We start from the raw sequence: 72,089 nt of genomic DNA, 5'->3' as shown, positions 1-72,089 counted from the left end.
AGAACTACCACCCCATCTCCCTGCTCCCGTTTCCTGCAAAAGTCATTGAGAAGACCGTCAAAAAGCAGCTGGCCGCCTTCCTCGAGACGAACAGATCCCTCGACCCCTCGCAGTCTGGCTTCCAGGCCAACCACAGCACCGAGACCGCCCTGATCGCAGCCACCGATGACATCCGAGCCCTGGTTGACAATGGAGAAACAGCAGCCCTCATCCTCCTAGACCTCTCCGCGGCCTTCGACACTGTCTGCCACCGTACACTAGTGCAGCACCTCAGCAACGTCGGAATCCAGGAGAAGGCACTGGAGTGGATCATCTCCTTCCTCGCCGGAAGGACACAGAGAGTCCCCCTCCCTCCATTCAGATCAGAAGCCACCAAAATCATCTGCGGCGTTCCGCAAGGCTCCTCGCTCAGTCCAATCCTCTTCAACGTCTGCATGAGCCCCCTCGCAGACATCGCATGCCAGCACATCCTCAACATCATCTCCTACGCCGACGACACCCAGCTGATCCTCTCCCTTACCAATGACCCCGCCACCGCCAGAGCCAACCTTCACAAAGGGATGAAAGAGGTAGCCGAATGGATGAAGAACAGCCGCCTGAAACTGAACTTGGACAAGACGGAAGTCCTCATCCTGGGATCCTCACCCGCCGCCTGGGACGACTCCTGGTGGCCCCTCGCCCTAGGCAGCGCACCCAAACCAACAGACCACGCACGCAACCTGGGCTTCATCCTGGACTCCTCCCTCTCCATGACCAGACAAGTCAACGCCGTCTCCTCGTCGTGCTTCAACATCCTGCGCATGCTACGTAAGATCTTCCGGTGGATCCCCACCGAGACCAAGAAGACGGTCACCCAGGCCCTCGTCACCAGCCGTCTGGACTATGGCAACTCCCTCTACGCCGGAACAACCGCCAAACTCCAGAAGAGACTCCAGCGGATCCAGAACGCCTCAGCATGACTCATCCTGGACATCCCCCGTCGCAGCCACATCTCCGGACACCTGAGAGACCTGCACTGGCTCCCAGTCAACAAGAGAATCACCTTCCGTCTCCTCACCCACACGCACAAAGCCCTACACAACCAAGGCCCAGGATACCTCAACAGCCGCCTCAACTTCTACGCTCCCAAACGCCAGCTTCGATCGACCAGCCACACCCTCGCCGCCGTCCCCCGCATCCGAAGAGCCACCACAGGGGAATGTCCTTCTCCTACCTCGCCGCCAAGACTTGGAACTCCCTCCCCATCCACCTCCGCCTGACCCAGGACCACCTCGCCTTCAGGAAGCAACTCAAGACCTGGCTGTTGAGCAGTAGCAGACCCCCCCTCCCCCAGTGCCTTGAGACCCTCTGGGTGAGTAGCGCGCTATAAAAATGCGATGATTGATTGACTGATAACATTTGCCTTGGGAAGAGGTGTGGTGCAGCGGCCAGGGCGGCTGACTCCGGAACACGGCGCTCATGGTTTGATCGCCGGCGGTAGGTTAGCCCAGCACCATGTGACTCTGGGCAATAGCTTGCTTAATCTTCCAGATGGCCCCCAGCACCTTGACACCCTTGGGTTATTGTTCGCGCTTTACAAATATTGGTATTATCGGGATGCTTTCAGCTCCCAGTCTGCTCCTAATGAAAATGCACAGCTTAAACTTGAAAGTCAATAGGTCAGGCTTACACATGTTCCTTCCCTAACTTTATATACATCTAAATTATTAGTAAGAAAGCCATCTGTAAATGTATTCTCCTCCCTCTATTAGGGATCCCTGAGTTAGTGTCTCATTTTGATAAAAAAATAGATTATTGAGTCAGCGCAAGCTATCAAGTCGCTGTGCAAAGATCATCGGTTTCTTTTAATCTTCTAACATTAAGTGCTTTTTCCATCCCTGTGATTTAGGAATCTTTCAACCTTTTTCTCAAACTATTGTCACAGGACCATGAACAGATTTTAAAATCTTTTATCATCAGAGCTGAGTTACTAGCAACAAGCTTCAATAGGTGATCCTGTTATAGCGTCATCGCAACCATAAGTCCAACATTTATGGTGGGAATCTTTTTTTGTTGGATTAGGTTTGCATGCATGTTGTCTTTTAGTGGCAAATCCTGAAGTTCTTTAATCACAGGAGGAATATTTAGCCTTCTTTTATTTAATACAAGGCCAGTGCCCAAAACGTGGGTGGTTGCACACTGCTGTCATAGCAACAAGGCGCACTCATAAAAGGAGAGTGCATTGTTATGGGAATGTACAATCACATTGCCTCTATCATCTATCAAAGGCAGTAGTGGGTGTTGGCTTTTGCGACACCAGTCTCCCCATCTTCATCAACCTGTATTCTCAGGTTAACCATGGATCTCAGACTTTCTGTGGAAGAATGGAAAATGTGGTGTCATCTCTAACCAAATTCCCGCTCTGCTGAATCTCCACAAGAAAAGTGGTGGAGGGTCTGAGGTTATATTTCCATACCCCCTTTCCACCCCCAAACTCCACCTCGTCTCTCTAAACATCCAAGAAAGAAAAGTATTAGAGGTGTTTGGGGTATACTTTGGGTTCCAGTTAGCTTCCTCTCCCTCCCCCTACCTGGGGAGGTGTGCAGGAAGCTGGAGATTCTGTCGTCATTAATTGTGATTCTTTCAGTCACACAAAACCAAGGCCAAATACAGTAGCTTCATCGAGCTCTAAAACATAGTACAAGTAGTAATGAGCTCAAGCAGAAGATGGAGGCTTAACCTAGATAAAAGTGAGTGAGGGCAGATGAAAGTGAGATATTAAAACATTTTTTAAATGTAAGGTGGGAATTTGCACTTCAGGTATGTACGCTGAGAATGTCAGGACAGTAAGTATTGCTCTAATGAATAAGAAGGAATCGGAGGCCTAAGACTGGTAAAGAACAGGCACAGGGCGCCTTTTTAGTGTCAAAACAGACACTCCTGTCTCCCTGTTGAACTGCTGTTTTAACAGTACAACTTACTCTATTACTCCAGGTGAGTGATTTACTGGATGCAGTAAATATTTTCTAGTATGGGGTTCTGTACTGGGGATGATGCATAGAATGCAGCTCAGTATTTATTGCACCAAAATCCACCCATTTCGCATTTCTGGTCATTTCTCTAGTACATTTTGCAAGGATTTTATTGACAAAATATGTCAGGGAAACAGCACAGTGAGTACAATAAATATTGCAGATAATATTTACCCCCTAGCTTTTTATTAGGCTCTCTGTGGGGGTTGCACTGTGTTGTAATGCTTCCATTGTTATCTTCTTTGAAATTATACTGTTACATTTAAAATTTTACTTTTTTTAACTATCTGCTACAAGAAGTTTGTACAGTGTGTAGCATTTTTGTGTTCGTGGGTAGGTTTACTAATTTCTGATTTTTGATGTTTGCCTTTCTTCTACATTCAATCTGAAATTCAATTTTATGCAGAGAAAATCTTGCTAATACCACGTGTGAACAACAATGTAAAAGGTTATAGTATTGTTTGGCTTCTATAAATCTCAGCATTTCTACATCTCCAAAATGAGGAATTGGACATGGTATGTACCCTTAAAGAAGTTATGTTAAACTGCATTTCATAGTTTTTGTGTATACTTATTTTCAAGTGCTGAATAAACCACTTTAATGTCCAGCACATAGGGGCAGATTTACAAGCCCCTTGCGCCCCTTTTACGCAGCGGCGGGGCAAAAGAAGTGCCATGGTGCGGGGTACTTACAACGTTGCTCATCTGGGAGATGCGTCACGTTGTAAAGCCCTGCGCCGGAAGGAGGCGTTCCTGCGCAGAGGGGGCGTTCCGGCGCAGGAACGACTCCTAAAAGTGGCTGTGTGAAATCTACACTCAGTCACTTTGGGGACCATGCTGCGTCAAAACCCTGCGCCTGCGTGAAGCAGGCGTAAGGATTGACAAAGCATTAACAAGATAGGGGGCCCCAGAGCCTTGCAGGAGCTGCATCGCGCTTGCGACGCAACTCCAGCAATGCACCGCTTTTACGGCACAGATGCGTAACGCATCTGTGCTGTTTTTGCCCATTGGTGCGCCGCATTGTAAATGCGGCGCATCAATGGTGGCGGAGGCATGGCGCACAATAAGTGGCGCACCCCTGCTGATATGCAGGGATGCGCCTCTTATTGTAAATATGCCACATAGAGCCTAATTGACACTGCAAAACCTGTATGGGCACTAGTATCGCTTCAAACTGCTGTAGATATGCAACATTTAGGTTTTCATAAGTCATGCCAGTAGTATGTCATGGAAGCTGTACCAGTAGCAGGGTTACAGGCACACTACTGGAAATGTTACGTGTGATGTTTGGTCGCTGCTATTTCGCTGATGAAGAATGTATAAATATCAATTGGAAAGGGGAGCCCTCCTGAGCAATTGCATTTTTTTCTCTTTTATTTTGGGAGTGGATGTGATGTTCGGTTTCCCTTCCAACCTAAGATAGATTTACCCCCTTTGCTGACAATTTGGGAAGGCCCACAAATTCATTGTGGGCAAAACACGCCTTGATTTGCCCTAAAGTAGCTGTAAGCAGTCTTGCAATTTAATAATGCAGAAGTAAATGCCCTTACGTTTGCTAGGTATTCATTTATGGACAACTGATAGATATCAATGCTGCTATTTTTTGCCGAGAACAGTTGTTTATGGAAGAAAATGATTGTGAATTTGACGTATCATTTTTAAATACTACGGGCCATATTTATGGCAAAGTAGCACAGCAAGTCACTTTTTTTCTACGCAGCCTTATAGGGAACGGTGCAGGAAAGGGCCATATTTAGAAGAACACAACACATTCCTGTCCTTATCCCTGTGCTGCGTGTTTGCTGCTGAGCGTAAATGTAGGCACCCTTGCACCATGGTGCAAGGGGCCCTGATTTGCAGACAGTATTGTTTTTGTGCAGAAAGGAACAACTACCTGCACAAAGGAGCTTCGCTGCCTAGGAGTTTTTTTTTTAATTTTTACAAATTCGTGATTATTTAAATCGGCGAAGAGGGAAATTGGAGCAAAATAAAGTCATTGAAGGAATCAGGAGGTCTGATAAAATTGGAGTGGTATACCAATTATAGTGGGGATATCCGTGCCATTCGTCCACCACACACACCCCCCACAAAGACACTTTACACAAACTTGGTGTTCACTGCGTAGCTTTTATTACTTGTCAATAACACCATCTTTATTTGTTATTAAACCGCCAACTTTTGACCAATTTATTAACCATCAAAATACCATTACTGAACATAAGGAGGCGCAGTATCCATCTGCGCCACAGGTTACCATGTATTTACAAATCGTCAGCTCTAGATCCACTCGAGGCGTGTTGTACCAGCAGGACACAACCCAACCCCTTACCACTTAATACCATTATTGAACATAAGGAGGCGCAGTATCCATCTGCGCCACAGGTTACCATGCATTTACAATTCATCAGTTCTAGATTCACTCGAGGCGTGTTGTACCAGCAGGACACAACCCAACCCCTTACCACTTCGTCCATATGAGATACCATGTTGCTTCATCCAAGTACCGGCTACTAGGGTAGAGCCGGAGAGTCCAGGACCACCAGCAGGACGGCCCCCTCTCCCGCCAGCCCAGAGCCCCAATGACTTCCCAGAGCCCCAATGACTGCCTCCCTGTTGCAAGGTCAGGCAGTTTCCGCATAAATAAGTCCCCGGGCCTTTTCCTCTTGTCCGGGACCCCGCCAGCTCTACTTAAACTTAGGGATGGGTGGGTGGGCAACTGTTTCTGCTGCGCCTTTCCGGCTACTCCACGAGGCGAGAGGACAAAGAGGGCTACTCCCTTGATTCCAGCTACTTTATCACCTAAGGGGAGGGACCGCCAATGCACCTCCTTCTTTAATCACATTTCCTGCGTCCCTCCCCTTGCCCACTTTCAGGGAAACGAAACCGTTCCCTCGGCACTAAAATCCCACTAAAGGCTCCCCTCCCCTAGACGCGGGGGGTGCCTCTCATAGTGGGGATATCCGTGCCATTCGTCCACCACACACACCCCCCACAAAGACACTTTACACAAACTTGGTGTTCACTGCGTAGCTTTTATTACTTGTCAATAACACCATCTTTATTTGTTATTAAACCGCCAACTTTTGACCAATTTATTAACCATCAAAATACCATTACTGAACATAAGGAGGCGCAGTATCCATCTGCGCCACAGGTTACCATGTATTTACAAATCGTCAGCTCTAGATCCACTCGAGGCGTGTTGTACCAGCAGGACACAACCCAACCCCTTACCACTTAATACCATTATTGAACATAAGGAGGCGCAGTATCCATCTGCGCCACAGGTTACCATGCATTTACAATTCATCAGTTCTAGATTCACTCGAGGCGTGTTGTACCAGCAGGACACAACCCAACCCCTTACCACTTCGTCCATATGAGATACCATGTTGCTTCATCCAAGTACCGGCTACTAGGGTAGAGCCGGAGAGTCCAGGACCACCAGCAGGACGGCCCCCTCTCCCGCCAGCCCAGAGCCCCAATGACTTCCCAGAGCCCCAATGACTGCCTCCCTGTTGCAAGGTCAGGCAGTTTCCGCATAAATAAGTCCCCGGGCCTTTTCCTCTTGTCCGGGACCCCGCCACAGGGCAAGTAGCCAACTGGCGCTCTTGCCCTCCCCCCCAAGCTGCTCCTCCTTCCATTCGCGATGCTCTGGGCTATACTTTTGAATGCAACTCCATAGCCCCCCAGTATAATTTGGACAAACAGCTCCAATCCTACCCTGGACAGCTGCAATCCCTCTGCCCAATACACATTCAAGTTCAATGCCTGCAGCATAATATGCCTACTGGGATGAATTTGGAAACCCCCGCTATAGTTTAACCACCTCTACTAGCGAACACCTCTGACCATAAGATAATGGTGTCTGGCAATACTCTCCTTACCCATGAGAAGGTACAGAACAGGGCCTTCCTCATCCCCTCCTGCCACACGGAACCACATTTCCACCCCCTGAGTGAATAACCAACACATCTGGAATGGGCATACCATCGTCCAGCGCCCTCTGCAAATGGCCTGCAACGTCCTCCACATGATGCCCATCAATACCTAACCAACTATGGTTGCCTCCCATGGCCCTTTGCATTCCCAATTCTCCAGGCTCTGTGTATAACCGAATCTCCGCACCAGCATGCCTGCGACTCCTTACATGACACCACTGCATATAAGCCCCCAGACCAAAGACAGGAGAGGGCATAATTATCAAACCGCTCAAACCCCTGATTCCTACCTACACCATCTGTAGTCTGACATAGAGCTTGATCCTAGCTGGACCCAAGCGGCTTTCCCTAACGGGTCAGTTTTGAACTCCTTACTCCGACCTGGGTGCTCCGATATCCTTAAGGCCCTAAAAAAGGCGAAGGAATACACAAATCTCAGCAGATGTACTACGTATGACGGCCAACTCACCTGAGCTAGCATGCTCAGGATATTTACCAGGGTCTCCTGTGATCCTTCCCGCTTGGAGCCAGCCTTTCCCAACCTTTTAGAGCCCGCCTAACTCTAACATACTTGGTAGGATCCGCTACCTCCTTTAATCCAGCAAGAGAAGGCAATTGCCGACAACTGCCTCCTAACAATGGTCAACGACCGCCCCTTCTCTTTCTGATGAACTATGAACCGTAGCACCCCCTGTGTTGTGAATTTCACTGTGCTCCCATCTTTCCCCACCACTTCTATGTATACCTGTCATGCCTTCTCATACATTCACTTAGACTTGCGCGCCATCGACGCCACTATAAGTGCGGGAGCAATGGGGCCTCAAACCTCCATAGGCATTTCCATGAAGACCGACATCTGAACGCCCACCGCGCTCTGAATTCTATCCACTTAAAGAGACAGAGCCTCAGCCACTGCATTATCCACACCCGGTACATGTTTGGCAGTAAAATATACATTACGCCTGAGGCAACCCCGCACCATCTCTTGAAACCAGCAAAGTACCCACGTGCCCTTCGACTGTTCATTGCCAGGAGTACCCACATGCTGCCTGACCAAAACACAATGCGCTTCTTCTCTAGTCACTTTGACCTAGCACTGCACCGAATCCCACATTGCCTGTCGCATCTGTGTAACCCTCTAACTCACCATTCGCCTGTGCTGGGTGTTGCCCAATCCCCGAACCCTAGAAACACTCCAAAATGGTCTCCTTGTGACCAAATCCTCCTATACCCCCACCGTTAGCCAAGTGTGGTAGTGGTTTTCCTTAAACCTGACATTGCCCTGTCAACATTCCTGGAGAAGACCCTGGCCATGGGCATAATTCATAAAGCAAAATTGAGTTGCCCCACCAACGCTTGCCCCGGTAACTGGCGCAAGGTAACCTCGCGTGCCCTTAATCACTACTGCAAAGGGATTTGAAAAGTCGATGTTAGGTCCTAACAAGCACCACATGAGCTGATCTACTCATTTTCTGCAGGCCCAAATCCCCCTACTGCTGTCCCCACTTAGCCACGATCCAATAGTTCCTTGCAGTTACCAGATTAAATGGTGTCAGATACGTGATGAAATTGTGCAGGAATAAATTAGGCCTGCTAGCATTAATAAAGTCAAGTGAAACCAACTCCAGTGTGTCAGAAACCTGCTAAAATCGTGCATGAAATAAATTAGGCGTTATTAAATTAAGCGAAATTAACCCCAGAAAGGTCAAAGTAATTGATGATGAAAGACTTGTCAATAATGAGAGACATGCACTGATACGCAAACTCGCTTCCCTCCGTGCAGTTCAGGTTCCCATTCCACCACCATGGCCTATCCTTTGGCAAAACCATACTGTTACCATAGAGAACCTGAACTCCTTCCCATATGTGCTGGCACCGAGATGACGGCCATCCTTAAGTTCCTGCCAGTTGCCGTCCGGCGACCATGTTACCGCCTTTCTCGGCATAGTCCGCCCCCGCCAGCATGTAAAGGAAAAGAAAACAAGCAGTTAATTTTAGATGGTCTTCCTCTTTGAAGGTGCTCAAATGTGTGGTGCAGACAGTTCATCTCAAAAACCAGAGAGCAAAGCAATCCCAACTATTTCTTGACGCCCCAGATACTGGAACAGTGCCCCTTTCACAAATGTCCTACGTTATCTTATACACTGAACCCAATTATCTATGGAGCAACACGTATTACCACTCTACTCCACATGCAAATACTGACCCGTGTGCCGTTTGTGGCCAGCCCTGTTCTTCATCTCGAATAATAGAACCTAAAACTCTCCAGTCTAGAACCTAAAATTCTCCAGTCTGGGTGTCAATTGTGCCGCAAGACACACCCGTAAATCGTGCAGACTCATTTTTTGACAGTTATTAGCAGAACCCCCCAACTCAGTTTCCAAAGGCCGCGATAAGCTGTCATGCTATCCCAAAATAACAGCCAAACCATTCCATTGCAACCACTGATGCGTGCAGCAGATTCTAAATGGCATTCGTAATGTGATAGGTCTTACAATTATTGCCATGCCTATGTGTGCATAACTACGCATCCCCGAACCTCTGTCTGCTACACCGTCCTTACAGAATTTTCTTTGTACATAACATTGTACCCGCAACCCCTTTTTGACGTAATATTGACAGTGGTACCTCAAAATGACAGGATTGGAACACAATTTTTGGAGTAGGAATACAGGACCTTAACCTCGAGGCCTAGGCCACAGTCCTTTAACCACTGTTCATTAATTTCTTTTTTTATTTTTATTTTTTTATTTATTTATTTTTTTATCATCTGCCACCCCACTACGACTGCCCCCAAACAGTCAACCTTTGAACTCCCTTACCACTGGTGGCAGTTATAAAGGATCTTGTTAACCCAAAATGATCTCCCGACCAATCAATTGAGACAACCGGGAAGTGCCGCAGATCTCATAAGGCATCTGGAATCTGCCGCCAAGCACATACCGATGTGTATCAAACTATGCACCCCCAAAACCTTAGCCCACTACCCCATTCTTTCGGAAACTTACGTGTTCCTAAATTGCCACCTGTAGCCCCGTATTAAAGACATACCGCAGATGTGAACTTAAAAGGACCTTATTTGAATGCATAAATCTTTGGAGTGAGAGTCGGAGACCTAAACCACGTGACTGCGGTAACTCATTCCCACCCTGTTCATTAAATGTGAGACCGTCTGGCACCAATTTTTTGGACTGCCCCCAAGCCGGCCACCTTTAAGCTAGTTTACCACCTGTGACACCTGTTGTCACATCTACAAGTCCGGTCCAAACTTGTACACCACAGTGTAATATGGGGGTTTGGAGAAACTTTTTTTTTTTTTTTTTTTTAACCGGATTTATGCGTAACATGCCTCCCTTAAAATGTATATGACAACACACCCAGTTAAGGCTCTATTAATGTTATTACCTTCCTAATCCTGTCCCTGTCGAACAGTGACGCCATTCCCAGTCCACTGCCAAAATTCCGCCTTACTGGTCACGTGGTCCATTGCTAACAACTGTCTGAATATGTACTAAATTACCTATGCTAAAGCCCAAAAGAGTTTCTTTGCCCGTCAAAATTGAATAAAGGACCGCAAACCAGTTATCAATCAGGCTTTCAGAATTTGGGAACGGTTTATTTATTTATTAATTATTATTATGTAGCGCGAACTCGCCCAGAAAGCATCACAGCACTTTACCTGAGCACCAGACCCGTTCTGTTTTGTTAGGCATTGGGAGATTAAGTGAATTACCCAGAATCACTGGATGTTTTGCATCCCTGCCGAACACTAGCCTGGTTCCCCAGCATCGAATTCGACCATTCCAGCCTTTAGGTCACCTCTAAAATTCTTATAAAGAAATATCCTTTAATTTAAAGTACCTATCTGTGCACGTTCGCCTCAACAACGTAATTTGTGCATACTCGTAAATAGTTTGAAGCGTGGGACGTGTTAAAGCAAAACTGCCCTGTAAGAAAATTGCCCTGTCTTTATAACCTTTCCGTTCCGATGCATGGAAAACACTGCCCCAGCACAGACGCCATGAAGAAACTCATTACCGAGGACGTGTTCCCAGGAAAACCCTAAAAGGGGTACGAGTGGATTAACAATATTAAACGGGGGCATCTGCTCTCAAAATTGTGTGATACATGACTAGAGCATTTGTCACACTGATCCAGGTTTATTTCTGTTTATGTGAATAAAATGAACGTGAACTGTACCGGGCATCCAAGGTCCCCGACCCCACCACAGGAACGTTCACAGCCCTGCCTGCCGCCCCCGCGCTCCTCACATTCCTGCCTTTATTTTTTCACAGGCACGTCATGCCTTAGATATTTGCCTTTGCTCCCCGCTTCTATTCGACTGCTAAAAAACGTGCGCCACTACGAGAGTGTGTCCAAAATGTCCCCTTAGGCTGATTGCTCAGCGCGCCCCACAAATGGCACCGTAATGATTAACGAGTTAACGAGGGTACAAAGCAAACGTTAAGTCGCATGAGCCAAAAGTGACTATAGGTACAATTACAGCATAATGCCCCAGCCGGGCTTCCCGCTAAGCACAATACTTTTCGCCGTTCATGCCGCAACTGTTTCTGCTGCGCCTTTCCGGCTACTCCACGAGGCGAGAGGACAAAGAGGGCTACTCCCTTGATTCCAGCTACTTTATCACCTAAGGGGAGGGACCGCCAATGCACCTCCTTCTTTAATCACATTTCCTGCGTCCCTCCCCTTGCCCACTTTCAGGGAAACGAAACCGTTCCCTCGGCACTAAAATCCCACTAAAGGCTCCCCTCCCCTAGACGCGGGGGGTGCCTCTCATTACTGTCTGTTAAGAATGATGATATAGAAAAAGTAAAGCTAAAATGGAGAGATTTAGTAGGAGACCCAGAGATAGAGGTGGAAGACCTTCTAATATTATCTAAGGAGGGTTTAATGTCTGCAAATTTGAAAGCCCAGTTTTTTAAGACCTTATATGATTTATACTACACTCCTAAAAGAATGGCAAAATGGGGAGGGGGAAATGAAGGCAAGTGTTTCCGGTGTGGGGAAAATGATGCTGGGGCGGTACATATTTTTTATAGTTGTGTTAAACTTCAAGGTTATATCGTAGATCTTGAACAGTTTTTGTCTTTGGTGCTTAGAACATCTGTTGTTATTACTCCGGCAATATTGTTACTGGGTAAAATTCCAAAGGACAGGATACCGGAACCACTATTTCAGCATCGTCATTTCATATTCTTTGCAATGACTGTAGCACGTCTGTGCATAGCTACGGAGTGGCTACAGGAAAAACCACCGGACTTCCATCAGTGGCGTGCCAGAATGCTCAGTTTATATATTTTGGAGTGGAGTCTTTTTTCTATCAAAGGCTTGAGGAAAAAAAGACTGGGCATAAAAATTTGGAATGCGTTTAGGGATTACTATGAGAAATTAATTGTCATTTGGATGTAATAGCTTTGCTTTGATTCATTTTTTTTTGCTGTAATACTTGTGGAAAATGTTGAAAATGTGAATTGGTCACTCTGTTTTTTTCTGCAGTTTTGCTGTGAAAGAACAATAAAAAATATTTAAAAAAAAGGAAATGTTTCGTGTGATGTTTGGTCGCTGCTATTTCGCTGATGAAGAATGTATAAATATCAATTGGAAAGGGGAGCCCTCCTGAGCAATTGCATTTTTTCTCTTTTATTTTGGGAGTGGATGTGATGTTCGGTTTCCCTTCCAACCTTAGATAGATTTACCCCCTTTGCTGACAATTTGGGAAGGGCCCCAAATTCATTGTGGGCAAACACGCCTTGATTTGCCCTAAAGTAGCTGTAAGCAGTCTTGCCATTTAATAATGCAGAAGTAAATGCCCTTACGTTTGCTAGGTATTCATTTATGGACAACTGATAGATATCAATGCTGCTATTTTTTGCCGAGAACAGTTGTTTATGGAAGAAAATGATTGTGAATTTGACGTATCATTTTTAAATACTACGGGCCATATTTACGGCAAAGTAGCACAGCAAGTCACTTTTTTTCTACGCAGCCTTATAGGGAATGGTGCAGGAAAGGGCCATATTTAGAAAAACACAACGCATTCCTGTCCTTATCCCTGTGCTGCGTGTTTGCTGCTTAGCGTAAATGTAGGCACCCTCTCACCATGGTGGAAGGGGGCCTGATTTGCAGACAGTATTGTTTTTGTGCAGAAAGGAACACCTTTCTACACAAAATCAATCCTGCAAGACAAATGACTCTTTTGTATGTGCTGCAAAGTGCAGCACACATAGAAAGAGGAAGTGACGAATGAGAAATACAAATATTTCTACTCATTACACCTCAGCTGGGGAGCCATAACTTTTTGGCATATTCACAAGTTTACCAGTTCCGGTCAATCTGAGAATGCAACAAAAACCATTGGAGTTGCATAGCAACAATCACACAATGCCCATGAAATGCCTCCTTGGTGCAGAGTAAGGCAATGTGGTGATTTGCACTGTGTTGCCTTAAGATTTATGCACGGTGGCCTTGTGTGGCTTCATAAATCTCTTTGCTTGTGTTGCGTTGCTAGTGCACCACTTTGCGTAGTGCAAAAGCAACGCAATGGGGCTCGTAATATGCCCCTACATCCCTTAAAAAAGTAGTAAACATATGTTACATTTTATGCAGTATAATCTCAATTAGGTCATTTAAATAATTTAAATTATATGATAAGAAACAATAAAAAAAGTGTAATCAAAGTCTACTCTAATATTTTACTTGTATCCGTGCTAAAAATAGAAATTATAGCATGGATCATTAAAGATTGTCCGAACAACAACTCCTCTAATGTCTTGCATTATGCCACACTGTAGACACATATTTTTTTTTATTTACTGGCTTTTCACTGCAGTTGGATCTACTTAAACAATATATTAGAGTGGAAGCAAATGTGGATAAAAAGGAAATTACCAACAGCGCCAGCATAGAGCAGAATGGGTAAAACGAATTGGCTGCTGTGTTAATCTTATTAAAAGAACACATTAGTAGAAATGATGCCTCGTAATATTCTCCACAGTAAATGAGCAAAGCAATACAGCTTGCCAGGAGGCAAGAGGAGGGTTACAGTCTATTGAGTGCCGGACACTGTATCATAATCTAGTGCCACGGTTATTAACCTGTGTTCCATGGACCTCCGAGTGTCCACATCAACCTACTAATGGACTCTGCAAATGTTCTGAAAATTAAATAATATTAGCAGTTTAACACAATGTGTACATGTGTAGGAAAGGACTCCTTTTAGTCATAGTCACCAAAACTTTTTGCCACTAGTATTTATGTTTTTTACTGATGTGCCCTGGGCCCCTGCTAACCAGGCCCCGTGCCAGTGCTCTTTCCCAAAAAAATGGTAAAATGGTCTAATTTTGACACAATTGGCAAACACGTTGGCACCCTCTAAGTCCCTAGTAGGTGGTACCCCTGGTACCTAGGGCATGGGTACCAAAGAGGGTCCCATGGGCTGCAGCATGTATTATGCCACCCTAAGGGACCCCATACAAATTACATTCAACCTGCCATTTGCAGACTGCGTGCCATGCTGTAACCCTTGAGAGAAAGCACTGCATAGCATACTCACTTTTTGCCATGCCAAAGTGACTGTTTGAAATATATGTAAGTCACCCCTAAAGAAGGCCTTGTAGCACTAAGGCAGGATGCATTATTTTACATGTGAGGGCATATCTGCATGAGCCGATATGCTCCTGTGCTGCCTGGTTCAATTACTAGATGGCACCAGTGAACAGGAAAGTCATCTGAAGTAAATGTAGTGTGTGCAGGTCATTACGAGTTCCCCAACAACATGATAGTTTTATTGAAGCCTATGTTGTGTGGTATCAAACACCTTATCTTAATAAATCTGTGTTGTTGTGAGTGAAAGATTAGTTATGACATACACCCAGAAAGCACATAAGAGGTGCCCATGAAAAACCTACCTGCTCATTATGAGATTCCTAGCTACATGATGGCTTTACTGAAATCTATGGTGTTTGTATGAAACACCTTGTCGTAATAAATCTGGGCTGCAAGTACAAGATTTATTATGACATTCATCCAGAGGGCACCTTAAAGGTGTCTCCTGAAAAACGTGCCCCCTGAAAAACCTATCACCATCTAGTGTGCTGGCTAACTGGTGTGGTCCAGCCTGCTACCTCAGACATGTTTCTGACCTCCTGCAGGTAAGAGCACACACTTTCTGAGGCCAGAAACAATGCCTGCACCATAGGAAAGTGTTCACATCTTTTCTGGCAGGATGGCTAGTGATTTAGCATATCAAGGCCCTGGACTTCCAAATCCCTGCCGCCTTTGATATGCGACACCGGCTTCCCCCAGACCTGGGAGATGCCACCACCTATCCTGAGGCTCATTTGGCACCAGGACCAGTGGGAAATTAGCTATGAAAGTAGGCGTGTCGCACCACCTGGCCAGTCACAACCCTAAGGTGGGATGCCTGATGTGCTCCATGAAAGAAATATTCTGCTGTATTTTCTTTGGTAGAGTGAGGAACAATACAGCAGGGTTATGCCCACTCACTACAGGAAGTTGTCATATAGGGGGTGTAGTGACCCCCAAGGGTAAGTACCTCAGTGACTACTGCCTTTCATTCCCACTAATGCCCCTAAATTCAGTATTTATGTGACCCCCTGACACGAGGAACTCAGACTCACCTGACTAAAGAGAGAGAAGGACAAATAAGAGCCTAGGAATGCAAGAACAATGGACTAGCTGTGTGCTTGGTGCCAAACCCTGTCTTCTCTGCTCCCAACAATTGCAAACACCCAATTTTTCCTCCAGATGTGCACCCTCTAAAAGCCTTCAAGTGCTGCCAGCACTTTAACAACCAGTCAGCGTCTTCCTTGAAGTGGAGAAGCCACTTCCCTGCAGGCTGGAGGCACTGACCGCAATGTCCAGTTAATTTGCCCACTGACTAATGGGTACACTGATGCAGCAGCCACAAGGAGTAGGTCACCATTCTTCAGGAGGTCAAATCCATCTCTCCATCAAGTACAGAGACTCCAGAACCCTCAGGAGCCACCCTAGACCAATACCTGAAGTACAGGACCCCATTGCAGCAGCCAAGGCTTATTCAGTGTTAAGTCCAGACACCAACACCACCAAGACTGACCAACTGACTGGGGACATCAGCACCATTCAAGTCATCATCAAGAGTGGCCCTGCTGTCCTGTGTTGTCCCCATCTCCAGCTCGACCTAAAAAGTGGAACTCTTGAACTTAAGCGACCCCCCCAAACAAAACACCTCTGCACCCAAGCCTAACTTGCCCCCTTGCCCCAGAAACCCTCAAGATTCAAGCCCACCTTTGGGTTCCGGTGGACTTGTTCCCAAGTCACCACTTGCAGCAGTTTTCTGTGACATATTTTCTGCAAAGACTTCAGCGATAGAGTTTGAGGCTACTCTTGTGAACAGCGCCATCTGCACCTGGACACATCAGGGCTGGTAAATCAATACTGCTGGGGGTTCAAAGGACCTTGATCCCTACTTACTTTAAGTTCAGAAGAAAAACCCTATAAGTCAATTGTAAGTACTTTTATGCACTGTATGCTTCCCCCATAGGATAACATTACCCCTTTCGGGTCTCATGCTTCAAATCTGACAGCTGTATTTTCTGTGTTTCTGAAAATTGCTAACTCAAAAAGTATTTACCTAATCTCATAGATCTTGGTGTCTAAATTAATAAAAAAGAATGGATGTTATTTTTCTAAATTGGTGTTGGATTAGCTTATTGAGTGTCTCTTATTAATTGACTCTATGTGTTCAACCAACGCCTAACACTCCTCTCTGATAAGCCTATGACTGATTAACCAGAGTACCACCAACAGAGCACATTGGGGTTGTTAAAGCAAGCCCCTGTACACTAGTAAGGGATAACTGGACTCTCTGCACAGTGAACCTCGTTGTAATACACGATATAGAGATCCAGCTTCCCCCAATATCTAAAAAGAAAAATGCTAAACCGAAAATGTTAAAATGTTCTGTAAATGTAAAGGCATTCGAAATTGGAGTTTAAAAAATGAAGTTGGTATTCTTAGATTGATCCATGAATGCAGTTCAAATATAAAAATATTAAGCCGGGTGCCCGGCATCCACTATTTTGCACACATGATGAACACATTTGATATTTGGCCTGTAGGTTCCAATGTAACAATCGTATTAATGTGGCATATATGGGGTATATGATCTGTATTGTATATTGTGACAATTTGGCACCCAAACTAAGGGTGACATTTTATTTGTCATCTCGTAGCAAAATCCCTTTTTTTGCTCTTTGTTTAATATTAATTTTATTGTATGTGTGAAAACATGTTCTCTGGTGTCTGTCCCAATATGTTTTATTGATACTGCAGTCAAGCGACATAACAAGCATGTATATATTATCATCAAATCAATTAACGGAGCATAGGTGTTAGAATAATTACACTTGGCATGAGAAGTTGCTATTACAGTAAATATAATGTTAAATCTTAAGCTCTTTTGATTGCAGGCCATGCTAGCATCACGTTTTATGGCAAATGGGAGACTGTAAATCAGGGAACCTTCCTCCGTTTATGTAATAAAAGCAATTTATGTTCAATAAAAACCATCCTGAGTTACTAACAAATATCCTTGGTGTTGTTCTAGTAACCACATCAAACAAAATAACAGTGGCCACCCTGTTCACGTTTATTGTTAGTGATGAACTGGGTCCTTCAACTGTAATGTTAAAAGTTTTATCAATTTGGAATGCCTCAACATGGGTGACACCAAACTGACCATACAAACTGTATAAATGACCTCCCAGGAGTCGACTGCACTGTTTCTGTATTAGAGGGCCGATCTCTCCATGAAGACCAAACAGAAAGCCAGGCAAGGCAAGGGCAGACAGAACACCGACTCAATATGCATGTCACACCAAGACTGGGGGCAGGGCTTCAAAGCCAGAATGAAAAGGAGCAAGACGAAAATGGTTGGCTTTGGACCCCATTGAGAGCAGAGGAAAGAGGAGAAGGTCACTGGGATCTTTAAGGAGCCTGTAAGGTTGTGCTAGGCCCGCATTATGCTAATTAAGGAGACACGGACACCTGGATAGTGGGCTGGTTAATGGGCCACGAGCACGTGCGCTCGGCCCCCTTTATTGACTGGGTCACCTGACTCGTGACGCCGGTGGTGGGTGGGTGTACAGTGTAGGTTACAAGTTCTGAAAGACTAGAACGTGTCCAGCAGGACACTACAGAGCCATGACCTGAGCCGTACTGTCACCCCAACCACTTCACCAGTGCACCCTGGATCTTTGCTGACCACGGCAAACCAAGACAACAGGAAAGGAAATTGCCTGAGTCCTGTACGCTAGCAGAACCTTTCTTCCCGTCACACTCCCGGAGATGTGTGACTATGTCAGGTGTGTTGATGGCTCCTGAACAGAGCCGATAAATGGGAAGGAAAAGCTTAAGGGGGGGAGTAAGGCATTACTGTGTACGTGACTGATCACCAAGAATGAGATGGAATGAAGATACTTTATTTTAAAGCTGTCATTCCTCATTTTCATTTTGGAAACCATTTTACTTTGGGACTTTTTGTCTATTTCATTTTTTACTGTACTTTGTTCTATTATTTTTAAAAGAAATGTAGACAAGGTGTCTCTCACCACATATTGGGTTTGGAAATCCATTCACACACTTTGCTCTTCTTCGCAATAACGTCATCTTGTATTTTAAAGGAATGGAAAGTCTCACAATATTAACCTCTCAAAAGGTGTCCAAAACAAATAGAACTAAAACTTACATGGCCTTTTCTTTCATTTTGTGGAGGGTGCCAGTGGTTGGGAACTCCAAGTAGCTGAAAGAAAGGAAGCAGAACAAGGACTTCAGTAATAGAAACTGATTCATTTATAAATTAGGAAAACAAAAACTCACCCCCGGTCACAGATCTGGGTTGAATCCGTCATCGTTCTTCATCTCACTTCACCACCTCAGTTCAGGCCCAGCATATGCAAATCAGTCTTGACTCTGTTCCTCATGGGAACAGTCCAGCATGAACTACCAAGCCAGGTCTTCCCTGGACTGGAAATAAGCATCCTAGGGACAGTTCTGGGCAACATACCTCATCATCTGGGTTAGTTTGAATCCAGTGGCAAAGCGATCAAGGGACTCCTATCGGGGCATACCCAGCTAACTTAGGGCAAACAAAGCAAACGGAAGAAGATGATGGACGGAGCACTGAAACTTTTCATACACTCCCCCTCAGTCACAGATCTAGGTTGAATCCATCATCGTTCTTTAGCTCACTTCACCACCCCAGTTCAGACTTACCCAAAGAGATACTGGACAAGATGCAAAGAATCTCCTAGAATACACAAAACAGCTAAAAGCCTATATGGGGAAACTCTGGGTGTAAGCCCATACAAATCTAGAAAAAATCCAATGGAAACAGAAACAAGTATATGATAAAGGAAAGAATTTGAGAATATATCAACCAGGGGACTAGGTTCTGGTCATTTTACCCACCTTTACACACAAAATGAAGTCCGAGTTGTGAGGCCCCTTTAAAATAAGTGAAGGTCTTGGAAACGTTTCATATAATTTCACAACAATGTACAAATAACTTCCTGTGAATCAGGAACTGTCCAGAGAACAAAAAGAGGAATTGGAGGAAGCTCCCCAACCCTACTTAACCATATTTTCAGATCTACCAGGAAAAAACACGCCCTGACTGAACAGATTATGCCCACACCAGAGGGGAAGGTAGTAAACCTGAAACCTTATAATTTTCCCTATGCTAGGGGAAAAGTTATTCGTAGTGAGGTAGAAGAAATGTTACAGATGGGAGTTATAGAACCCTAAAGAGGAACTGGTCTTCTCCTACACTCCTTGTTCAAAAAATCCAATGGGAGCACAGGGTTCTGTATAAACGTCAATACTATCTCTAAATGTGATGCCTACTCACAGTTGAAGAACTGATCAAGAAATTATGGAATTAGGGAATGCAACATTAATAACCACTATAGACCTTACCAAAGACTATTGGCAGGTCCCCTTAAAGTAGGAATATAGCAAAAAACTGCTTTCTCTACTCTATTCAGGCTATTCCATTTTACTATACCCCTTTTGGCTTCCATGGGGCCCACACTACCTTTCAACGTCTTATGAACTTAATGTTGAAAATCGATCAAGAGTATTCTTCAGCATATATAGACTATATCATTATATTCAGTCCTACCTGGAATGAACATTTAACACATCTAACAAAAGTCCTGAGCGAATTGGCAATATTGAATCTCCACATAAAGAGCGAAATGGCTATCTTGAATCTCCACATAAACTTCAAGAAATCAAGAGATGGCTATAACAAGATGTGTTATCTGGGATGTATCTTGAAAAAAAGGAGTCATCAAACTGCAGTCTGAAAAAATAAGGGCCATCCCTGAAGTCCCTTTACCTAAGAATAAACATGACATGAGGGCCCTTTTAGGACTAGTAGGGTATACCAGAGATTCATTCATCAATATTCCTCCATCATCACCCCTTTAACTAACTTCTTAAAGAAAGAAACTCTCTGCTGTAGAAGCCTTTCAGACACTTTAAATGGCTATTACATCTAGCTCCATTCTGATCTCTCCTAACTTTAAAAAACATTCATACTCCAAACAGACACTTCTGACTATGGTATAGGAGCTGTTCTATCTCAGAGGAATGATGATGGAATATCAGTAGGAAACGATTCTCCAGTGAAACTGTATATCTCACCATAGAAAAAGAATGCTTCGCTATTAAATGGGCAGTTGATAAATTATGCTAGTATCTCGAAGGCAAACCTTTTCTTCTCCATGCTGATCATGCACAGTTGAACTGGTTGAGCTGAAACAAAGGAAACAATCCTAAGGTCACCAGGGTTCCTGTGATTACAGCCCTTCCAATTTGATGTCCATCATAGAAGGGGAAAGGATTTTGTTAAAACAGACTTCCTATCCTGTTTTCCCCTTTTACCTGATTGGAAAAATTCAGGGTCACCAATCTGCCCATAAAACTGTATAAAACACCTCCCAGGAGCGGACTCTGCACTTTCTGTAGTACAGGGCTGATTACTCCATGAGGACCAAACAGGATGTCAGGCAAGGTAAAGCCCGACAGAACTTCCACTTGACCTGCGTGTCACACTAAGACGAGAGGCGGGCCTCACAGCCAGAAAGAAAAGGAGAAAGAAGATAATTGTTTCATTTATAGAAATTTAAGAAAATAAACTGTACAATATCATTGAAGATACTGACTCTGGTCTTCTATTCTTGTACCAAGCGACAATGGGCAAAACATAAACACCATAACTACAATGCTTGTGATACCAATGTAATAATATTAGTATAGAGCCTCCACAATACATCATGATTCATCATTCAATTATCAGCTCTAAATGCATTTTTGAAATCAACCATATATTTTTCCAAGCATCAAATTATGAGTTCTGAAAATACACATTTTTCAAATTGTGTCTCTTTACTTTATGTAAATCATGCAAAAGCTGGTTCAAAGACTTTGGCTATCAAATTACGAATACAGACTGAATAATGAGTAGGCGGATAAAGGACTAGCAATCATGTTGGCCAAATTATTACAAGATGTACAACATAAGCCCCACCGCAGCATGCTTATTTTAGGCTCATTAATTGTGCCCTCTATGACAGCCACAGATTTTGCAATAATGATTTTGCTTTTGACATTATTTACTGGTATTTAAAAGTATAGGCGGGCCTTCCTGACTAACATTTACAGCTCTCCCTTTGTGGGCTGCATCATTGGTATTAAAAAAAAGCATTTGCAATGAAATCAGTCTCAGTTTTGGGACCTTACATATATTTAGCTATGCAGCACATTAGCCTGGGTGCTGAAACATCTACTGTTTTTTGACATGGAGGGAAAGTAAGCACCAAACTGCGTGACACACCAGAAATGGGAACACATGGAGAGAAATATTGTCTTTCAGCGGGAAATGGTATAGTCCAAAGCTCTTTTTTTTAATATAAAATCAGGGCCTTCAGTGGTCATATCACTGAAAATACAAGATTTCAAAAAAGATTCAAATCTACGGGTGCTCGTGGAAGACAAATCCTATGGACTGGAATCTAGAGAATGCTGAAGTGATTCTGGTATTTCACTGGCCTCTACTGGTTGTTTTCTATCAAGAAAGTTATGTAGAGGCAGTCGCCAGAAAAATAATAAAAAGAAAGTCCCTCAGCAGAACGTAATTCTGGTATTTTACTGACCTCTACTGGTCGTTTTCTATCAAGGCAGTTAAACAGAGGCAGTTGAACAAGCAGCAAGCACTTCTGTTCTTTTACTGAACTCTACAGGTCCTTTTTCATCAAGACAATTAATTAGAGAAGTCTCTAAGCCGAAGCACACAAGTCCTAGGGCTGATCTCTAGAGGCCACAAAGTACATACAATAGGTCTCAAATGCTCGACTTAATGATGACCCTATTTTCAGCTTAGTTGTTTGAAAATGTCACCGTCTTCTGAATGTCATGGAGAGGAGATGTTGCGATTTTGTTTTAGAAATGATTTGAAATCAACTAAAACCATGGTGTGACCTGTGCACACAGAGATTTTTTCCCCAGAACGAATCGCATACATGTGCACAAACAAAAACAAAGATGCGTCTAAACGCACACTCAGGAATATACTCTGTGAAGGAGGTAAACCTGCCAGATGAGCCTTAAAGCTTTATTGACATTTCTGCAATTTTAGCTTCTTGTGATCTTTAGTTTACCTTTGATGATATAACCAGTAAAGTATACATTGTTAGTTCTCTGCTTTCCACCTGCATGTTACGAACAACGTAGTTCAGATGTTAGAAGGGTATTGATTGGTTGCTATAGTATTTGCAAAATGCTTATTATTGCTAATGTGTTTGAGAGTATGTAGGATTCAAATTGCAACTTAATGCTTCAGATACTCGGGGCAGATTTACAAGCCCCTTACGCCACATTTGTGCTGCCGTTGCGTCACTTTTGTGACGCAGCGGCGGGGTTCAAAGCCAGTGCCATGCTGCGGGGTATTTACAGCGTGACGCATCTAGGGAGATGCGTCACCTTGTAAAGCCCTGTACCACATGTGGGCGTTCCAGCATAGGGGGCGCATTCCAGCACAGGAATGCCTCACAAAAGTGGCTAAGTGAAATCCACAAGATTTCACTCAGTCACTTTTACGGCCATGCTGCATCAAAACCCTGCGCCTGCTTGAAGCAGGCGTAAGGATTGCCGCAGCATGTTAGGCATAGCGGCACCCCACTTGCGACGCAACTCCAGCAATGCGCCGCCTTTCCGCCGGGGGATGTGACACGCACTGCCCATTTGTGCGCCAAGGTGCGCCGCATTTACAATGCGGCGCATCAGTAGTGGCGCACGGGTGGGCAGATGCATAGCAACTCTTCTGGTGCATCCCTGCTGATTAGCAGAGATGCACAAGAAGTAGTAAATGTGCCCCTCTATTCTTAGAAATAGCGCTTTTTATATGTGCTGTGATGCACAATTTGCACTCTCTGCACTCATTGCCACTGTCCTGGAACATCGGCAAAAAGAGACAGGCAGACACAAAATATTAGCGTGGGTATAAAGCTTCTGAAATCTTAAGGTGTGCATGAGACTTTAAGGCATGGCTGCAAATGCAAACCTTTTTTTTTTCTATACCTATATAACTAAGGGGCTGAATTAAATATTGGCGGATGCAGTTTACAACCTCCATGGCGAAGGCACTTTGCCCACCTCTGCCCATGTGGACATCTCTAGCGTTTCCAAGAACAGCCATTCCAGTGGTCCCTGGAAATGCATTGTAAGTTTGACAAATGGTTTTGTCAGCATGATGGAGCCATACATCAAACATACAACTTTTTTTTAAATGTAACCCCTTTGATGCTCATGACGGAGCGGTTCCGTCATGAGCATCGGTTGGGCTGTGCTGATGACGGAACCGCTCCGTCATGAGCAAAGCCCCTGGGGGGAGCGCTGGCCCTCCCCCCCTGGGGCATTGATTGTGCCCCCACTGACAGGGATGGTCCGCTGCCACCCCGACCCCCTCCACGCTTCCCCATGACGTCAGCATGCGCAGCGTGCGCCAACATCTTCAAGAAGCGCTGGACTCGCAGGAAACCGTTTGTTTCCAGCGCGTTCAGAGGAGAGGAGGTAGGTTTGGGCCTCCGGTGGGGCGGGGGGCCATTTCTTGGTGCCTTGAGGCATCAGGGGGGGAGGAAACAATGTTTCCTCTCCCCTGATGTCCAAATGCAGGGCATTCTTGGTGTAAGATCGCGCACAGCATTGCGATCGTGCACCAGGATTGCCCCAGGGATTTTTATTTTCTGATGTTTTGTGTGCACAGGAAGCGACCCCTCGGGCAAGGGTTGCTTCTTTAGTGGGTGCATATAATTTTAGACTTTTCGCCCCCCCCGGGGACCGACAGGCCTATTTATGGCCGTTTGTGGGCCCGGGGGGGGGGGTGCAGAAATGTCCACTAGACACCAGAGATTTCTTTTTCTGGTGAAATCGGAAGCGACCCCTTGGGCAAGGGTCGCTTTCTAGGTGCAACATTTTAATCAGACTTTTCTGGCTCCCCTGGGGACATATCAGCCGTTTTTTGGTCGATTCTGGACCTAGTGGGTGGGGGGGGCAGAAAAGCCCACTGGAGCCAGGGATTTGTTTTTGGGCAAGGGTCGCTTCCTTGGCCCCTAAAAATGTTAGAAGTGATTGTTTTTTTTATTTGGCCTTTCTGCACCCAGGGGGGCAGAAAACCCCACTAGACACCAGGGATTTTTTTTTTAAGTGGAAGCGACCCCTTGGGCAAGGGTCGCTTCCAGGGGGGCAAACTAATTTCAAAACTATATTCTGCCCCCTCCGGGGGCAGCTAGCCTGAGTTTTGGGCTTTTCTGCCCCCCCCCCCACTAGATCCAGGGAATTGTTGTATTTTAAAATTGGAAGCAACCCTTTCGCAAGGGTCTCTTCCAGGGGCCATATTTTTTTAAGTATATTCTGCCCCCCTGGGGGCAGATCAGTTTGTTTAATTGAACTTTCTGCCCCTAGGGGGGGGCAGAAAACCCCACTAGACTCCAGGGAGTGTTTACAATTTTAAATGGAAGCGACCCCTTGGGCAAGGGTCGCTTCCTTATGGGCCTAATTAATTTGAAAGACTTTTCTGCCCCCACCCCCCGGGGATAGATCACCTATGTTTATTGGCGTTTCTGGCCTGGGGGGCAGAAAAGCCCACCAGAGCCAGGGATTTAAAAATAAATTTATTGGTTGCTTTCAGGGGACATATACTTGTTTATGTGTAGATAGCCTGTTTATTTGGCCTTTCGGCCCCCCTTTGTGTAGTGACATAGCCTGTTATAATGTGTATTGTTTTTATTTCTTGTGAATTGTAATGTTTAATGTTCCCCTTTTTCTTCTAGTTCAATGCTTTTTCCCTTTAGACTGTTGCAGGTTGCAGTTTCGTTACTGGTGGTTCTGCTGTTTGTATAGTTCCATGTGTTTGGTACGAGACTTTTTTTGTACAATGTAAATTAGTTTTTTGCAAAGTGCATAATAATACAAGTATGTTTGGCTTCTGTTTTTTGAGTGTCTAAAATGTTTTGCATTTGTGCTTGATATGTATTTTGTTTTCTTTAGAGTAATTGTTCTTTTTCTTCTTTCTAGTGGGATATCGTTGATTTTTGCTGTGTCTTTGCAGAGTAGGTGTTGATAAGTGTAACTGTCCCTTGTAAGTGAATCGTATAGTTTTTGAGTATATTGATCTTTGTGATAAAGGCACACATTTTTTTACTTACTTTGCACAGTGTGGGTTGTTGACTTGTTTGTGCAGTCTCCTTTCTTAGTAAGGATAATGGCTAGCTGCAGGATTACTGCTCAGCAGGTTGTTGGAATGCTTTTTGATTCTTCCTCTGACCATGGTCCAGAGATTGACTCTGATTCTGAGGCAGAGGTGGAAGGGGAAGATTCAGGCAGTGAGTTTTCTATCCACATGGCATCATCTATTGAGGATGATACTCTCAGTGCAGATGAAGCTACTCTTGGTGCGGATGAAGTGCCTGTGTTAGAAGAGGACATTGATGTGCCAATAGTGTGGCAAGAGGCATCTAAGCTGCAGCCTGAGGCTGCAAGACTTCCCGTTGGAATAGTGAGACAAGAGGCATTTGGGCTGCAGCCTGGGGCTGCAAGACTTCCTGTTGGTATAGTGAGACAAGAGGCAGCTAGGCTGCAGGCTGGGGCTGCAAGGCTTCCCGTTGAAAGGGCTGACCTCTGGGTTGCCCCAGGCATGGTGCAGCCAGCACTGCCAGACTTTACTGGTGTTCCAGGTTGTAGGGTGAACACTGAAAACTTTTTGCCGATACATTTTTTTCAGTTGTATGTGGATGATGTGTTTTTGGCAGAGATTGTTGAGCAGACTAATTTGTATGCCAAACAGTTTTTGAGGGGAAACAGTGCCAGCCTTAAGCCCTACTCTAGAGCTACCGGGTGGACTCCCACAAATCTGGAAGAGATTAGGAACGTCTTGGGTTTAACTTTTTTGATGGGCTTGCTAAGGAAGCCATTAATGGCTTCATATTGGTCTACTAGTCTCTTGATGGCCATTGCTATATTTCTGGCTATCATGAGTCGTGATAGGTATTTGCTTCTGCTTCGTATGATGCAATTTGTCGATAATGGTTTAGCTTTGCCATGAGATCACCCTGATTGTGATCGTCTTTTTTAAGATCACTTTGTTGATCGCTTTTCTGAGATCTATGCTTCAGGAAAATAAATTGCAGTGGATGAGTCTTTGGTGTTATTCAAGGGCCGCTTGGTTTTTAGGCAATATATTCCTAGTAAGAGGACATGCTATGGAATTAAGCTGTATATGCTGTGCGACAGTCGGACTGGATATGTCTCTAATTTCAGGGTGTACATCGGTAAGGAATCCAGGATTAACCACCTGGTTGTCCGTCCACTTTTGGAGTGACTGAGAAAGTTGTGTGGGAACTTGCTAGAAGATTATTTAACAAAGGCCACCATTTATATGTAGATAACTTCTACACTGGTGTGCGGTTGTTCAGAGAATTGGCCAAAATGGACACTGTTGCTTGTGGCACAATCCGCTGTAACCGTAAAGGTTTCCCAAAATAACTTGTGTGTCAAAAGCTTGTGTGGGGACAGTGCAGTGCATGCGTTGCAAAGAGCTTCTAGTTGTGAAGTTTTCAGACAGGAGAGATGTCTACATGTTGACTACCATCCACGATGAAAGCACTGTACCGGTGACTGTTTGGGGTCAGGTTGCTGAAGCGAGCAAACCTGTGTGCATTTTAGACTATAATAGGCATATGGGTGGTATTGACATAGTAGATCAGAGGTTGGAACCTTATGCTGCTCTTCGTAAGGCTTACATTTGGTACAAGAAGTTGGCTATCCATCTTTTCCACTTGGCAACCTTTAATGCTTTTGTTGTGTTCCAGGATTCTTGTCCCGAGTCAAAGTTGACTTTTGTTAAGTATCAGGAGCCTGTAATAGGCAGCCTTGTTTTAGTGGAACAGGCAAGTGTTCCTAGAGTTGGAGTGGTGAAGGATGTTGCTAGATTGAAAGATCGCCACTTTCCTGATCACATTCCTCCCACACCCTCAAAAGACTTTCCGAGTAGGAGATGTAGAGTCTGTTAGCGAAGAGGTATGTGGAAGGAGATTCATATGTACTGCCCTGAGTGTCCTTCTAACCCTGGGCTGTGTGCGCCTGCTTGTTTTAGAATGCACAACACACCAAATAATTTTTGGGAGCATCCATGAGTGGTAAAGTGAACTGCCTGGCCTATATTGTTTAGTAATTTTTGTTCAGTTTCAAGGTTGGCATTTGTGTAGTGTATTCAGTTTCAGTTTTTGTGTTAGTAGATTTGTGTCTATTTGCAATTTCTTTGTGTTTTCTTATTTATATTAAAAAAATCCTAAATGTGATGGCGGTTTACGTGGAGTGGCGCTTGGCTGGCGGTGTGCGTGGTCTGGCGCTTGGCTAGCGGTGTGTTTGGATTGGTGCTTGGCTGGTGGTGTGTTTGTACTGACTCTTGGCTGGTAGTGTGTTTGTACTGGCGCTTGGCTGGCAGTGTTCGTGGACTGGTGCTTGGCTGGCGGTGTGCGTGGACTGGCATTTGGCTGGCAGTGTGCGTGGACTGGGGCTTGGCTGGCGGTGTGTTTATACTGACTCTTGGCTGGCAGTGTGTTTGTACTGGCAGTTAGCTGTCAGTGTGCGTGGACTGGTGCTTGGCTGGTGGTGTGCGTGGACTGGCATTTGGTTGGCGGTGTGTATGGACTCACGCTTGGCTGGTGGTGTGCGTGGACTGGTGCTTGGCTGGCGGTGTGTATGGACTGGTGCTCGGCTGGTGGTGTGTGAGTAGTGACTTGATGCTGGTCACTACACACACTGCTAGCGGAGCGCCACTCCATGCAATCCATCAGTTTGTGTAGTTGCTGGGTCAGGAATGTAGGTGTGTGAAAGTGATGGGCCCTTGAATGTCACTGTCTGCTGGTGGAAGTGTTGTAATGTGATGGGCCCGCAGCTGGCGGTGTGAATGTTTTGTATGTGTCACACGTATGAAAGGTGTATGAATGGCCTGTAAAGAGGTTGGTGCCTTGTCGTGGCTTTACAGTTTATGAGCTGGATGGCTGTGCAGTAATATTTGTCTTTTTTGTCTTTCTGAAGCAGGGTGTACCTTGTCCCTTTTTGTGAATGTTGTGATGTGTTGGTTTCATGCCTGTTGGTGTGAATGGTCTTCTGTGTATCAAGTATGAAAGGTATGTGAATGGCCAGTAAAGTGGTTGGTGCCTTGCAGTGGCTTTACAGCTCACGAGCTGCGAGTCACTGGTTAGGTTGTTTTGTCCATTTAATTGACAGTGCATTTCATTTTTGTGAAATCTCTTGTTGATAAAATGTTATATACTGAACCATCACTCTCCCTGGTGCCAAATCCAACCAGTATATGTGTGTGTGATGAATAGATGTCTGTGCGGGAATCTTTGTCTTTTTAGTCTCTTTGTCAAGGTGTACTTTCCACCTAAGAATAACCTACTAACTGTAGATATTGTCGAAAACCCATGGGAGTACATGGTGATGTCTTTCTGGTGAATTCTAACAAGGTATTTTATCCACAATTTCCTGCAAACCTCACAATGTCTGTCACATTGTTCTTGCAATATTGTGCCCAAATTCTCATGCTACAGGACTAAGGGCCATATGTATCATCAAACCAATTTGCATTTCCAAAATAGCGAATTTTAAGGAATCGCTATTTTGGAAATGCAAAATGGTATGTATGAACAAAATTGCTTTTATATAGCGATTCCTTACCAGTCCTAATTTGCGATTAGCAAATTGCTAATCGCAAATTACCCATTCATTTCTATGGGCCAGGAGGCCCATAGGAATGAAGGGGCAATTTGCGATTAGCAATTAGCTAATCGCAAATTAGGATATTTTTTAAAGGGTGCAGGGGTGTCTCAAGAACACCCTGCTGCACCCCTGAAAAAGACATTTGGGGGCATATGGCGCACATACATGCCCTAAGGGCATGTATGGGCGTCATATGGCACCTTTGGTTTGTTTGAAAAAAGCATTATTAAAAGAATTCGCAACTTACCACCAACTAGAAGTAGGTGGTAATTTGCGATTCCTTAATGGCATTTTTTGCATTTTTTTCTTTGATACATTGCATTTAAGGAATCGCAACATTTGTGATTCCTTAAGTGCAATCGCAAAATAAGGAATAGCAAATTGCGATTCCTTATTTTGATGCAAAAATGTTTGATACATACCATTTAGGTATTTAGCATTTGCAAATGCTAAATAGCTTGATACATATGGCCCTAAGCAACTAATTTTGTCAAAACGATCTGGTTTTTGCAAGGGGGATCACCTGGGTTTTTGGCTTCCTGCTCGGCAAACATCTAGGGAAACCTACCAAACCCACACATTTCTGAAAACTAGACACCCAGGGGTTTCCAGGGAAGTATGGCTTGCATGGATCGCCCAGCGTTTCCTTACCCAGAATCCCTTGCAAACCTCAATTGTAGCTGAAAAAATCACTTTTTTCACACATTTTTGTGTTGGAAAGTGTGGCATCACGGGGCTCACACAAATTTCCTACCACCCAGCGTTCCCCCATGTCTCCTGATAAAAATGGTGCCTCACTTGTGTGGGAGGCCCAAGTACCAGCGACAGCCAAGGGCCCAAAACGTAGTGAGGCGACATCAAATTTGCCTATCTCCAAACCACCTGGTTTTGCAAGGGGGGTCACCTGGGTTTTTGGCCCCGTGCTCGGCGGCCATCTATGGAAACCTACAAAACACACACATTTCTGAAAACTAGATACCCGGGGGCTTCCAGGGAGGTATGGCTTGTGTGGATCCCCCAGCATTTCCTTACCAAGAATCCCTTGCAAACCTCGATTTTTAGCTGAAAAAAAGCACTTTTTCACACATTTTTGTGTGAGAAAGTGTGGCATCACTGGGCTCACACAACTTTCCTACCATCCAGCATTCCCCCAGGTCTCTCGTTAAAAATGGTGCCTCACTTGCTTGGGAGGCCCAAGTACCCGCAACAGCCAAGGGCCCAAAACATTTTTTGATAGGCAATGTTGATGTTGCCTCACTACGTTTTGGACCCTTGCCTTTCGTGGGCACTTTGGCCTCCCACACAAGTGAGGCACAATTTTTATTGGAGACCTGGTGAAATGCTGGGTGGTAGGAAATTTGTCTGAGCCCAGTGATTCCACACTTTCCCACACAAAAATGTTTGAGAAAAGTGATTTTTTTTCAGCCAAAATCGAGTTTTGCAGGGGATTCTGGGTAAGAAACGCTGGGGTAGCCATGCAATTCATACCTCCCTGGAAGCCTCCGGGTGTCTGGTTTTCAGAAATTTGTGGGTTTGGTAGGTTTCCCAAGATGGCCGCCGAGCACGGGGCCAATAACCCAGGGGACCCCCTTGCAAAACCAGGTGGTTTGGAGGTAGGCAAATTTGATGCCGCCTCACTAAGTTTTGGGCCCTTGGCTGTCGCGGGTACTTGGGCCTCCCACACAAGTGAGGCACCATTTTTATTGGGAGACCAGGGGAAACGCTGGGTGGTAGAAAATTTGTGTGAGCCCGGTGATTCCACACTTTCCCACAAAAAAATGTGTGTGAAAGTGATTTTTTCATCAAAAATCAAACTGTGCAAGAGATTCTGGGTAAGGAAACGCTGGGTGATCCACACAAGCCATACCTCTCTGAAAGCGCCCGGGTGTCTGGTTTTCAGAAATGTGTGGGTTTGGTAGGTTTCCCTAGATGGCAGCCAAGCACGGTGCCAAAAACCCAGGTGACCCACCTTGCAAAACCAGGTGGTTTGGAGATAGGCAAATTTGATGTCGCCTCACTACGTTTTGGGCACTTGGCTGTCGCGGGTACTTGGGCCTCCCAGGCACCATTTTTATCGGGAGACCTGGGGGAACGCTGGGTGGTAGGAAATTTGTATGAGCCCAGTGATCCCACACTTTCCCACACAAAAATGTGTGTGAAAAGTGATTTTTTTCAGCAGAAATCGAGCTTTGCAAGGAATTCTGGGAGAGGAAAGGCTGGGGGATCCACGCAAGCCATACCTCCCTGGAAGCCCCTGAGTGTCTAGTTATCAGAAATGTGTGGGTTTCATAGGTTTCTCTAGATGGCCGCCGAACATGGGGCCAAAAACCCAGGTGACCCCCTTGCAAAACCAGGTGGTTTGGAGATAGGCAAATTTGATATTGCCTCACTACGTTTTGGGCTCTTGGCTATCGCCAGCACTTGGGCCTCCCACACAAGTGAGGCACCATTTTTATCAGGAGACCTTTGGGAACGCTGGGTGATAGGAAATTTGTGTGAGCCCGGTGATGCCACACTTTCCCACATAAAAATATGTAAAAAAACAGATTTTTCAGCTAAAATTGAGCTTTGCAAGGAATTCTGGGTAAGGAAACTTTGGGGGATCCACACAAGCCATACCTCCGTGGAACCCCCCGGGTGTCTACTTTCCAGGAATGTGTGTGGTTTGTAGATTTCCCTAGGTGCCGTCAAAGCTAGGGTTCACAAACTACAGCTAGACACTTTGCTAAAAAAGGGTCATTTTTTACTGCGAAATTGAGGTGTGCCCACGTTGCGTTTTGCGCCGTTTCCTGTCGCAGGCACTAGGCTGACCCACACAAGTGAGGTACTAGTTTTCTCACAAGACGTTGGGGAAGGCGGGGGATGGAAATTTGTAGATCCACACAGATTCCAGAACTTTCCATCACAAAAATGTGGGAAGAATATGTGTTTTTGATAATTGTTTAGGTTTGCAACGGATTCTGGGTAACAGAACCTGGTGGGAAGCAATCAAGTTACCCCATCCTGGATTTCCCTGGGTGTCTAGTTTAAAATAATGTATAGGTTTGCTAGGTTTCCTAGGTGCCGGCAAAGCAAGGGTTCAAAAACAACCGCTAGGCACTTTGCCAAAAAAGGGTAATATTTCACTGCGAAATTGAGGTGTGACCACGTTGCGTTTTGCGTCATTTCCTGCCGCAGGCACTAGGCCGACCCACACAAGTAAGGTACCATTTTTCTTGTAAGACTTAGGGGAATGCGGGGTGTGTGGAAATTTGTAGATCCATGGAGATTCCAGAACTTTCCACCACAAAAATGTGGGGAAAAAGTGTTTTTTGAAAATTATTCAGGTTTGCAAAGGATTCTGGGTAACTGAACCTGGTGGGAGGCACTGAAATCACCCCATCCTGGATTCCCCTGTGTGTCTAGTTTTCAAAAATGTATAGGTTTACTAGGTTTCCCTAGGTGCCAGCAGAGCTGGTGTTCCAAAACTACAGCTAGGCACTTTGCCAAAAAAGGGTCATTTTTCACTGCAAACTTGAGGTGTGACCACATTGCATTTTGCGCCATTTCCTGTCGCAGGCACTAGGCCGACCCACTCAAGTGAGGTACCATTTTTCTCGTACCACTTTGGGGAAGGCAGGGTGAGTGGAAATTTGTAGATCCACGCAGATTTGCGAACTTTCCACCACAGAAATATGTGGAAAATGTGTTTTTTTTAGATTTTTAGGTTTGTAAGGTATTCTGGGTAACAGAACCTGATGGGAGGCAGTCAGGTCACCCCATCCTGGATTTCCCTGGGTGTCTAGTTTTTTAAAATGTATAGGTTTGCTAGGTTTCCCTAGGTGCCGGCAAAGCTAGGGTTCAAAAACAACCGCTAGGCACTTTGCCAAAAAAGGGTCATTTTTCACTGCGAAATTGAGGTGTGACCACGTTGCGTTTTTTGGCATTTCCTGCCGCAGGCACTAGGCCGACCCAAACAAATGAGGTATCATTTTTCTTGTAAGACTTAGGGGAATGCAGGGTGTGTGAAAATTTGTAGATCCATGCAGATTCCAGAACTTTCCACCACAGAAATGTGGGGAAAACGTGTTTTTTTGACAATTATTTAGGTTTGCAAAGGATTCTGGGTAACAGAACCTGGTGGGAGGCACTGAAATCACCCCATCCTGGATTTCCCTGCGTGTCTAGTTTTCAAAAATGTATAGGTTTGCTAGGTTTCCCTAGGTGCCGGCAGAGCTAGGGTTTAAAAACTACAGCTAGGCACTTTGCCAAAAAAGGGTCATTTTTCACTGCAAACCTGAGGTGTGACCACAACGCATTTTGCGCCATTTCCTGTCGCAGGCACTAGGCTGACCCACTCAAGTGAGGTACCATTTTTCTCGTACCACTTTGGGGAAGGCAGGGTGAGGGGAAATTTGTAGATCCATGCAGATTCCAGAACTTTCCACCACAGAAATATGTGGAAAATTTGTTTTTGTCAGATTTTTAGGTTTGTAAGGTATTCTGGGTAACAGAACCTGATGGGAGGCAGTCAAGTCACCCCATCCTGGATTTCCCTGGGTGTCTAGTTTTTTAAAATGTATAGGTTTGCTAGGTTTCCCTAGGTGCCGGCAAAGCTAGGGTTCAAAAACAACCGCTAGGCACTTTGCCAAAAAAGGGTAATTTTTCACTGCGAAATTGAGGTGTGACCACGTTGCGTTTTGCATCGTTTCCTGCCACAGGCACTAGGCTGACCCACACAAGTGAGGTATCATTTTTCTTGTAAGACTTAGTGGAATGCGGGGTGTGTGGAAATGTGTAGATCCATGCAGATTCCAGAAGTTTCCATCACAGAAATGTGGGGAAAACGTGTTTTTTTTACAAATATTTAGGTTTGCAAGGGATTCTGGGTAACAGAACCTGGTGGGAGGACTGAAATCACCCCATCCTGGATTTCCCTGCGTGTCTAGTTTTCAAAAATGTATAGGTTTGCTAGGTTTCCCTAGATGCCGGCAGAGGTAGGGTTAAAGAACAACAGCTAGGCACTTTGGCAAAAAAAGGTCATTTTACACTGCGAAATTGAGGTGTGACCAAGTTGCGTTTTGTGCAGTTTCCTGTTGCAGGCACTAGGCTGACCCACACAAGTGAGGTACCATTTTTCTTGTAAGACATTGGAGAATGCCGGTGGGTGGAAATTTAAAGATCCACACAGATTCCAGAACTTTCCACATCAGAAAGGTGGGGAAATTTTGTTTTTCTTGTCAATTGTTTAGGTTTGCAAGGGATTCTGGGTAACAGAACCTGGTGGGAGGTAGTCAAATTGCCCCATCCTCGATTCCCCTGGGTGTCTAGGTTTAAAAAATGTATAGGTTTACTAGGTTTCCCTAGGTGCCGGCTGAGCTAGGGTTCAAAAACGACAGCTAGGCACTTTGTCAATAAAGGGTAATTTTTCACTGCAAAATTGCGGTGTGACCACGTTGTGTTTTGTGCCATTTCCTGTCGCAGACACTAGGCAATCCACACAAGTGAGGTACCATTTTTCTCCTAATACTTTGGGGAACGCAGGGCAGGTGGAAATTTATAGATCCACGCAGATTCCAGAACTTTCCACCACAGAAATGTCAGGAAATTTTTTTTTGTCAAGTTTTTTAGGTTTGCAAGGGATTCTGGGTAACAGAACCTGGTAGGAGGCAGTCAAGTCACCCCATCAAAAATTCCCCTGGGTGTCTAGTTTAAAAAAATGTATAGGTTTGCTAGGTTTCCCTAGCTGCCAGCAGAGCTAGGGTTGAAAAACGACAGCTAGGTACTTTGCCAAAAAAGGGTCATTTTTCACTGCGAAATTTGAGGTGTGACCACTTTGCATTTTGTGCAGTTTCCTGTCGCGGGCACTAGGCCGACCCACAGAAGTGAGGTACAATTTTTCTCTGAAGACTTTGGGAAACACGGGGAGGGTAGAAATTTGTGGATCCATGCAGATTACAGAACTTTCCACCACAGAAAAATTGGAGAAAATTTGTTTTTTTGACAGTTGTTTAGGTTTGCAAGGAATTCTGGGTAACAGAACCTAGTGGGAGGCAGTCAATTCACCCCATTCTGGGTTTCCCTGGGTGTCTAGCTTTTAAAAATGTATAGGTTTGCTAGGTTTCCCTAGGTGCCGGGAGAGCTAGGGTTAAAAAACGACAGCTACACACTTCGCAAAAAAGGGTACATTTTCATTGCAAAAATGTGGTGTGTTCATGGGGGGTTTTGAGCCCTTTCCAGTCGTGGACACTATGCCTACAAGTGAGGTATCATTTGTATCGGGAGACTTAGGGTAATTCAGATTTGTAAAGCAACTGTTATTACCAATTGATTTTCGATGCATTTCTGCCTTCCAAATGAAAGACATTGTGTAAAAAAGAAGTCATTTTGAAAAATGACCAATAATTCTCATGCTAGTAGCAGTCTTCCCAATTTTGAAAATGTGCAAATATGTACTGTTTCTAAACTCAATTAGTTCCCATTTCAGAAATACATAGGTGTCTTTCATACCTATTTTTCCATGTATACATTTTCGCACAATAATTGCTATATACCCCGTACATAATAAAAAGCCATTGCAAATTGCTACTCAGTTTTTGACTCTGGGTTTGTCTTCTTCTCGCTGAACCTACAAGTCATATATATCCCCACAACCAGGAAGGTCCAGAGGATGTGCTTGTATATTGCTTTCAAAGAGATGTCATAATTACAAGAAGTTGCAGGTGAAAACGTTGACACAAAAGGCTGTTTTTTCAACTATTTTTCAATTTTTCCAATATTTAACTGTTATTTTCTATAAAGAAACCTTGATGGATCTACACAAATGACCAATTGCTAAATTCATAATTATGTCTACGTTTCTAAAATGTATAGCTGTCCAGGTTCCATTATTGCTTTCACACTCATTTTTACCATTAACTGGAGGGAGGTTTGAAGCACAAAAAATAGCAAAAATAGGCTATGACCCAGAAAAATGCCAAAACTGTGTACAAAATGTTGGTTTTCTGAGAAAAGTCTGTCATTTCCTAAAAGCTGAGAAAATTGTAATTTCAGCCCTCATAACCCCCCTTTTTTGATAATATTTGCAGGGAAAAACCCAGACGCTTTAATTTGGAGCCCGTTTTTCCCATTTTTCTGAAACAAAACTAAATGTTGCTCTATTTTGGCTAATTTTTGGGACCCCTCCAAGGAAATCCACAAACCCTGGGTACGTTTACAATTTCCATGATGCTGGAAGAGAGGGACAAAAAATTGGCATGGATACCTTATGTGGGCAAAAAGTTACAGGGGCCTAAGTGCACACTACCCAAAATAGCCAAAAGAAGGCTTAGCACGGGGGGGGGGGGGGGAGGCCTAGCAGCGAAGGGGTTAAAAAAGAAAGTCTCAAACCCGGATTTTCTTTCTTTGAATATAAAAACAACACTAACATCTCACCACAAGAGCATTCTCCCATGGCGTGGGGGTCTTTAAAAGTTTCCACTGTCCCTTAATACCACATTTTTCATAGCAGAGACCGCAGTGAAAACTGGCCATGTGTCCGCCCAATCTAAATACTGCAGACATATCCAAACTGCTGATGACCCTTACTCCGTCGGGCTGTTGGAAGTGTGTCTAGGCAGCAGAGGTAGTAGTTACTACCGTCTATCCACTAAAGGTCCACCCAACTCTGAATGAGGCGGGTGGACGTTCAGATTTGCAGAAAGGATACTCAATTGCCGTTGTTATGGCGTACACTTTCCGCCAGATCATAAATCAGGCCTGAAGCCTGCTATTGGTAAACTCCTGTTCTTCCTAATGTTTTGGCTTGATGTTCACTGAATAATAGGATACAAATGAATGACTTCATAGAGACTTTTCTGGAGCTCTTTTGTGTTTGCACGATAATTTTTCATGTCAAATTGGCTTCTATTTCCAGAAGACTGAGACAGGATACAAGCAAGGAAGGTCACATTTTAGAGAGATAAAAAACAGTTGTTATTGAAAATCATAGATATTTTAATACTTGCATGCACACATGAAGAGTTATGGCAATGCTGTGGTACTGCTCTAAGCATATCAGACTATTGCAACCAAAGCTATGACAAGGTTACACCACAGAAAACCGCTGAGATAACATCTAGGAGTTCACCATTGTGTAATGCAGGCTTTACAGTTCGAACTATACATATCACAGTCTAGAAGCAGAAATTGGGATAACAGCCAAGAAACCGAGAGAATTGCTTCACTTATTTTCACAATTGTAAATAGGCTGAACCCGTTCTATTTATATTTAATACAATTTGCAGAATAGTACGATGAATTTACATTTGCTCGTCTAATACTTAAAGGACTTTGCCATCAGAATTATCTCTAATGCTGTGGGTGAAGTGGGCAATGAAGAAGCTAGCTGTAAACGCACAAATTGTGTTTCTTTTAAAATCATTGGATGACCAGAGACCCTTCGTTAGCTGTCTGAAAACAGATTATTCGTAGTGAGATTTCCATAGAGGTCAGGAACTTTACAGAGACTATTTGCCAACGAATTGGTCAACGTGTGCTTGACCAAATAGGTTCAACAGAAATGTCGGGAGACTAAATTCAAATTACTTTACTTAAAAAAGGAGTCTTGATTAAAGAATGTTGATGTACTATATTGCAGATCTTCCCTGACCACTTAAACACAGAAAAAGGTTGCGTGACACTTATACAGCTTTTTGGAAGCAGGAGGAATTTGGAACTACTTCATGGGTTTCTTTCCAGGCACTGGCTGGAAATTATCTTGTTAAATACATTATATGACATTAGGACATGCAAAAGTGGATTCATTGTTGCAATTCTTTTGCTGTCTTATTCTGGAAGGAAGCCAAAAACCCTCACTCGGCTAGGAACAAATCTGCTTAATTGTCTCCTTCAATTCCCTACCCTCCCCCCCCCCCATTCTATTCACATTTCGAGCTGGATGAGGGAGCTTTCAACAAGAACTTATGACATACAACAAAATCAACCAGGGCTTACCAGCACACAAACCAAGTGAACTGCATACATGAAACAGTGTTACAATTTTCATTTAACAAAAGACTAACTGTGGTTTCCAAAACACTTTTCTCCAACGCATGGAATCCAAGACACCCAAGCCATAGGCCACCAGGGTACTTAATATCCATTACCATTAACTGATCCCACTTTCAAGAACTTATGTTTCTGAGCATGCATACTTTTGGGGTTAATGCTGCCTCTGTTTCAAAGTGATAGCATAGCACAGCTGTCAATTAAAGGGAAAGGCCCATCAAACCCCTTCAAAGAAGGTAGTCGAATCTTGGAGTTACTACATTGGGAGTTTCTTTGGTTCCATTGAATGATTTTCTTTCTTATTGTTATCCTAATGGTGTTCTAAGGGAACAGCTATTTCCTCTGTGTAGTGGACCTTGTGTTGCAGTGGCATTGTAAACCTAGCCTGCTCATGAGCTGTAGCATGTTTTCATATATATATATGTGCTGTTACAATGTGCAATGTATTTGCACTCAGAATCCTACCACTGTCTGTGATGTATCTGCGGAGGTAACACAGCATATTTAACAAGGGCAAACTCAAGAAAACCCATCCCTATTTAAATCTAGTTGCGTGGAAGCTTATGGGTTTCCTTTTCAAGATCCATTTATCTTTGCTGGATGCAAAGACATAAGTATAACTCAAATATGTGTAGACAAAAGTTCCTAGGTCGTGCCCACACTTGAGGGACTGAATCTCAGTATTTCACAGATCCAACCCCTAGCTGCAGATTTCTGATTGTTCCTGGATCCAGACTTCCATGTCTTCGTGGGTCCTCTCTGCCAGAGATAGGGGCAATCCCTTCCCGAAGAAGCCACAAAGAAGGAGGAAAAGTGCAAAAAACATCCTTGTAGACAAAAACTCCAAGCAGTTTGAAGAACGAGACCATGATCGAACTAGTTCTACAGGAAGCAGAGAGGAAATTACTGTAGACCTAGGATATAGAACATGAACTGAGAAGGGCAATCTAGCCTGGAAACTCCCTAAGAATAGGGTCTGAGTACAGAAGTGAGTCCTTGACTGTAATACTTAAAGTATTGCGATTCAGGGAGTAACAAGAAACTTCTTAAACAGAAGAAGGACATGAAATTACATTAGGGTGGCACCTTGTTTTGGGCAGCTTCCTCTAAGGTTCCTTTCGGAGATAGCCATTTTGGATTGGATTGGATTGGATTGGCCTGTGGCAGGATACTCCTGCTGGTGGCTGCGTTTGGGGGAAGATATTATCCAGCAGCCCGCTGTGAGTTCCCAGATTTAGCTGAAACGAACTAAAAGAAACAGGAATCAAAATGGGAGCATGAACTAAAGAAGCATCTTCTCATGATCTTTCACTAGGAGAATAGCCCTTCCAATGGATAAAAACTGCTGTTTTGGCCTACAAAATCTGGAATCAGAAACCTCCTGTACTTCATATTTAGGGATATCTTTCATCAAAACCAGAGGAGATTGGGTAAAAAGTCAAGGATAAGGGTCCAGATTAGAGGGTGAGCTCAACATTGTGCCTGATCGACAGTAGCTGTAGGAAAAGAACTGACAACAGCTGAAACCCGGTTGGAAGGTGGTGAGCCAAATGGAACGGTTTGAGGGTAAAGGCCATGAATGCAAATGAAAGGTGAAGCATGCATTGCATGAAGGATGGAATTATTTTGAGAAAATTCAGCTAATGCCAAAAATGAGGACCACTCACTTTGAGTAGAGTTGTAAACACACCAAAGATATTGGTCAATTCCTTGGTTAGATGTTCTGTTTGGCTATTAATTTAAGGGTTGCAAGAAGCAGGGATTCTGGTTGAGGGGGTGTAACCCTTCTCAAGCAACAACCACAATCCTTCTCAGGTTGAAGTCACAAGCAACCCTAAATTAACCTTTGCTTAACCGTGAGGTAGCTTGGCGCAGAGCAGCCAGGCTTAACTAAGAGACAATGTGTAAAGTATTTGCACAATACTTCAAATAGTATTATAGTGGAAAATACACCACACAAGAAGCCCACAACATTATTAGAACATTAGAAGGAATTTTTGTAAATAAAACAAGGGCAAAACAACAAAAATCCAATTAGTAACACCAGAGATATAGAATGTTAAAGCTTTTAGAAAATATAGCGCCAAGAGACGTAAAGTGTCAACTGTGAATATCTGGTCCCACCGGACAGGGACAAATTCACAAGTTCAGGTTAACCGCAATTGAGCGCATGTGGCTACAGAGACCCAGTTAGGCCCACTGAAATGAGAACCTTCAATCCTGGTTTGTGTAGCATTGCATGGATTTGCATCGAATATGCGTCACGCAGCCGAAGCCATGCGTAGGTTCCGAGAAGCGGTGAGGTTGCGATGTGAGGACCTGCTGTGCTGATGTCGAGGATCCTGTCTACAGGCTTGCGGTGCAAAGTTCGTTGTTGAGGAAGCGGCGTGCAGCCGGGGCAATGAGTGGGTTCCGAAGAGATGTGAGGCTGCAATGCAGAGTCTGTCATTGTTTTCAAGGCTACCGTAGACAAGGGGTGTGATGGCCTGCATTGGGAATGTGTCACGCAGTATATTATCCTATGCAGCGCCAGGTTGTGATGCAATGCAGCCTTTCTGCAGCGGTTCCGGTCCATGCAGGGTATCAATGCATTGGTTCTGCTTGTGTTTGCACCGTGCAACAGAGGAGATGCATCGGTTCCACTGGATTCACAGAGGATGGCAGAGCACATTAGGCCCACTTCCAAAGAACCAGGACTGGGGTGTCAGGGTAGACTCACAGATGGTGCAGATGTAAGGTTGTTGGAAGCATCTTATGGCCCTGCAAAATGCAGCACACATGGAAAGAGGAAGTAATGAGGAGAAATAAGGATATTTCTCCTAGTTTCACCTGAGTCGGGTAGGTGAACCATTTCGACACAAACCCAGGTTTACAAGTATTTGTAAATCTGGGTTTACATCAAAATACATGGACAGATGCACATTTACCCCCATGGTCCACCCATCTAACGCCTACCAAGTATAAAGTAAAGCAAGGCTCTGACACACTATGTGCTGCCTATTGCCAATGCAAACACCCTTGCACCATCCATAGTACAAGGGTGCCTGTATTATGGGCAGGACTGTTTTTGTGCAGGTGGGACATCTTCCAGCACAAAAACAATTCTAATAGGCATATGCTTCTTTCCATGTGTGCTTCAGAACGCTGCATGAATGAACTGAATAAACAGGAATTTATAAAGTGCTCTGTTTCTCCATGGAGCACCCCGGTGCTCTGCAGCTCAGCCTGAACATAGAGGCCAGATCAGTTTAGACATAGTTAAATAACCATGGTTTCAATCTTTTCCTGAAATGAGACTCAGAGAATAAAAACTTGCTCAAAAGCAATCCGCTCCTTTAACTCACTAACAAGTATTAAATAAGCCTGGGCGTAGTTCGCGTAGCCGCACTCCGTGGAGCTACACGAAGATGCACTTGCACTCCGCGAACTACGCATTACTCCGCGAACATGGGTAGTAGCTTGCTTGACCCGTTCGCAAGCCGTTTTTCGTCTTCAGGAGCGCCGTGGAACTCAGGAACCTGCTCGACACCACATCTCCAGACGTCGCCTTCCTCACGGAAACATGGATGAATGCCTCCTCAGCGCCCGACATCGCCGTCGCCATCCCGGACGGATACAAGATCACCTGGAGAGACTGCGTCAACCAGACAGGAGGAGGCATCGCCATCGTCCACAAGAACACCATCCGCATCACGACCAACTCAGACGACTCCCTCACAGCCGCCGAACATCTTCACTTCCAGATATACACTGACCCCAAGACCACACTCAGAGGCACCCTCATCTACAGACCCCCAGGACCTCGCACACAATTCAGCGAAGACATCGCAGACTCCATCAGCCCGCACGCCCTCGCCTCCGCTGACTACATCCTCCTAGGGGACCTCAACTTCCACCTGGAGAACAACAACGACAACAACAGCACCACCCTGCTGGACAACCTCGCCAACCACGGACTCAAGCAACTGGGGAACACCCCCACCCACTACGTCGGACACACGCTTGACCCAGTCTTCTCCTCCAGCAAGTACATCTCCTCCAGCCATTCCACCGGACTCCACTGGACAGACCACAGCTGCGTCCACTTCAGCTTCAGAAAGACCATGACTCACCACCACCCGCAACAGGTTCCCAGCAGGAGCTGGAACAAGATCACCACCGACCAGCTCACCACTTCACTGAGCCAGAACCCTCCCGCCAGCTCAACGGACCCCAACCAAACAGCCAACAACCTCACACAGTGGATCACCAACTGCGCTGACGACCTTGCACTTCTGAAAAACCATCCCAGCAGGCCCGGCAGCAAGAAAGCCTCCTGGTTCAGCGACGACCTCAAGAACTCCAAGAACTGCCATACCCTCGAGAAAGCCTGGCGAAAAAACCTAACTACAGACAACATGACGCGCCCTCAAGCACGCCACCCGCTAACACCACCAGCTGATCCACACCACCAAGAAGACAGCATTCAAGGAACGTCTCGACAACAACGCACACAACAGCAAGGAACTCTTCAGCATCGTCAAAGAGCTCTCCAACCCCAGCGCCGGAAACAACGACATCACTCCCTCGCAAGACCACCGAACGGACACCCCCCACGACCACCCTCCGCAACTGGACCCCGGTCAGCACCGAAGACACCATCCACACGATGAACACCATCCACTCTGGATCGCCAACCGACCCATGCCCCCACCATGTCTTGAACAAGGCCGACTCCGTCATCGCACCCCAACTCCGGGACATCATCAACTGCTCCTTTAGCACCGCCACCTTCCCGGAGAGCTGGAAGCATGCCGAACTCAGCGCCCTCCTGAAGAAACCATCAGCGGACCCCGCCGACCTCAGGAATTACCACCCCATCGCGCTCCTCCCCTTTCCTGCCAAAGTCATCGAGAAGACCGTCAACAGACAGCTTGCTGCCTTCCTCGAGACGAACGGATCCCTCGACCACTCGCAGTCCAGCATCCGCGCCCACCACAGCACAGAGACTGCCCTCATAGCAGCCACTGACGACATCCGAGCCCTGCTCGACAACGGGGAAACAGCGGCCCTCATCCTCCTGGACCTCTCCGCAGCATTCCATACTGTCTGCCACCGCACCCTAGTGCAGCGCCTCAGCAACATCGGAATCCAAGAGAAGGCACTGGAGTGGATCATCTCGTTCCTCACCGGAAGAACCCAGAGAGTCCGTCTCCCCCGTACAGATCCAAGGCCACCGAAGTCATCTGCGGCGTACCACAAGGATCATCACCCAGCCCCACCCTCTTCAACGTCTACATGAGCCCCCTCGCAGCCATCGTACGCCAACACAACCTCAACATCATCTCCTACGCCGACGACACCCAGCTGATCCTCTCCCTCACCAATGACCCAGCCACCACCAGAACCAACCTACACGAAGGGATGAAAGACGTAGCCGAGTGGATGAGGAACAGCCGCCTGAAACTGAACTCAGACAAGACGGAACGGAAGTCCAGATCCTTGGATCATCACCCTCCGCCTGGGACGACTGCTGGTGGCCCCCTGCCCTGGGCAGCGCACCGAAACCAACGGACCACGCACGCAACCTGGGCTTCATCCTGGTCTCCTCCCTCTCGATGACCAGACAAGTCAACGCTGTCTCATCATCATGCTTCAACATCCTACGCATGCTCCGAAACATCTTCCGATGGCTCCCCACCGAAACCAAGGAAGATGGTCACACAGGCACTCGTTACCAGCCTACTGGACTTCGGAACACCCTCTATACAGGAACCACAGCCAAACTCCAGAAAAGACTCCAACGCATCCAGAACGCCTCCGCACGACTCATCTTGGACATCCCCCGACCCAGCCACATCTCCGGACACCTGAGAGACCTTCACTGGCTCCCCATCAGCAAGAGAATCACGTTCCAACTCCTCAACCACGCACACAAGGCCCTCAACGACCTGGGTCCCAGGTACCTCAACAACCGCCTGACCTTCTACACTCCCACCCGCCAGCTACGATCGACCAGCCACGCCCTCGCCGCCGTGCCACGCATCCGAAGATCCACCATGGGAGGAAGATCCTTCTCCTACCTGGCAGCCAAGACTTGGAACTCCCTCCCCATCCACCTCCGCCTGACCCAAGACCACCTCTGCTTCAGTAAGAAACTTAAGACATGGCTGTTCGAACAGTAGCGGACCCCCCTCCCCCAAGCGCCTTGAGACCCTCTGGGTGAGTAGCACGCTATGCAAATATCCTGATTGATTGATTGATTGATTGCCTGCATGCTCGGGATGTGTAGAGCGCGAAGTTACCCATTAGGTTTGTCCCGCCCGCTCGCGTCCCCTTATTTCCGGTCACTACTAACGTGTTCGCGAGTTATTTTGTGCCAGATTGCAGTTTCTGCGTGTTCGGCAACTCGATTTTACCGACAAGCATCCTCGCGCACGCGAAAATGCTATTGAGCGCGCGAGAACTATGCTACGCAGCAGTTTGCGGAGTATTCGACAACTTCGCATTCTCCGCGGAGCGCGGAGTTGCCGAAACTCCGCAAACTCCGCGAACGGAGCGTAGTTCTTCGCCCAGGGTTAGTATTAAAAACTGTTTTGTGTAAAACTAATATACACCACACCAACTCTCGGGTTAGTGAAGCTTGCATATGTGTTTGCTAACGTTAACAGGTCGAACAAATTACTAAATCTGCTTTCATTGGGGAAATTTTTATTGAGCATGCGTTTACTGCATCTATGTAGTATAACGAGCTGTCGCTTGGAGGGAAATTCTTGCGCAAGAGCAGAAGGTACTAATATGGAGTCTTGAAGATTCGTGTGTTTTGCATCTGCTTGCTTGAAACTAAATTGAGTGATTTCACTAATGCTAACGCGGGGAAAAAATTTATAAGTAAAGGGGAATAGAGTAGAGATGGGTGGTATACAGTGAAACCATTTACTTTTTAAAGTAATATCTGTGTTTCTGACTTTATCACTAGTGTGCATTTGGGCTTCTCATACATAACTGAAGTAAGCTGAGCCATATGACTGTATTGTACAACTGTGCCTGTCTACTGAAAGTGAGCCCAGGATGAAGACACTGACCTGAACTGAAGCCTAGGTCGCAAGATGACTTTGCCTGAGATCAAGTGGTGAAAAGATCAAGCTGAAAGGATCGACATGTTGAATTATTACAAATGTTGCAGATGAAATGTGAATGCGGGTGGGAAATAAAGATCATGAGGGGGTGGGTTTTAGTCTAACAGAAAAAGTGACATATGGACATGGTGTGATGATCTTTCCACCTTGCCTGACCAATCAGAGTTAGTATTTTTACAATATTGAAACATTAATGGGTGGTACAGGAAGAATGAATGGTATAATTGAGATAGTTTTAGCTAGTTAGTTAGCACAATTCGGGATGGTGTTGCTGCGTGAGGTGCTGTTGCTGGGAGAGATGCTGTGAAATGCTGATGAAGATTCAAATGCGGGAGCCTAATATCCTAAATTAATTAGGATTAGAAAGAAAATCGAGGAAGAATCTCGAGGAGGAAGAGAGTGTCAGAGAGGGGTGCGACGCAGTTGTCGGTATTCTAGAGATGTCATCTATCCTGTCCTGATTCCTGTCCTGAAGCCTTTGTCACCTGATCTATCCCAGGGGACCCTTACCACCCCTTTGGCCAGGAGGTTGGTCTTCACACCATTCTTGGTAAATATAACGTTGTGTATTTGTAGATGTTCTTTTCTCTCTGTCCTCTCCTTTCTGAGCATTTTACATTTCGTGAATCTAAAGTATGTGTCTAATTGAATTTTCTCTCCTAAGCGTGATGGTGACTGCACTGTGTATTTGAGATAGTTTCACATGAGATTTATTTAGATAAAGATTTTAAAACTTTCCAGAGTCTATGGTCATTAACCTTAAATAAAGAATAAGTTAACTTATGTAGTTTCAGCATCAACTAGTCCAACTAGTGGTCCATCAACCAAAGTAGAGAACTTCTTGATCTGTGAAAGATTAGTCAGGAATATTGAATAACTAATCTTAAAAACTGTGAAGAAAAATTATAAAACTTTGACTCCAGCGGTTTACTCAACTAAGTGCGTGTGTGCTTATGGGCCAGGTGAGTATATGCTATTGAAGTACCTGTTGTTGGTGCGTCGCTGCATCACTGGCACTCTGCACCTCAGCCTACACATAGAGGCCAGATCAGTTTAGACTTAGTTAAACAACCATGGTTTCAATCTTTTCCTGAAATTAGTAAAAATCTGTGATGTTCTGAATCTCAGAGGGAAGTTTGTTCCGAGCTGAAGAGCCTAAGAACGAGAAGGATCCACCTCAAGTCCTAGCACACCTATTTCTAGACGTTTTGGCTAGGAAGGCTTTGGCTGACAAAAGGAACCTAGAAGTCAAGTCAAGTCAAGTCAAGTCAATTTATATAGCGTGCTACATACCCAGAGGGTCTCAAGGCGCTTGAGGAGGAGTGGGGAATTACTTGTCAAATATCCAAGTTTTAAGTTGGTTCTGAGTGAGACGAAGGTGAGTGGGGAGTGAGTTCCAGGTTTTAGCTGCCAGGTAGGAGAAGGATCTACCTCCCATGGTGGTTTTATTGATGCGAGGTACGGTAGCAAGGGCTTGGTTGGAGGATCGTAGCTGGCGGGGGGGGTGTAGAAGGAAAGTTGTGTTTTGAGGCAGTCAGGTCCAAGTTCGTAAAGTGTTTTGTGTGCGTGGGTTAGGAGGCGGAAAGTAATCCTCTTATTGACGGGGAGCCCGTGGAGTTTTTTCAGGTGGCTGCAGATGTGGTCTTTACGCGGGATGTCTAGTATGAGTCTGGCTGATGCGTTCTGGATGCGTTGGAGTTTTTTCTAGAGTTTTGCGGTGGTACCGGTGTATAGGGTGTTTCCGTAGTCCAGGCGGCTTGTAACCAGTGCATGGGTGACCGTTTTTCTGGTTTCGGTGGGGATCCAGCGAAATGTTTTTTTGAGCATGCGAAGAATGTTGAAGCAAGATGATGAGACGGCGCTGACCTGTCTGGTCATCGAGAGTGAGGAGTCTAGGATGACGCCCAGGTTCCGTTTGTGGTCCGTCGGGATGGGTGCTTTTCCAAGGGCCTCTGGCCACCAAGAGTCCTCCCAGGCGGAGGGGGTGGTTCCTAAGATAAGGACTTCTGTTTTGTCTGAGTTCAGTTTCAGACGGCTATGCTTCATCCACTCGGCTACTTCTTTCATTCCTTCATGTAGGTTGGTTTTGGATGTATTAGGGTCTTTAGTGAGTGAGAGGATCAGTTGGGTGTCATCAGCGTAGGAGATGATGTTGAGGTTGTGTTGGCGTGCGATGGCTGCGAGGGGGCTCATGTATACGTTGAAGAGGGTGGGGCTGAGTGAGGATCCTTGTGGTACGCCGCAGATGACTTCAGTGGCCTCTGACTTGAATGGTGGGAGGCGGACTCTCTGGGTTCTTCCGGTGAGGAACGAGGTGATCCATTCCAGTGCTTTTCCTTGGATTCCGATGTTTCTGAGGCGCTGTAGAAGGGTGCTATGGCAGACTGTGTCGAAGGCTGCAGAGAGGTCGAGGAGGATGAGGGCGACTGTGTCTCCATTGTCCAGTAGAGTTCGAATGTCGTCTGTTGCTGCGATGAGGGCGGTCTCCGTGCTGTGTTTGGCTCGGAAGCCGGACTGTGAGGAGTCGAGGGATTTGTTGGTTTCGAGGAAGGCGGCGAGCTGGTTGTTGACAGCTTTCTCAATGACTTTGGCTGGGAATGGAAGGAGCGAGATGGGGCGGTAGTTTTTGAGTTCGGTGGGGTCAGCTGTGGGTTTTTTCAGAAGGGCGCTGAGTTCGGCGTGTTTCCAGCTTTCCGGGAAGGTGGCGGAGTTGAGGGAGCAGTTGATGACGTCTCGGTGGTGTGGTGCTATGATGGAATCTGCTTTGTTGAAGATGTGGTGAGGGCATGGGTCTGTGGGGGATCCTGAGTGGATGGAGTTCATCAGGCGGATGGGTCCTCAGTGGAGATTGGGTTCCAGTTGTTAAGGATGTTCAAGGGGGGTGCAGGTGCGGCAGACGGTTGAGTGGGTTGGTCTCCGGATTGGTTGTCAAAGCTGTTGTGGATGTCTGCGATTTTGTTGTGGAAGAACAAAGCTAGGGAGTCGCAGAGGGCTTGAGAGGGTGTGATATCGTTGGAGTTGGCTGAGGGGTTGGTAAACTCTTTGACGATGTTGAATAATTCCTTGCTGTTGTGGGCGTTGTTGTCTAGTCGGTCTTTGAATGCGGCTTTCTTTGCAGTCTGGATCAGTTGGTGGTGTATGCGGGTGGCGTTTTTGAAGGCGTCCTTGGTGCTGTTGTTAGGGTCTTTTTTCCAGGCCTTCTCGAGGGAGCGACAGAGTTTCTTTGATTTCTTAAGATCATCGTTGAACCAGGAGGCGTTTTTGCTGCCTAGTTTGATTTGACTTTTTTCAACGGTGCTAGGAGGTCGGCGCTGTTGGATAGCCATTGGGTGAAGTTAATGGCTACTTGGTCGGAGTTTGAGGAGTGGACGAGGGGGTTTTGAAGCAGCGATGAGGAGATCTGGTCGATGGTGATTTTGTTCCAGTTTCTTCGTAGAGTAGGTTGAGGATGTTTGTGAGTTGTGGTCTTATTGTAGGTGAAGTGAACGCAGCTGTGGTCCGTCCAATGTAGAGTTGTGGTGTGACTGAAGGAGACATGTTTGCTGGAGGTGAAGATAGGGTTGAGTGTGTGACCTGCAATGTGGGTGGGGGTAGTGACAAGTTGTTTGAGTCCGAGGTTGGCGAGATTGTCCAGAAGGGTGGTGGCGTTGCTGTCATTGCTATTTTCCAGGTGAAAGTTGAGGTCTCCCAGTAGAATGTATTCCTCGGATGGGAGGGCGTGTGGGGTGATAAAGTCAGTGATGTTGTCGCTGAATTGTGCACGGGATCCTGGAGGTCGGTAGAGGAGGGTGCCTCTGAGTGTGGTCTTGGGATCGGTGCGGATCTGGAAGTGAAGGTGTTCGGCGCTGGTAAGGTCGACGTCTGAGCTGGTTGAGATGCGGATGGAATTCTTATGGACGATAGCGATGCCTCCTCCTGTTTGGTCGGTGCGGTCCTTACGGATGATTTTGTATCCTTCCGGGATGGCAATGGTTATGTCTGGGGCTGATGAGGCGTTCATCCATGTTTCTGTTAGGAAGGCGACGTCGGGAGAAATGGTGTCTAGCAGGTTCCAGAGGTCGATGGCGTGTCTGTGGACTGAGCGGGTGTTGAGCAGGATGCATTTAAGGTGGTTGGTGTAAGATCTCTGGTGTTCGTGGATGAGGAGTTGTTCTTGGTGCCGTCAAACTTGCAGGGGTTGCAGGAGAAGGGTCCATGGGTGAGTCCAGGAGTGGCTTGGGGGCAGTTGGGGAGACGGCCGGGGTTTAGGGCTATGAGGGTGGTGGCGTCGTATGTAATGCGGGAGGGCTGGGCATTGCGTGGACCAGGGGGTCTGGCACTGGGCGCGGTCCAGGCGCGGACGGGCGTAGACGGGCTTACCTTTGGCGCACCTTCGGCGCAACTGGGGCACGACCGCTGCGCGTGAACGCTGCGCGAGAATGCATCTGTCATATATGGTCGGAGGAGGGGGAGGGGCGAGGGAGGGTCAGCAGGGAGGCGGGGCGGGCTGTGGAGGTCAGGCTCTGAGGCACCAACAACAAACAACAACACGCGTAAGATGGCAGCAGCGTAGGGAGAAACGCAAATGGAGGAAGGCTGGGGCTCAGGTGACTGACTGTGCTAGCGGTAGGGTCGCGATATGTCAATTAGCGTTAGAAAATCGAGCGCCGTACAAACAATGCCCTCAAAGCTTTCCTTAATGTGCAACAGTGAGCGCCGTGTCAGCAGTCCCCCAGAGGCTTTAGAAATGTCCCAAAATGAGTAAATATCCCTCGCGCTGCAGCGTTAACCAGAGTAGTGGGTTAGATAAATATCAATGGCAAAGGCAAATCACACAGCAATGCGGCTTTGAGCAACGATACCAGGTAGGAGCAGGCAGCAGGGTAAAGGGAGCGACCGCTTCTGAGCTCTTGAGGACGGTCACGGCGCGAGCGGGGTCAGGGCAGGCAGTATAGTTTGTGGGAAGGAGGGTCAGCAGGGAGGCGGGGCGGGCTGTGGGGGTCAGGCTCTGAGGCACCAACAACAAACAACAACACGCGTAAGATGGCGGCAGCGTAGGGAGAAACGCAAATGGAGGTAGGCTGGGGCTCAGGTGACTGACTGTGCTAGCGGTAGGGTCGCGCTATGTCAATTAGCGTTAGAAAATCGAGCGCCGTACAAACAATGCCCTCAAAGCTTTCCTTAATGTGCAACAGTGAGCGCCGTGTCAGCAGTCCCCCAGAGGCTTTAGAAATGTCCCAAAATGAGTAAATATCCCTCGCGCTGCAGTGTTAACCAGAGTAGTGGGTTAGATAAATATCAATGGCAAAGGCAAATCACACAGCAATGCGGCTTTGAGCAACGATACCAGGTAGGAGCAGGCAGCAGGGTAAAGGGAGCGACCGCTTCTGAGCTCTTCAGGACGGTCACGGCGCGAGCGGGTCAGGGCAGGCAGTATAGTTTGTGGGAGGGAGGGTCAGCAGGGAGGCGGGGCGGGCTGTGGGGGTCAGGCTCTGAGGCACCAACAACAAACAACAACACGCGTAAGATGGCGGCAGCGTAGGGAGAAACGCAAATGGAGGTAGGCTGGGGCTCAGGTGACTGACTGTGCTAGCGGTAGGGCCGCGCTATGTCAATTAGCGTTAGAAAATCGAACGCCGTACAAACAATGCCCTCAAAGCTTTCCCTAATGTGCAACAGTGAGCGCCGTGTCAGCAGTCCCCCAGAGGCTTTAGAAATGTCCCAAAATGAGTAAATATCCCTCGCGCTGCAGCGTTAACCAGAGTAGTGGGTTAGATAAATATTAATGGCAAAGGCAAATCACACAGCAATGCGGCTTTGAGCAACGATACCAGGTAGGAGCAGGCAGCAGGGTAAAGGGAGCGACCGCTTCTGAGCTCTTCAGGATGGTCACGGCGCGAGCGGGGTCAGGGCAGGCAGTATAGTTTGTGGGAGGGAGGGTCAGCAGGGAGGCGGGGCGGGCTGTGGGGGTCAGGCTCTGAGGCACCAACAACAAACAACAACACGCGTAAGATGGCGGCAGCGTAGGGAGAAACGCAAATGGAGGTAGGCTGGGGCTCAGGTGACTGACTGTGCTAGCGGTAGGGTCGCGCTATGTCAATTAGCGTTAGAAAATCGAGCGCCGTACAAACAATGCCCTCAAAGCTTTCCTTAATGTGCAACAGTGAGCGCCGTGTCAGCAGTCCCCCAGAGGCTTTAGAAATGTCCCAAAATGAGTAAATATCCCTCGCGCTGCAGCGTTAACCAGAGTAGTGGGTTAGATAAATATCAATGGCATCAAGGGGCATTAAAAGAAATGCGTGCCCTAAGATATTCAGTACCCATCTGATTAAGGGCTTTATGGAATAGAACGAGACTCCTAAATAAGATTCTCTTTTTCATAGGGAGCCAATGCAGTGCCTTTAAATGTGGAGACACATGTGCTCTCAAAGGCAAACCCAGGAGAGTACGTGATTCCGCTTTGTGGACCACTGGAGGGGCATATTCTCAAGAATGTGTGCTAACCATCGCAAAAGTAACTTAACGCAACTTGCAACATTGCAGTCTTTCGCTGGAAAATGATGCCGTGTTAACAAAGCATTCTCAACACAGCGGTACTATGCAATAGTCTACAGATAACACGTTAAAATCAATGCCATGCTGCAAAAATCCAAAACGGAACACAAAAAACCTTGAGATGAAAAGCAGCGAAAACCAGCGACAAGCCTGCAAATCCCACGCGTCTGGTGAGAAAATACACCATCAAAATGACAGAAAGAATCCAAAGTGCATAGCAACATGGATGCATCCTGACCGAGTGTAGAGGCCAACGCAAACACCACAACCCCCACAGTCCACCAGCAAGGAACAATGGGAACGGCCAAGGAGAAGAGGGAGAGGAAGACAGGGTGCAGTCCACAGCAAAACCAGATCTGTGTCACAGAGGTGACAGAATACTACTATCAACTGACCCACACGTAGATCACCTGGAATGCAGTCAGAGATGAGGAGAATCTAGGAGGCCAAGAGGCGCTGGCATGATGTGACAACCTAAACCAGGCACAAACCCGCTGCCAACAGGAAGGCTGCGACAGAAGGTGGGAGTCCTGCGCCACAGGAGGAACTGGAGGAAACCGAGGCCACAGTCATCAGCAAGGAGTAGGGAGTACGGACACAGCTAGAGAGGACCTGACACAACATCAACAAGGTGAGTAACGACCAGGGACTGTGGGAAGGGGGGAGACGAGCAAAATGGCACATATGCACAACGAGGTGTAGCACACTGCACACCCACAATTAGCCTGGATCATGTCCCTGATACCCATGGCACACTGCAGCACACATACATAGCAAGAACAGCACACCCACATTGACGATAACATGGTACAGTGTGCAAAGCCGATACTGCAGAACAGAGGACACAACTGGCTCCGCACAAGCTCAGAAACATGCCTACTACATCCGACAGCTAGAAACTGTGAAATGGAAATGTACACGTACAACCTCACATCCATCATATAGTCCAAATGAACACTGTCCCGCAGCAATATTCAGCACCTCCCAAACAGTCACAATGTACATTGTCATACAGTCTGCGTGTAAACAAGAACAATGCACCAACATACATGTCAACACAATGTCAACATGCATCTCCGCTTCACATTGCAGAGGGACACACAACACCTACAGCAGAGCACAGAAGACAACACATCTGTGATGCCAGAGAGCACCATCACACCTTCGACACCAACGCCCTACAACAGCCCATGGGCATCCCACACAACACACCACCAGGACCCAGGCAGCCACGCTACTTAGAGGAGAACACATACCCTGCAACAGACCACACAGCAGGAAGCACCCAAAAGCACAGCTGGCTCACGACACTTGGCACCCCAATGCCAGGTGTCAGCACGACAAAAGGTAGAGGCCGAACAGGTGTGGTTGGGGTGCGAATCCATGGAGGTGAACTAGATCACATACGTTGGTGTCTGTTATCCTTCAGGAACCATCTACACCCCACAAAGGAGACCCACATTACCATAGAGACACATGCAGATGCACATTCTAAACTGATAAACTGATTCCAGCCAAATGGACCAAGGCACGCATACAGCAATCTAGAACATGGTACAATGAGGAGCTTGTCTCCCTGAAAAAAGAATGTAAGTTTGCGGTACGGAAATGGAGAAAAGAATATGATGCCGAACTCAAAATCCTTTATATGAAAGCACAAAAAAACTACCATCACACTATTTGCAGAGTTCGTGCCACCTATTATGCAAACGAAATTAGGTGTAGTCAGAACACCTCTAAAACCATTTTCAAAATACTAAAAAAACTCAGCACTAAACAAACAGTCCAAAAACTTATTTTGTCACCCTCCTTATGCGAGAACCTCGCATATTTTTTCATGGAGAAAATAGAAAAAATCTACAAAGCCTTTCCCACATTGCCCTCCTATGTTCCCACAGACACTATGGCGACCTCCATACTAGCTGAAATACCTGCACTTAGCCAAGAGCAGTTCCTTCATCTATGTAACCAAGTCAAATCAGGTTCACCAGCAGACCCCCTAAAACCAGACTACTTCAGAACCACGGATAGGACACTGCTTTGGCCCCTTAGGGATATTATCAACTCATCCTTTTCCACTGCCATTATTCCCGCCAGATTGAAACAAGCTTGGGTCACGCCCATTATAAAAAAGCCCACGTTAGATCCTACTCTCCCTGAGAATTTTAGGCCAATTTCATTACTTCCTTGGCCTGCTAAGGTGGCAGAGTCATATGTCAACTCTATCCTGACTAAATTCCTGACAGCCAACTCCATCCTGGATAATTCTCAACATGGCTTTTGGGCGGGCCACAGTACGGAAACTGCCCTCTTAAGTGTGACGGAAAATCTCAGGACTATCCTGGACTCCGGCGCTACGGCAGCACTGATTCTTTTAGATCTCAGTGCTGCCTTCGATACGGTTTACAAAAGGGGGTGGTGATGAACAGAGTGTCTGAATTGAGCAGACCACTCTTACCCAGTCCAAAGATCAGGGCTTGATCCATCACCGTTATTTATCTCACTGCCCCATCCCAGCTCAGAACCTGGCTATATGCAAATCAGTCTGTCCCTGGCCCAGTGCATCATGGGAACAGGGCAGACTAAACTACCAAGCCAATTCTTTACCAGAAAGGAGACAAGCTACCGGGGACCGGTTTCTGGCATTTCAGCCTCTTCGGCCCGGCTTGCTTGAATCCTGATGGAGCAGTGAGAAAGGGACTCATGTCTGAGTATACCCTGCCACACCTATAGTGGCCAAAATCGATTTACAAAAGGGGGTGGTGATGAACACAAGGTGCTGTTGGTCAGACTGCAGGAGATTGGGGTCACTGGTCAAGCCCTGAATTGGTTTAACTCCTTTCTATCAGGAAGGACATTCAGAGTATCTACTCCCCCATTTATTTCTAAAGAATGTCCCATCAGACAGGGGGTCCCCCAGGGGTCGGCGCTCAGCCCCACACTATTTAATATTTATGTTCGACCACTAGCTGAGGTCGCCAGGAGGGGGGGCTGTCGCTTGTATCCTACGCTGACGACACCTAGCTGGTGGTGGCCCTGAGGGATGCAAATGGGATGAGCGCAAAGAACTTCAAACAATGCCTCATTGACATCACCACTTGGATGACCTCTAACTATCTACAGCTCAATGCTGGTAAAACTGAGGTACTGCTGGTAGGCAAAGAAGTAAGTACCTGGGACGCCAAATGGTGGCCTGAAGCTCTCGGCAATCTACCAGATCCCAAAAACCATGTAAAAAACCTTGGAGTTTGGATTGACTCTGCCTTGAATTACACCCAACAGACAAAAAAGGTAACCCTGGGCGAAGAACTACGCTCCGTTCGCGGAGTTTGCGGAGTTTCGGCAACTCCGCGCTCCGCGGAGAACGCGAAGTTGTCGAATACTCCGCAAACTGCTGCGTAGCGTAGTTCTCGCGCGCTCAATAGCATTTTCGCGTGCGCGAGGATGCTTGTCGGTAAGATCGAGTTGCCGAACACGCAGAAACTGCAATCTGGCACAGAATAACTCGCGAACACGTTAGTAGTGACCGGAAATAAGGGGACGTGAGCGGGCGGGACAAACCTCATGGGTAACTTCGCGCGCTACACATCCCGAGCATGCAGGCAATCAATCAATCAATCAATCAGGATATTTGTATAGCATGCTACTCACCCAGAGGGTCTCAAGGCGCTTGGGGGAGGGGGGTCCGCTACTGCTCGAACAGCCATGTCTTGAGTTGCTTACTGAAGCAGAGGTGGTCTTGGGTCAGGCGGAGGTGGATGGGGAGGGAGTTCCAAGTCTTGGCTGCCAGGTAGGAGAAGGATCTTCCTCCCATTGTGGATCTTCGGATGCGTGGCACGGCTGCGAGGGCGTGGCTGGTCGATCGTAGCTGATGGGTGGGAGTGTAGAAGGTCAGGCGGTTGTTGAGGTACCTGGGGCCCAGGTCGTTGAGGGCCTTGTGTGCGTGGTTGAGGAGTTGGAACGTGATTCTCTTGCTGACGGGGAGCCAGTGAAGGTCTCTCAGGTGTCCGGAGATGTGGCTGTGTCGGGGGATGTCCAAGATGAGTCGTGCGGAGGCGTTCTGGATGCGTTGGAGTCTTTTCTGGAGTTTGGCTGTGGTTCCGGTATAGAGGGTGTTCCGAAGTCCAGTAGGCTGGTAACGAGTGCCTGTGTGACCATCGGTTTCGGTGGGGAGCCATCGGAAGATCTTTCGGAGCATGCGTAGGATGTTGAAGCATGATGATGAGACGGCGTTGACTTGTCTGGTCATCGAGAGGGAGGAGACCAGGATGAAGCCCAGGTTGTGTGCGTGGTCCGTTGGTTTCGGTGCGCTGCCCAGTTTCCGGCGCTGGGGTTGGAGAGCTCTTTGACGATGCTGAAGAGTTTCTTGCTGTTGTGTGCGCTGTTGTCGAGACGTTCCTTGAATGCTGTCTTCTTGGTGGTGTGGATCAGCTGGTGGTGTTAGCGGGTGGCGTGCTTGAGGGCGGTCATGTTGTCTGTAGTTAGGTTTTTTCACCAGGCTTTCTCGAGGGTATGGCAGTTCTTGGAGTTCTTGAGGTCGTCGTTGAACCAGGAGGCTTTCTTGCTGCCGGGCCTGCTGGGATGGTTTTTCAGAAGTGCAAGGTCGTCAGCGCAGTTGGTGATCTACTGTGTAAGGTTGTTGGCTGTTTGGTTGGGGTCCGTTGAGCTGGCGGGAGGGTTCTGGCTCAGTGAAGTGGTGAGCTGGTCGGTGGTGATCTTGTTCCAGCTCCTGCTGGGAACCTGTTGCGGGTGGTGGTGAGTCGTGGTCTTTCTGAAGCTGAAGTTGACGCAGCTGTGGTCTGTCCAGTCGAGTCCGGTGGAGTGGCTGAAGGAGATGTACTTGCTGGAGGAGAAGACTGGGTCAAGCGTGTGTCCGAAGTAGTGGGTGGGGGTGTTCCCTAGTTGCTTGAGTCCGTGGTTGGCGAGGTTGTCCAGCAGGGTGGTGCTGTTGTTGTCGTTGTTGTTCTCCAGGTGGAAGTTGAGGTCCCCTAGGAGGATGTAGTCAGCGGAGGCGAGGGCGTGCGGGCTGATGAAGTCTACGATGTCTTCGCTGAATTGTGTGCGAGGTCCTGGGGGTCTGTAGATGAGGGTGCCTCTGAGTATGGTCTTGGGGTCAGTGTGTATCTGGAAGTGAAGATGTTCGGCGGCTGTGAGGGTGTCATCTGAGTTGGTCGTGATGCGGATGGTGTTCTTTTGGACGATGGCGATGCCTCCTCCTGTCTGGTTGACGCGGTCTCTCCGGGTGATCTTGTATCCGGGATGGCGACGGCGATGTCGGGCGCTGAGGAGGCATTCATCCATGTTTCCGTGAGGAAGGCGACGTCTGGAGATGTGGTGTTGAGCAGGTTCCAGAGTTCCACGGCGCTCCCGAAGATGAAAAACGGCTCGCAAACAGGTCAAGCAAGCTACTACGCATGTTCGCGGAGTTATGCGTAGTTCGCGGAGTGCAAGTGCATCTTCGCGTAGCTCCGCGGAGTGCGGCTACGCGAACTACGCCCAGGGTTAAAAAAAGGTCGCGGCCACCTGCTTTGGGATTTTGCGAAATCTCAGGCCAATTCTAAAGTTTTTTGACCCAAAAACCCGGCAGATAGTGGTTCAGTCTGCCATCCTCTCTCGGCTGGACTACGCGAGTTCCCTGCTCCTCGGAGCAAATCTGGCGGAAAAAACAAGGCTGCAACGCGTCCAAAATGCGGCAGCCAGAGCGCTGACCGGTATCCCCCGGCACCAGTCAGTGGCAAGCACCCTAATTAAACTGCACTGGCTCCCGGTGGAGAAGAGGATCTATTTCAAGACCTTATGCATGGCATTTAAAATTTTGAAAACTGCATCACCGCCCATGCTTACTCCCCTTCTATCACCTTACTTACCCAGACGCACCCTCCGCTCAGAAGGCCAGAACTTGGCAAATGTCCCCCGCATTAAGCTAGCCCGGATGGGTGGTCGCTCCTTCCGCTATCTTGCGGCCAAGCTCTGGAATGCCTTACCTCCCCCGATCCGTGGCCTGAACGATCTTCTATCTTTTAGAAAGGCATTGAAAACCCACCTCTTCTGCTAAGCTGGTACTGTTCTGTTCACTGCAAATTCCATCTGCAGCTACACCTTCTTTCTTTAAAGCGCCGGGACGCCCCTTTGCTGGGGTAGCCGAGCGCTATATAAGCTCTTTTAACATAGCATAACATAACATTCACAGTACAGAACCACGCCCAGGGGGGCACCAAATAGCAGTCACACACCCATGTTGGTTCAGCGTACACCAGCCCAGGCCACTCCCCTTATGAATTGTGTGGGTGACAACAAAGCTACATGTTGAAGCTCCAACCCACTGCCTGCGGTGGCATGTCTGTGCCCTCTGTACACTGCACAATGTAAAGTTGTAGGGCCCAGGGCCCTCATGCATACAACAAGACCACAGGAACATACAGAGATATAATGTTGAAATGGCTACGGGCAAGTGCACCTGGCCCCTTCATTGGCAGGGCCACATGTACAGTGGCGCATGTGCTGGATAAGAGTGGGGGGGGGGAGTGTAAGCCAGCCTGCACGGAGTGCTTGGTGCTGGAAACAACTTGAACAGTAGACATCAGTGCAACAGAAACTGAAAACACCTGCATAACAGAATAAACTGCTGAGCAACATTGAGGGAGCCTGAGTAAGTACAGAGGTCACTCAACATGCAAACAGAAGTGTTCATTGCAGTGCACTGAGTCAGTGGCACCTGGAGTGCTGAGCAGGGGATCATGCAGAAGATGGCATCCACGACAGGTGTGAGCAACACTGTCAGTATGCCAGTACGACCGTTTGGACACTGGCAGTTGGAGTTGGTCCTGGGAGTGGTGGCGTGTGCCTCCTGCGGTGATGTGACATCCGGGCTGGTCAGGATTCGATTTGATGTGTGAGCTCTGGTGGGCTGCAGTTGAGGCTGGAGGCAGCGGACAGCGCAGGGCCACAGACACATGGCGTTGATGACCCCAAGGCCATCGCCTCAGAGGCCATTCACTATCTCAGAAGAAGGGGTCCCGGACCTGACCAGCACAGAGTTAGTGGCCCCAGATGCACAGCGGTCGGCACAGGCACCCTGCCACGGGATAGTGACTTGTGATGCACTGAGGTAGGGCCACGTGGACTGGGCAGGTCTTCATCGATGTCGAAGGTGAATGTGGCGGAGGGCTGCGGGGGACAGTGGAAGGTGTCCTTCAGGGCTTGACGCGGAAGGTCTGATGTTATCCGGAATCAGCAAATGTTGGAGTGGAAAGCGACAGCATCATTGCCAGAACCAATTCGGTATCAGCTACATGAGGTTGAAAACTTCCCCCTAGTCCATAGACTCAGACGCCACCAATGTACCACCAGTGAGTGTCCATGAATGTCAAGGAACAGACTTAGTGGCACCGGGGCTGAGAGGGGATGCAGTCTGCCATGATACCGGTACAATGATATGAACTCCGCCATTGCTAAATCAAGGCTCTCTAACCTACTGGACTGCAGTGTAGACCGGAGGCAGTGGTCAGCAGTGTCCCACAGCCACATGTCATTGGCTTGCGATGCACAGAGTTAGTGACACCAGGGCAGTTGTCGGTAGTGTTCAATCACCTCCGTAACAATGATCCTTTTTTGCTCCTGACTGCAACGCCTCATCCTCTTACACCTCTCCTTGTGTGCAGTATGTACTCTGCCATATAAAAATCAATGCTCAGTTTCAATTGTGCGACCTACTCAACCACAGTGTAGGCTGTAGGCATTTCCAGTAAGAGGCCACAGAAACGTGTGGTTGTGATACTATACATAGACTTGGTGTCACCACATCGAAGGGCGTATAGTGATTTAAAGTCTGCATTGCCATGTATATCCAGCCATTGCATGATCAAGACTCAGTTTCAAATGTGTGACCTACTCGAGCTTAGTGTGGCCTGGGAGCAGTAGTCCGCTTGGGCCCACAGACACGTGGAGTATAGTGTCTTCAGCTCAGCCATAAACATCGTACTCAATGATAGTGTAATCAAGACTCCAAATGTGTGAACTATTAGTATGGTGTGTAAGCCGGTAGAGTACGTAAACGAGAAAGGAGTACTGAGGGCCTTGCTCGCAGAGGACGTAATGGTTGTAGCAGGTTGCCAGGGTCGCGGGCCTCGGGCCTGGAGCTTGCGCAGGCACGTGGTGGACCCTCTTCAACACACGCCAGTGTCGGCAGGTGGGCATTGAGGCCTGGGTGCGCAGGGGCACGTAAGACTGGTTCGGGGACCAGTGTGCCAGAGTGAAGCAGGCGCACAGGATCCCTGGCAATCCCACTGACGGCGACTGTGTTGGCCTCGTGTAAGGTGAGAGGCGCCGCCTCCCCCCAACCAGTGCAGAGCAACGTTTTGCCATTTGGCCTAGTCTACTCCTTTAATCACTCCTTATGTTTGTCAATTTATTTCCATAGACGTTTCACATTTTTCTGATCCTTCTCTCTTTCAAGTGCACACGTGGTTAAATAGACGCATGAGAGAGGGTTTTTCAAACACATATTGATATACAGAGGAGGTCGGAAGACTTGCAACGTTTGTTGCGGGTATGAAATAATGCTGAAATAGAGCATGTGAAACAGTTCAGGTCAAAGCTTTAGGCAGGAAATATACAAGTAAAAAAGGCCACAGATAAGAGGGTTAACTTCTTTGAAAACAAAAGTTTGGTTTGAACTGTGGTGCAATGGTGAGGATTTGCTTTGTTCAGTTTAAAGTCGAGACAAAAATAGCATCAAATCAGAAAAAGTAAACATGATTTTGACTACAAAAATAACTGACGAATTAGCAAAGGGAATGTATGTTTTAACACATGATTCAACTTGGTAAAACAGTGTGATTAGGCAATACGGGATTTGGATAATTTCAAGTGGCTTGTGATGCATTGCAAAATTACAATGCACTGATTGTGGTTTTATTTGTTCCTTTTTTAGAGACCCCTGACGAAGGGCAATGTCATGCCCGAAATGCATTGGGTTTTATTTGAATAAACGCTGCTTTTTATGAATAGCGCTTCAGTCATGTTCTTCATTGAGGTCTGGATGGGCACTTTTGGAAAAAGAGAAACTTGGAAAAATGGCGCGATTTTCCCACGTGTGGACTTGAAAGAGAGAAGGAGTTAGAAAAATGTGAAACGTATACGGATATAAATTGATAAAAATAAGGAGTGATTAAAGGAGTAGAATACGCCAAATGGCAAAACTTTGCTGTGCACTGGTTGGGGGCAAAGGTCTCCCCATTTATTGTGGTTGCAGTCTAAATAGTGTCATTTAGGCATGACACATAGCCAGTTTGCACGCATATTGGTTTACAGTTAGTTTAATCTTGTGCAATTATTGTGAGATATGGTGTGCATCCCACCCCCCTATTTTTCTTTATTGAATTAAGCCTACCGGGGAGAGCACCCGCTTGTTAAAATGGACTACAATGCAAAGCATAAACACCGCAACAGGAGTCCACACAATGGCGTTGATACGTAAATTCATCTAACAAACAGCGTTGTAATGTTCAATGTGGTTTATTGTTCTAAAAAAGTGAATTCACGAATCAGTGTATTTGCGGTATTGTAAACAATCATGGGGATGTATTACTGACGTAGATTTCAACAACAGACTATCAGTTTCGAAATTCCCTAGTGGATTATGGGTATGGGAGTTTTGTTCCTAAAGACAGGACGTAAGCTCTGGGACACGAAGTAGGCACGGATGAATTAGGGAGGAGCAAAATAAAGGAACTCTGGTTAAATAGACGCATAAGAGAGGGTTTTTCAAACACCTATTGATATACCGAGGAGGTCGAAAGACTCGCAGCATTTGTTGCAGGTATGAAATAATGCTGAAATAGAGCACGTGAAACAGTTCAGGTCAAAGTTTTGGGCAGGAAATATACCTGTACAAAAGGCCGCAGATAAGAGGGTCAACTTCATTGAAAACAAAGTTTGGTTTGAACTGTGGTACAATGGTGGGGATTTGCCTTGTTCAGATTAAAGTCGAGCCAAAAATAGCAACAAATCAGAGAAAGTAAACATGATTTTGACGACAAAAATAACTGGCATATAAGCAAAGGGCACATATGTTTTAACACATGATTCAATTTGGGAAAACAGTGTGATTAGGCTATACGGGATATGGATAATTTCAAGTGGCTTGTGATGCATCGCAAAATTACAATGCACTGATTGTGGATTTATTTGTTCATTTTTTAGATACCCCTGACGAAGGGCAACGTCATGCCTGAAATGCATTGGGTTTTATTTGAATAAACGCTGCTTTTTATGAATAGCGCTTCAGTCGTGTTCTTCATTGAGGTCCGGATCGGCACTTTTAGGACAAGAGAAACATGGAAAAATGGTGCGATATTCCCACGTGTGGGCTTGAAAGTGAAAAGGAGTCAGAAAAATGTGAAACATATATGGATATAAATTGACAAACATAAGGAGTGATTAAAGGAGTAGAATACGTCAAATGGCAAAACTTTGCTGTGCACTGGTTGGGGGGAAAGGTCTTCCCGTTTATTGTGGTTGATGGCTAATGTACATGGCTGGCCCAGGTTCCCACAGTAAGTTGTTCAGTTGTGTTCTTTCGTGTCTCGTGGGTGTGCATGTTGTATGTGAGCTTGTGATGTGTGAAATTTCCTGTGTTGTGAGTTGCATGATTCTGGAGTTGAGGTGTCTGGTGTGTTCTTTTGGTATTGGCCAACGATCAGTGCATTTCCGTGAGTGCCATCCTGGTAGCGCAGGTTGGTGATGGACTGTCGGAAGGTGTAGGGCTCATGCACACTGCCTGGGGGTTTGGCGGCGTCGTTGTCGGGGATTCCTCTGTGGTCCAATATTGCCTGGACATTGGTGGAATACATACGCTTTCTGTGGTGCTTATTGTAAGCAGTGTTGTCAGGGGGCACAAGAAGGACATGTGTGCAGTCAATTGCCCCCTGACATGTGCGGGGAAACAGCTGTGGCGTAGACGCCTTGCTTGGTCTCTGGGGTTTGTGGCAGTGGGTGTTGTGGCCCTCTTGGGTGTCCGGGTCGCATGTTCTGTGGCTCTATGGCATCTTTTGTTCTTCAGGTGTGGCTCTGGGCTGGACTGCCTTTTGTGGTGCAGGCTGTGGTCCGACTTTACACCAGGTCAGAGTAGATGTTAGTTTCCTGCTGCTAGTGCATCTTATCGCATGTTTTGGGATCTTATCACCAAACTGGCTGGTCGTTTTGAATGTTGCGGAGTGGTGTTGTTGCTGCTTTTTGTACGGGAACGCCTACTCTGCATCTCATTAGCGATAGTTGCTGGGGTCGTCTGTGGCTATTCTTTTGTGGCTGCTATCGCGGGTAAACTGGTGCTATGGGCTGTTAGCACCAGCTTGTTAATGGGGTGATTAATTTATCATGACTTTGGCTGTGATGAAGTGCTGTTAACTCGGCGATAGCTCCTTGAGAATATGCCCCGTAATAAGGTAGGCCCAAATATAAGACATTGCCAAAGTCCAGCCTAGATGACATAAGCGCCTGTATCACCTGTTTCCTGGCTGAGAAATAAGTGAAAAAACTTTCTTAAGATACAGAATAATCAAAAGTATTACTCCACTACTGTATGCACCTGAGGTAAGAATGAAAAGCCATCATTGGTTTGAATGCCCAAAGTCTTCATTCAGTTTGCTTGGTGCCCTCGAAAGCAGATTTCATCTCGCCAAAAAGATCACCATGATTCCTGGGCCTCAGGTACAAAAAAATAAAAATAACAGCTCCATTTCATTTGAACAGATGAGAAGTTAGCCACTGGAAGACAGCTGCCAAGCAAGTTCTGATATTTTTACCAGGGAACCATGTCTTAAAATCCCATGAAAACAGAAGCTGGGTGTCATCTGCATTTGAAATCATTTTATCTCCCTAGGCTTCAGCAAGTAGAGCAAGTAAGGTAGACGTTGATCAAAGTTGAGCCCTGAGGTACTCCAACTTGCAATCCGGGTGGTTTGGATGATAAAGGAGGGATCCACCTCTCTTGCCCTCATTCTTCAAGGAAAGATGTCAGCCATCCTAAGGCCGTACCCCCAATTCCAGTAGCAGGGGGATCTGTATCGAAGGCCACTGAAGGCCACTGAAGGCCACTGAAAGATCTAAGATTATCTGCAATGTTATTCCCCAGAGTCTAAAATACTCACACATGGAAAGAGGGAGTAATGAGGAGAAATAAAGGTATTTCTCCTCGTTAACCCTCTGTCAGGTTTACTATTTTTTGTAAATCTGGATTTGCATCAAAATGCCTAGGCTGATGCACTGGTACGCCCTTGGTCCACCCATGTAACGCCTACCCGATACAAAGTAATGCAAGACAGCACTAATGCGCTACCTTGCAACACTTTGTATTTACTAAACGACACATAGTGGGTTTGCATGGCTTAGTAAATGCCAAAAATAATTTTGCACTGGGCTCCACCACAGAAGTTACATAGCCCCAACGCAAATTCATTGAAAATCTGTGACTAGGGGCCAGATGTAGGTGGCCATTTACCGACCGGTAATGGCCGATTTACCAATTCAGTAAATTTACCGAATCAGTAAAATACCGAATCGTTATTTTTACCGATTCGGTAACTTGCAGATGTAGGTGGGACTCTCCTGAGTCCCAATGGCCTTAGAGATTCGGTATTTTACCACCCAATCCATTTGGGTGGTAAAATACCGAATTCAGGTGTGCATGCACATGTGTGCATGCACACCTATGCCATGTGACAGACAGACATGCCCTTAGGGCATGTCTGTGTGCCACATGGCACACATGCCAGTATTTGGTGTGCTAGAGGGTGTCAAAGTGACACCCCCTGCACCCTTGCTGGAATCGGTATTTACCGAATCGGTAAATACCGATTCGGTAATGCCCATTGATTCCTATGGGCTTCAATGCCCATAGGAATCAATGGGCATTACCGAATCGGTATTTACCGATTCGGTAAATACCGATTGTAACAGAATCGGTAATTCACTTACCATTTTCACCTACATCTCCCCCCTTCTATTTTACCGATTCATAAATACCGAATCGGTAATATTCGGTATTTATGAATCGGTAAAATAGAATTACCTACATCTGGCCCTCAATGCGCAAAGCTCTATTTGTGTATTGTGGTTTGTGCATGCTTAACAACACATGGAGAACATAAGCCTCTACGTCTCTCGTAAAAAAAACTAGGAGCTACTACATCACAGCCACTACATTTGAAGTCACCATTACTTCATAACTTCATAGATATGTTAATTCTTTTGTTTGCATATGCAGGTTCAGTTTTCATCTGATGCGTACTGCCAACTTCTCATGCATGTTCAATCCTGTCAGTGCTTACTCTGTAAGTCTATAATTTACCTGTATCCCATTGGGTGTAGACATTTTTCAATACCTTTCTCTGTTTGATCTCAAAATCTTGTTGATTCCAAAAAGTCTCCTGGTTACTCAGACAGCAGAATTATTGTTCGGTCTGTGAATATGGAGCTAAAAATATATCTGAGACTACATGACACTCTAAAACTCATTACAATATTCTAAAATACATATAACACATGAATACATTTTTTATGAACCTTCTCTCACCTATGTGTCACCATTGGGTAGTTATAGTTAGGGCCACATTTCTATGCTAGAGCTTGGTCCAGAAAGGATGTTTTTTTGATTTGGTATACATCAGTTCAGTAGTTTTTGAGAAATTAAGATTTAAATGGATCTATATGTCACCCTATGGAGTATTTATGGGCCGACAGATCTGAAGATAGGACCTGACTGGCTTCCACCACATCAACTAAGATGTGGCAGCAGATATTTTAAGACTCTGAGAATCAGTCCCATGTCCTATAAAAATGGAAAAAACATATAGGTGGACAGGGTAGAATACCCTGACCCCCAGGCTTGACAGAAGACCCACTGTGACCCAAAACATATTTTTTTTGTTAGTGGTACTCTGGATCTGCTGAGGAAAAAAGTCAAACTTCTGCCTTTTCAAAAATAAGTCGTCCCCCTTGATAGGTCAGGGCCTGGGGATTTAGCAATATGTTTTAATTTTTTTATTTTTGTAGGGGGTTGTGTGGGCCCCATCCCTGAATTTTTTTGAGGTGCTGGCGGGCTGATTCAATCTTTATAGGGAAGGGGTGTGCAGAACCCTCTCCCAAGTCTTTATAGAGCCCCAGGGACTCTATCCCATTGGGCCAATTTATTTCTTACGAAAGGAGTGTGCAGCCCCCTCCCTCAGCTTTTTGGAGGCCTTGAGGACCCCATCCACTAGGGCAGTTCATTACTTATGTAGAGGGGGTGTAGATACCCTCTCCAAATGTCTTTGTAAGGCTCTAGGGACCCCCCATCCACTAGGGCTGAATCTTATTTTTGTTGTAGGCAGGTGTGTAGCCCCCATCCCTGAGTCTCAGATAGACCCAGGGGACCCCATCCCCATTTTTTGGGAGGAGGGGCCATTCAACCCCCCATCCTCAAGCTGTAGTCTGGACCCGGGGGCCCCATCCCTGTGACCTGATCAAAGCAGTCTCCTGGGAAACCCACCTCCCGGGACACTGCTCTATTCCCTCCCCATGAGAGTGTGGACATGGAATGTAAACATTATTCTCTGTTTGCAGTCTCCTAGGCAGGGATCTCAAGTGTGCACCTGGCCAGCAGAAGCATAGGAATAAACTGCTCTCGCAATTATGGGAGCAAAGGGATGATGATGGCTTCCACAGACACTCACAATGGTTGTTGCCTGGGGAGACAGCATGGTACACAGGGACTTTGGGGCGCCACTGTGGCCCCTAATTATTTCTTTGTTGTGGGTGCCCCTAGAGGGCTCTGAGGCAGCCCACGGGAAATGAAAAATGCCTGGTTCCCACTGGCACCCACAATGGTTGCTTGTTGGGGTTAAAGCTCCTCTAAAAGCCCTCAATCACTGCTATGTTGCTGTGTTATGGATGCTCCGGGTGAGCTCTGGGACACCCAGAGGAAATAATAAATGACTGGCTCCCTTCCAACACCCACAATGGAAGAGGGAAGGAGTGCCCCATAATGCACTGCATGGGCATTTAATTTATTTTTGAATCCTGGTGGTGCACCTAGAAGGGGCAGGGGCACCACAAATCATTATTTGTATGTTGTGGAGGGCTGGAGCAAGTGCAGTAGCCCCCAGCAGCAAATCACAAACTGTAAGTCTCCTGGGTATTGAATCCATAACCCTGGGAGAACCATATTTCATAAAGCACCCCAAGTTGGTGCTATATGCTCGTTACTTAGAGTGCAGGGGCCTCTTGCGGTTGATTCTATGCTGCACTTTGTGGACTGAGAAATGTTAAAACAAACACTCAGACATCTTTAATGTTTTTTTAAATGATTTATTCGAAATGTTTTGTAACCATCACTATTATCAAAACATATACACTTCAACATAGTTATTAGTGATTTTTGGGGAAAGTCTTTCTATATGTTGATGAGCTGACAACTTGATAAAGACAATAGACCCTTTTTGTTTTATATTTTGGTTGTATGGCCCTTTAACAACGCAATTAGGTAAGCCTTCTTTAAAATGACACCCTTTAAATTGTTGCATAACATACTCAGCATTGCATAGCAGTAGGAGGTCGGGTGCAGGGTCTAGCCTGACCACAGGCAAGGCCCTTTTGTCAACCTCACACTGCTCACAGCCGTCGGCCATGCACGACTGCAGTTGGGCACCGGCGGTGAGTTGGTTGCCAGGCCTTTTATGGCCATGCATGGTGTTTGGATGTCCAGGGCTGTGAAGTGGGCATGCGCAGGGGGTTGAGTGGCCCTGCACCCAACCCCACGTCATTAACTGCAATGAACATCTTAATTATGTTCAAAGAAACATAGAGATTCACTGAAAATGCCAAAGGATAAAGTGACTTTATAGTTAGGAAATAAAGTAATATCTTACTTTACATTAAAAACTGTAGAAATTTGCTGACGAAAATCAAAGGTTGAAGGAACTTTATAGTTAGGTGAAAATCTCAATTAAAAGATACCATTTTGAATGAACAAAACTACTCACATCACAAACTACTCACATTCACAAATTATAGTTATCTCATGTAACTACATCTCGAACCCTAATGTAACTATAACTTTCGCCCTCACCATGCACATTCACATATTAAATCACCCATGAATTGTTCTTTGATGCAAATCCCTCTGATGGCTGAGGTGTCCCTCCTGAAATACAATGCTCGATGTAGTGGGTGTGGACCAACACTGACCACTGCAAAGCTGCCTATAAACTTCATATCATGCTTGCGCAACAGTAGTTTATGACTATCTTACTATGTTACTTAGATGTAGTTGAGGAAGTCTCTGCCTAGGTGTTCTGAAGTGTATCTATGAACATAACTAAACTATTCTAGATGTTAGCCAAGGCATAAAATATTTTGCTTGATCAATTGTGTTTTCAAGCTCAGCATGAGTCTCTAAACAGTTCAGCTGACCCCAAAGTCCATTTCAAAGTCCCTAAATCCCAGCACAAGCAGCACAAGACTTATAGTTCAGAAGTAAACTTTTTAAAAATTGTTAGTTTTGGACATTATCAGCGACAGATAACTAAGCACCATATTCATTGTGTTATTGAAGACTACAGTCTATAGTTTTGGCAAAGGTTTAGTTTAAATTACTGTGGAAAAACAGCAGTAACTACCAATTAAATGCACAGGTAAAGATATAGGGGTAGGGAATTCGTGCTCTCAACTACTAATGGAAAAAAAATGTAAACCTTGGCATTGACACCTGTTGGTGAAGCTGGTGCTCTAGTCTATGCATTGGTCAGTTTGTTAAAGAATGAGTGATGTACCCAAAGCTCTGCTCTGGCTGTGACGCTGAATACCATGGTTGTGTAGTATTGAATCCATCTCTGGCCTCTTTAATTCACTACCAGACACTCCCTGCCCCTTTATCCCATTCTTGCCATCCCTATTTTCTCCAATGGTGCCTGTTTTTTAGTCTTTATGTTCCTCCTCCTTCCCCATTTGCATGTGTATACCTATCTTGCTCGCTGTCAATATCTGATGAGGAAGAATAAGTGCCAGTTCCGAAAAATTAGGGCTGGTGAACCCCACAGGCAACCACCGGCCCAAATTAAGCATTTGGTTTATGCATAACATGGTTGGCAAGACTTGTAGTGTTTGTTCTGGTGTCCCTTCTGGAGCGCCAATGTGGTTTTCATTTTTGTAATACTGTCCTAAAAGGAAGCCAAACACCTCAAATGATTATGAACAAACTGATAATTGTACAGAATGCCTAGCATTCATTGATACTTCGGCTTGCCTCTCTACATCCTGTCATTAGGCCGGAAGCAACAGTAATGTTTGTATTGAAACACAAAGGACTTCCATAAAATGCCACCCATCCGTCCATTGAAGCATGTTTTTTGTAGGTTATATCTATTACACAAATGCATTGATATAAATCAACAATATGACTTAACAAAACTAATCAGCACTCAAATTACTTTTATATTTCAAAATACTACTTCGCCACTAATCCTTTATGGGTTCTGGAGTAGTGTGCTACTCGCTGAAAAAGCACTTCAACGCCTCGTCAGGGGTAGTAAGTTTCTATATCAATGCAATTACAAAACAATACAATACAATATGTGTCAGGATCAGTAGTAAGCAACAGATAGTGAATGTTGTGTCACCCAGATCAACTTTATGGCATTCAGAGTATGGTTCCCCAGATAGTTACATGAAAGAATGACCACGAACAAGTAGCGTAGCATTTGAATATTTTTTTTTAACAAAATATCCAGAGTATGATTAGCATGCATTTTAGTCATCTCATGTGCTCAATGGTGGATGTAAAACTAGATCCAGGGGTTCCACTGCCATGGATCCCATCCCATCCTGTATATGCACCTGGGGGGCCCGACCTTGGCAGGCAAGTGCAGCGGCGATCCTGTGATTCTTTAAGAATATAGTATGACAGCCATATTGGAGGTGAGGAGACCGTCGCTGCACACCTCTGCGATTCAGCTTCCCCCAGCTTGTGATGCTCAAACCATGCCTGGTGCAATGCCAGGGGACAACCAGTAAGGTTGTCCCTCCTGGGACACATTAACAACAGCCTGACTTGCTGCCCCCTATGTATGTGTCGAGGACATCTGGCCATCACCAGCTCAGGGATCCCTCCAAGCCCAAGGTCACCGCTTGTGAAGGCCGTGGTGAAAGCAAGAACCCCAGCAATGGCGAGAAGATCATGCTGTGTAAATATGTAATATATATATATGCTCAACCCTAATCGCTTCAAATTTATGTAACTATGAGTGATTTGCAACATGTATATATGTAACTCTAACCACTAGGAGCTGTAGTAGACTTATGTCCTTACTACCATTCTTACGTGAACTTAGAGTTTATCTGTTTGTATCTTTTATGTAATTCATGTACTCCGAAGTCCTTATGTAATGTAATTAGTTCTAATGTAAAGTGCTCTGACACCTTCGGGTAAAGTTTGCACTATATAAAAACGCATCAATAAATACATTGGAAAGTAAGCAGGTACTCTGAAGAAGAATGTGCAGTGATTTCCTTTCTTGTTTTGTCTTTCTTACTTCAGTTTTATTGTTTGTTCCCAACACCGCCCACCTCCATGGGCCCATCTGGACACCGGCGTTTGGTCCTTTTCTTGCTAGGGGTTTAAATGTCATGATGGATTGTAATGATTATGTTGCCTCTTGGATTGTGTGGAGAGAATCCTGCATTCTGTCAGCAAAAGGTGACTCCATGCGATCATAAGGCATACATTGTGTGTGTTCATAGTTTTCTACCTATGTGAATGCGAAAGAATTAATGTGAATGGGAATGTGAAGGGATCTATAGAACCTATGGCTACTCATAGTGTGCTCACATCGGGACATTCCCTCCTCCCCAAATTCTTTCACCTTACCACCCGCTACGCCCAAGAACTCTCGGAATCAGGATATGTTGTCCACGGCGTAGCCTTTTATTCACAACAATGCAAGTGAATCATCATAAACAATTACCAAGGAAAAGAAACCTTCTTGGATATATACGAACTATTCCCAGCATCACACTTTATCTGCATCAACATGTCAACAGCAGTAAGGGAATTAGGTACAACATTGTCTTTACACTTTAACATTTAACTCGGCCGTACACTAGAACAACTTGGCCGTATATTTTGAACCTACACTTTAACTTTTAACTCGGCCGTACACAAGAACTTGTCCATACATTTGAACTTGGCCGTCTAGGCTGCCAATTTCACACTGTGCAGCGCACCTTGCGCCGTCAGGCCCCAACGCGCTACAGCCAACAGTTGCATTACTTGACATCCAGGGCACCGCATACTGCACCGGCCCTCCGGGGTACCTGAACATAGGCATCCTCCCAAAGATTATACTCAGTCCAAACGTGGTGGGTTAGGGCAGTAGAGTCCAGGACTACCGTCAGGTCAGTCCCTCCTCCCCGCCTACCCACTGCACTCATGGAATCTTTCGCCCTTAGCTGGTGATTTACATAGTGGGCGGGTTTCGGACGCATGATGGCTGGGGGCCATCATGCGCACCGAAGGGGTTAAAACCCATGTGTAGCTCAATGTGCTATGGTACGCTGTAGCTGCAGTCTACTCCTTAATGATTATCTTACCATAAAGATGTGTTCACTCTTCACAATTATCTCTTCTGTGTATGCTCACAAAAATCGGCTTTGAGGTTCTTATTTTTCATACATTCCTAATTTAATCCTTCTCTTCGGTCTCTTCTGTCTGTTTCTAGAAGTGACCCTCTCATCATTGTGTGTAATTGTCATACCACAACCTTTTCTAAGAGATTGCATTGTAAGGGAAGATCTGAAGTTGTTATATAGTTATTGATATACTTTAATGAATTATTTAGATCTTTTTTACTATTGTGTTTAGAAATTAGTTTCTAGTCAGCAGTGACAGACAAGGTTAGACTGACTATCTCTGCCCCACTTTTGATACCGCGTTTTCTCTACGTTGGCATGTCTCATAAGTACTTATATTAGAGAAAGCCTGATTCATTTTAATAGCTTTTTTAAATGTGGTGGGAATTTGTACTTTTAACATAAAAGGAACTATTGCTTACCTA

The sequence above is a fragment of the Lissotriton vulgaris genome, chromosome 6 (assembly GCF_964263255.1).
Source record: "Lissotriton vulgaris chromosome 6, aLisVul1.2, whole genome shotgun sequence".
Taxonomy (NCBI): Eukaryota; Metazoa; Chordata; class Amphibia; order Caudata; family Salamandridae; genus Lissotriton; species Lissotriton vulgaris.
This window is presented reverse-complemented; position numbering follows the sequence as displayed.